Source organism: Ovis aries, chromosome 3 (genome assembly GCF_016772045.2).
Source record: "Ovis aries strain OAR_USU_Benz2616 breed Rambouillet chromosome 3, ARS-UI_Ramb_v3.0, whole genome shotgun sequence".
Lineage (NCBI taxonomy): Eukaryota > Metazoa > Chordata > Mammalia > Artiodactyla > Bovidae > Ovis > Ovis aries.
This window is the reverse complement of record NC_056056.1, coordinates 61,804,764-61,865,711: the sequence shown is the minus strand read 5'-3', so window position 1 is coordinate 61,865,711 and position 60,948 is coordinate 61,804,764. Positions and strand designations below refer to the sequence as shown.

Below are 60,948 nucleotides of genomic sequence, written 5' to 3'. Positions count from 1 at the left end.
TCCCTGGGGTTGTTGGAAGGGTGGATATAGAGGTGATTTGCAGGTATTTTAAAAACCTGCAGCCCATCTAAGGACTTCCCAGGTGGCTCAGTGGTAAAGAACTTGCCTACCAATGCAGGAGACCTAAGAGACATGGGTTTGATTCCTGGGTGGGGAAGGTCTCCTAGAGGAAGGCGTGGCAACCCACTCTAGTATTCTTGCCTGGAGAATCCCATGGACAGAGGAGCCTGGTGGAGTACAGTCCATGGGCACAGAGTCTGATGTGACTGAAGTGACGTAGCACATGTGCATGCCCAGGTCATCTAATCTCCCAGAACAGATTTTTAGACCCTCTGATTCACTAAGACTGAAGTCCATGGGCTTGGTTCCTAGTTGTCGAGGAATAGGAGAGTGTAACTTAACAAACAAACCACAATGCAGTTGATGGGTTGGACTGTATCTAACTCTGGAACAAATCATTTTTTTTAAAAAATCACTTTCTTCCCATATATAAATAATTATTTTCTGTATTAATCATGTGTAGAAACAAATAATAAAACATCAGTAAGAAAACATAGTCAAACTTTTATTCCACTCTGTATATAGACTCATTCCAGTTAAAAAGAAATCACAAGTCTTTTTTACTAAAACGAAAGTGTCCAGAAAAAGTTCAATTCAGACAGTGACTAAATCATAGCACTGATGTAATGTTTCATTTTCTTGATTCATTCTTGAGTTTTAAAGCAAATAACTGACTATTAGAAAAGTAAATTTCAATTTTAAAGTTATTCAAAATCAGTAAACTATTTTCTGTGTGAACAAAACTTTGAACTCACTAAACGAAAATTTTATATATCACAATTCACATCCATTTAAATTTTACCATTTTAAAATCAGAATACAAGCAAAAATTCCAAGGAGTCATGCAATTGACAGAGGTGAGCAAATAGGTTCTGCGTCTCTGTCTTTAAACCAACTGTGTATCATTGTTCATTCTGAATCCACCACTGTTTAGATACAGAAACACTTCGGTATTGAAGGTTCCCTGATTGTACCTGAAGTAAACCTGAAGAGATCTGAACTGTTACAAACTCATCCGGCTGAGGGCTGGGGGGTCCTCTGGAGTTATCAATAATCTCCACAAAGGGGAGTAAGATGTGGAACCAAACAGCATAAAATTTATAATCTAAAATCTCAATCTGTGGGGGATAGAGACAACTTTTTAATGTAATAAAAAGCCGCTACTTTGAAGTTTATGTACCCATGATTAAAACTCAGTTGCTGCTGTTGTTGGGTTGTGTCTGACTTTGTGACCCCATGGACTGCAGCACGCCAGGCTCGCGTGTCCTTCTTTATCTCCTGGAGTTTGCTCAAACTCAAGTCCATAGAATTGGAGATGCCATCTAACCATCTTATCTGCTCGTAGTTCTTTTTCTAGTTGCTTTAGGTGTAAGTTTAGATTGTTTATTTTGCATTTTTCTCTTTTCTTGAGGTAAACTTGTATTGCTATAAGCGTCCCTCTTAGAACTACATTTGCTGCGTCCCATAGGTTTTGGGTTGTTGTATTTTTGTTGTCATCTGTTTCCAGGTATTTTTTACTTTCTTTTCTGACTCTTCAGTGCTGCTGCTGCTGCTAAGTTACTTCAGTCGTGTCCGACTCTGTGTGACCCCATAGACAGCAGCCCACCAGGCTCCCCCGTCCCTGGGATTCTCCAGGCAAGAACACTGGAGTGGGTTGCCATTTCCTTCTCCAATGCATGAAAGTGAAAAGTGAAAGAGAAGTTGCTCAGTCGTGTCTGACTCTTCAAGACCCCCATGGACTGCAGCCCACTAGGCTCTTCTGTCCATAGCATTTTCCAGGCAAGAATACTGGAGTGGGGTGCCATTGCCTTCTCTGAAAGTTGGGGCTTTTAGTTCCAACTTCTCTGGAAGCTGGAAACTGGTGACCTGCCATGTACCTATTTTCCTGTGGTCATTCACCCTCATGCCATCCACTGGCCCTCAAGTACTTTCTGCACACACATTCCAGGCCAGGTGCTGCCTTAAGTGCTGGAGTGAATGTTGACTAAGATGTGAGACCAGACACAAAAGACTTTACGATTTAGTGTGGGTACAGACAAGTGAATTGCTGAGTGTGGACAGAGCAGCAGAGCTAATGTGGGAGCGAGAAGGGCCCAGCTGCTGACGGGGTCCCCGGAGGGCCCGGCTCTTGGAGTGAGACTCTGGTGCCTCCAAATCCGACTACCGTGTCTGGGCTGACACTTGATGCCACTCCCCTGTCTCCTAGGTCCCTCTTCCATTAAAATTCACTGCCTGAGCTTTATGTTTCCTAGGCAACTCAGCACCAGGACTCTTCAGGTCAGGCATTAGTATCTGGTCCCTCCCCTTTGCCCCTTCCCCTTTGTCCCAGGGAAGGACATCAGAACGTGAACCCTCAGGACTGCGCACTGGCCCCATCCTCCAAGTGTCCCTTCCCGCAGAGACCAGGTGGGACCTGGGACCAAGCACAGCTGGAGTTTCTGACGTCAGAGTTTTCATACTCTCAATAGAGATGTAGCCAACTATTTGCATACGGACACTGAAGATATAATTATGTCACAGACTAGAGAACTAGGATGCACTTTCCAGAATAATGGAAAATTTAAAAGTCCTTGCAGTATTCAAGTCTTGTATTTGACTTAGTTATAAATCCATCTAGTTTCTTACTTTGGAAAGAATGGTTGAGATGAGCACAGAGTTGGTAGACAGCCTGCTTTCCGAGGCTCTTGGGTCAGGATGAAGGATGAGGCTGTATCCTGATAGCTGCCTCTTTATTGCTATTTGACTCAGAGCTCCGTGCAAAAGTTGATTGAGGTTCCTTCCATCTTTTGCCTGTAGATTTCATCAAATCTCTCATTCTGAGCCACCGTGAAGTGGTTTTTCCAATCCCCCACGATTCCTGGAAGGGGAAAGCCCAGATGAGCATCACTGCTTGGGAGTCCTGCTGACCCAAGTGAAGAAGGGATGCGTGCCTGCATAATGCCTCATCCACGTCCCCGGCGGTACCCCTCTTCTTGCTGCTCTTGGCTGAGATGCGCCCCAGAGCACCTGATCAGAGGTCAGAGCCCCTAAATCAGAGGACGATCGACCCAAAGGAGCTGCAACTGGGCCCCACCTGAGGTCTGTTCACATGAAGGGCGACCACAGAGAAGTCAGAAAGCATGCGCTTCTAACACTCGGCCACTTGGGAGAATCTCCAAATGTCCACTGAGTAAAAGACTCCAGATACAAGACAGTCTGCTGCCTGATTTGTTCAAGGGAGCCTAGGATCAGGCACAATGGGTGTGGGGATAGGGACAAGCACAGGGAGCGTCTCCCGGGGCAGAGGGCCTGGAGAGGGGCAGGAGAAGCGACTTTGTGGGGAGGAAGATGTTTAAGGCTTGATTAGGGTGCTGGTTGCGTGTGTGCACTCATCTATCAAGTCTTATTAATTGTATGCTGCAGTTCACTGGAGGTAAGTTCCAGCCCAAAGGAAAAAGATTTGGGGGAAAAATATGAATGAGGTACTCTTTTTCACCCAACAGTAACTATGAAAATAACTTCAAAAGAGGGAAATACTCTTTGCCCCACCAGTGCCTCTTCTGGGAAATTATGCAAGAGAAGGAAGAGTATCAGGATGTGAGAACATAGGCACAGAGCAGTTTGCTGGAGTGTGATTCACAAAGACAAGGACTGAAAACAGCCAGAGCTGAGAGTCTGACTCCTGGGGAAGAGTTGATGAGTTATGATGCATCTGGACATGAGCCCCTAAAGAGAGCTTCATGGTTGCACTGTGCCCTGCCCTTGTGGTGCATTTGAGACTCTAGTGAGGAATGTGTGTGGGGGACTTGCCTGAATTTTGTGGGGTTGGCTCTCACCGTGGTGCCTGTATTTCTGCAGAGCTGAGGGGAGGGGCTGTGGAGAGCCGGGCAGCTCACCAGATCCTTACCCGAGACTACCCAGGGAGAGAAGCGGATTTGCTTGGCTTGTTTCAGTAATAGGGAAGCTGTTGTAGACTGGAAAATGCAGCAAAAGAAATCCAGTTGGGTGAAGAAAGAAGAAAAGAAGTTGCAGAGCAATGGCCCCCACAGCTGAGACTGTGTCGATAAAACTGCTACAGAGGGGCTTTGGGGAGCAGGGTTTTGGTAAAGAGAACTTTTAAAATGCGAATTTATGTTTTTATAATCACATATATTACTTTTAAAATTAAACAGTGATAAAGGCTTTTATTTTTTCCCTTTGAAAATATTGTGGCATTGCTGTTGTTCAATTGCTAAGTCATGTTCGACTCTTATGACCCCATGGACTGTAGCCTGCCAGGCTCCTCTGTCCATGGGGATACTCCAGGCAAGAATGCTGGAGTGGGTTGCCATTCCCTTCTCCAGGGGATCTTCCTGACCCAGAGATTGAACCCAGGTCTCCTGCAGGTGGGTTCTTTCCTGCTGAGCCTCCTAGGAAGCCCCCATAAAAAACATGAGCTGGGCCAATTAGGATCCCTCTCTTAGGAACTGGAATGAAGAAGTATGACGGAAGGAGGTAGGTCTGAGCAGTAGTTGCCATTGAAAGTCATGCTGTTCAGCCATGATGAGACTGGCTGATGAGCAGAGACTGCGAAGCAGGAAGAAGGAGCAACGGGCAGTGAGGCAGGAAGCTGGTTGGTGGAGAAAAGCCCTCATCTTGTGTGTGTAGAACCTCGGAGCAAAGACCCAGACCTTGCTACTGCTGGGATCCCAGGCCTCAGGCCAGGCGTCCCCAGGATGTCTGGACCAGCCCCTGAAGGACCAGTGAGCTCTCCTCTCTGAGGGCCTCCAGCAGCAGGCATGATGCACGATGCACTGTCCTGGGACTGGTAAAGCCCAGCGCCCTCCTATCAGCAGGGCAGGCGCCATGCTACTGGGCAGATAGAATACTTGGTTTACACCCATCTCTGTGCAGTCTGTGCAGCCCACCCACCTTTCCTCATGAAGGGGGAGATGGACTGGTCCAGGATGGTCTTGGGAGCCGTGGAACGGTTGGTCATGGGGTTTGCCTTCATCTTCTCAAATGTCGTCTCCTGGACAATGGTGTCCAGCACGGCTCCATCCAAGTTCTTCTCCATGAACTTCATCACCTTCTGAATTTCCTGCTTTGGGTCCTGTGGGGAGGGTAACATGGCAATGGAAGGGCGCATCATGTCAGAAGGTCACACTTGTTCCCTTGCAAGACATGCAGCGTGGAAGCAGCCCAGGGTCTCTCAGAGCTGGGTCTGACGTGATCTCTACCCACATGGCCTCTACTCACCCTCTTGATGTCCTCATAGAAGAGAAAGAGCATCCGGACATTGTTTCTCAGCTCCCACCAGCCTCTCACATGCTCGAACCAGGACCCCCACGCGACTGTAAGACACAGAGAACACAGCAGAGAGCCCGTGCAGGGCCCTGCAAAGCCTTCCAATCCTCAGGGATGTGATTGACCTCAAGCGCATTGGAGAGAGAGGGAAACAGATTACCAGCCAGATACATCCGTGAGTTGTGACCTGTTTGACGTGGCAGATGAGGCGGAATGGGGCAGCCTCAGGGGAGTTTATCTCAACCTGCCTACCAATGCGGCTTCACATATATTATCTGTCATCACAATGCCCTTATGACGGGACAGGGATGCTTTTGGAAAGGGGAGACCCTGCCAGTCAGGTGGCCAGGAATAAAAGCTTCCGGATCTGGTGGGGTTGTCTGCTGTGGCCATGGGAGGACTCAGTGTCCTGGGGGGTCATGTGGTGTGTGGGGACCTGGCTGAGCCTCATGGCCGTGGTGGTGGAGAGATGGGAGGGGGCCCCCTACCTTTTCCACTGATGAAGGTTTCAAAGTACTGGTCCCAGGTGCCCGGGTCGGGAAGTGTCCGGTTCATCCTCTGGAAGTGGTAGTAGGAAACCAGACAGTCCTTTACATTTCGAGCAACATAGAGGAACTTGAAGGAAAGAGTGCAGAGAGGGGGTGAAGTGGCATAGAGGGTGGTTTTCACAGGGTCACCAACGCTGAGCTGTCCCAGGGGGCCTGTGCCTGCTGCTCACCTGGCCTGTGCCGCTCACACTCCCCAGGGTCCCCGCCTTCCTTCCTGGCTCCTCCCCACAAGGCAGCTGATTCCTCGTGGCCCCCTTGATCTCCTAGAACAATCTTTATCCAGAAACCAGGACCTCCCGACAGACAGAAGCTGTGATGGCCCCCGAATGCCTTCATCCTGTTCTCCCTGGAGGTCAGCTTCATGGTAACAGGGTGGATATGTTCTAGGCCTCACGGGCTCTATTGTTCCTTCGCTCAGTACCTCTGCTGTCTCCACCAAGCATCCCGTGGGTTTCATCTCAACCATGACCCTGGATCCTCAGCCGGGGAGGTGGAGAAGCACACATGACGGAGGATGTTTGGGGTTGGAGCATTCGCCCCCTCTGTCCTGAGATGTTGGTACCTTGCAGTTGCTTTCCCAGAAGGATGGAGGCAGCAGCTGGGCGGGGAGGTGGGTCCTCAGCACCCGGGGCCGGGGCATCGCTCTGGCCTTCTCCACACCTTTAAAGAAGTCGAGAGGAGGACCTTGTCCCACAAGCATCACAGGGGGACTTCTGTCCAGGGCTCTATCCAGAGTGTCGGTCACCCGCCTACCTTTCTGCTCTTGGGGGCTTTTGTGGGGGGACCATGACCTTTACCTGTGGGTGGCGCACACACTCTGCAGCTGCAGGAGCTCAGTTTGGGGATGAGGAGCTGAGTTCCAAGGGAGAGGGGTACCAGAGCACAGGCCCCCATCCCCACTGACCTGCCCAGTGTGCTGGCTGTTTCCTTCCTCTTTGAGAACCATGACCCTGATGGCCTATGGGTCCTGACTCCTACTCGCTCCCTGGAGACACCAACCCAGCACATTCCTCTGTGTGATCAATGCGTTATGGGTGGGGGGAGAGTGTGTCCCTGAGATCAAGAAGGCACGACCTTCTCCCTAGAAGCAGCTGCTCCTGTGTGGGAATCAGACCCTGATGCAAATACCTCCACATCCTTAAACCGACCAGATGATACTGTGATGAGGACACATGTCCTGGCACCTGTGTCCAAACCCCCAGGAGGAGCTGGCAGCTGACCTTGGGCTCTGGGAGATGACCTATTGGTCAATGCAGGGTCACTAGTCGTAACCAGAGCCCTGGCCGGGGGTGGGGCAGCGGGGAGGAGCATTCACCGGAGGGCTGGGGCGGCCGGGCCCACTCGAGGAATGGGTGGCGGTGTTGGATGGCCGCCCGCTGACACTTGTCCACATCCCCGCTCTGCTCAATCAAGTCCACAATTTCCTGGATCCACGTGGTCCCTGTGGCCAGATGGAGAGATGAGAGGCAGGAACTGGTCAGACAACTGCCTCCTGCACCCTGGTAGACTGACGGGTGTTCAGGTCAACCTCTCCCCCACCCAAGGGCCCACAGCCCTGCAGGTGGGCCCCCAAAGCTGTAAGCCCATGAACCCAGGGGCTCAAGGTCCCCCAGGAGCCTGTCCTTGGGGCAGGAGAGCAGGGCCCTCTGACCCGCACAGGCATCCCTCCAGAGACTGTGATCCCGAGGGAGCCTGGCGACCCAGCCCACAGCTACCTGACTTAGGGTAGGTACAGATGAGGAGGTCGTCCGACTGGGCCTCGAAGCCCTGGATCTGGTGCCAGTTGTCCACAGTGGTGGCCGGCAGGGGGATCCCCGCCACCTCCCCTAGTGAGGGCTGTGTCCCCGCCGTGGTCAGGGCCATGGGGTCTGGGGATGAGACGGCGGTCCCTATGGGCAGAGAATAGAGGAGGTTTTTGAAAAATTGTGGTTCAATATTCATAACATGACACTTATACCGTTTTATCCACTTGTAGGTGCAAGCTCATTGTTGTGCAACCATCACCACCATCTCCAGAATGTCTTATCTTCCCAAAGTGAACCCACTCATTGAACACTAATTCCTCATCCCCTCCCCTGTCCCCAGCCTCCGCTATTCTATGCTCTGTCTCTGTGGATCTGACTCCTCCAAGGACCTCACACAAGGGGAAATCAGACAGTGCTTGTCCATTGAGGACCTGCCATAATGTCCTCAAGATCCATCCATGTTGTAGCGGGTGTCAGAATTTCCTTCCTTTCTGAGAGTGAATTCACCCTCAGGAAGCACTGCATTTCATTTATTTATTTATTTTTGGCTGAGTACCAATTTATTATGTAAAACATGAACATTGTTCATGTACAAGCTCAACAGATGAAGATATGAGGGTAGAAAGGATCTTGTTTACAACAGCAGAAAAGAAAAATCCAAATATAAATATACATATAAATATAGTATGTATACAAACACAGGTATAGAGTTTCACAAAGAGTCTATAAGATATAAATTTTTTTATGTGGACCTTTTTAAAGATGTCTATTGAATTTGTTACAATATTGCTGTTGTTTCATATTTTGTCTTTTTCTTTTGGCTGAGAGGCATGCGAAATCTTAGTTCTCTGACCAGAGATTGAACTCGAACCCACATCAAAGGTGAAGTCTTCATCACTGGACTATCAGGGAAGTCACTATAAATCTTTATTCATAAAAATAAATGAAAATTTTCATTCCCGAGAGGTGCAGAGGAAAAAAAAGAAAAGACGTAAATAAGTGGAAAAACAATTGTATAGAAAATCTCAATATCAGAGATTTAACACATTCCCAGTAAAAATAACAACAGAACTGTTTGTAAAAAAACAAGCTGATGAGGACTGAATTTTATTCATTGATTCATGCATGGACCCTTCCAACTTTTAACTGTTGAGAATGAAGCTGCTATGAACATGGGTGTACAAATATTTCTTCAATATCCTGCTTTCAGTTCTTTTGGGTGAATACTCAAAAGTGGGATTGCTGGACCTTTTATGAGCTCACTCTTCTGAGGATTTGCCATCCCGTTGCTCACAGTGGCTGCACTTTTACATCCCCACTGGTGGTATATGAGGTTTCTGGTTTCTTTTCATCTTTACCAACACTTGTTATTTATTCTCTGTTGTTTTTCTATTTTTTTATTTTTTAATTTAATAGTAGCCATCTTAAAGAGTGTGAGGTGACATCTCATTGTGCTTTTGAGTTTCATTCCCCCCAAATGTGCTCATTGGTCATTTGTGTGTTTCCTCTGGAGAATGTCTATTTAAATTCTTTGTCCGACTTAGAATCAGGTTGTTTGTTTTTGCTGTTCTGTTGAAAGAGTGTTAAATGCATGAAATGAGAAAGACTGGAGGAGCTGCCACTATTTCCTAGGATAGCTGGCTACTGTGATTCCAGAGGTGCTGTCTGCTGCCACTAGGGACACTGGCAATAGTCAGAATCTTACAGTCACTGGATACTTGGTTTCACATGTGCTCGGCTGAATACCCTATACTTGTTAACTCATTCTGACTCTTGAATAAAGTGAAAGGGTCCTTCCAGGATAGTTAGGGAATTTGGAATGGAAATGTATACTGCTGCTGCTGCTGCTGCTAAGTCGCTTCAGTTGCGTCCGACTCTGTGCGACCCCATAGACGGCAGCCCACCAGGCTCCCCCATCCCTGGGTTTCTCCAGGCAAGAACACTGGAGTGGGTTGCCATTTCCTTCTCCAACACATGAAAGTGAAAAGTGAAAGTGAAGTCGCTCAGTCGTACCATGCAGCCTACCAGGCAGGCTCCTCCACCCATGGGATTTTCCAGGCAAGAGTACTGGAGCGGGTTGCTGTTGCCTTCTCCGGAAATGTACACACTGCCATATTTAGAATGGATGACCAACAAGGGCATACTGTATAGCACCTGGAACTCTGCTCAATGTTATGTGGCAGCCTGGATGGGAGGGGAGTCTGGGGAGAATAGATACATGTGTATGTGTGACTAAGTCCCTTTGCTGTTCACCTGAAACTATCACATTTTTAATCCACTATACCCCAGTGCAAAATAAAAAGTTTAAAAGAAATGAAAGGCAGGAGAAGCTGCCTTCTCTTCCTGCCATCTTCTTCCTGAAGATGAGCCTATAAACAGTTACCGGAAATTGAGTTGGGGGCTGGTGCAGCCCCTCCAGGGAGCTGGTGGGAGGCTAGTGCTCACCACATCTAGGCGTGTCATTAAGGGGTTCCTGACCTCAGAGCAAGTCCAGCCATTCAGAATGGAGACTGAGGGCAGCTGTGTTTGCAAAGGGTCAGAGAAGGTAGAGTTTGGACAAAAGTCCTGAGATTATGGTGGGTTTCAGGAGGGTGGAGGGAAGAGAACAAAGCTTCTAATGGGGCCTTTCACTGTAGGTCTTCTACAAACTTTTCTCTTTTAATTTGTAAATGAATCAAGGATTTATTAGGAAGGAATGTTAACACCCTCACACAAGTGAGGCTGCTCAGAGCCCCTTGAACAACAATACTTGCTCAGGAATGCAGCCAAAGGCTGCCTGGTAATTCCACATTCCTTCATTAAGAATTACCTCTTATATGAAAAAAAAAAAAAGTATGTATACATATGCTTAACAGAATCACTTTGCTGTGCAGAAGAAATTAACACATTGTAAATCAGTTACACTTCAGTTATAAAAAAGAACTACTAGGATATCCCTGGTGGTCCAGTGGTTAAGAATCCACCTGCCAACTCATGGGACTCAAGTTCAATCCCTGGTCCAGGAAGACTCGACATACTACGAGGCAACTAAGCTCACTTGCAGCTACTGAAGCCCATGTGCTCTAGAGCCTGTGCTTTGCAACAAAAGAAGCCACTACCGTGATAAGCCTGCACACAGCACCTAAAGAGGAGCCCCTGCTCGCCATAGCTAGAGAAAGCCTGTGCACAGCAACGAAGACTACTGTGACCAAAAATAAATTAAAAAAAAGAATTACTCTTTTCATTATGAATGGAAACATATATGTTACATAAAATTTAAAATTTAAAATAGAAAAAAAAAACCTATTGCATGAGTTGTTATTATTTTGATATATTTCTTTTTAAAATACATATTGTGTTAGGTAGAATAATAGCCTCAAAGGTATCCAAGCCTTAATTTCTGCTCCTTCCACTGTCTGGTGAAGGGACTTTGCAGATGGAATTAGGGTTAAGGATATGAAGGCCATAGGCTCGTCCTGGATTATCTGACGCAGAGGGGCTAACATGACCCCCAAGGACGGGTAGAAGAGAGCCGGAGGCATGGAAAAGCCAGTTGAGGAATGCAGTAGCTCAAGAGGCCAGAGGGACGCCCAGGCCACCACTGACTAAAGTGGGAGGGGACAGGAGCCCAGGGATGCTCCCAGGGAGCTGAGAAGGACCCCCAGCTGATAGTGCAGGGACGCAGACCTTGGCCCACGGTCAGAGGGGCTGAATTCTGCTGACAGAAAGCATGAGTCCCGAGCCAGTGCCCTGAGATGCCTGCTTGGAGCTCTCACTCCCAAAATCATCAGATGAATAGTGTGCGTCCTCTCAAGTGGCCGAGTTTGTGGTGCTCTGTCCCTGTGGCAAAGGCATGCACTCACTGGTCACCTTTATAGACAGGTGCCGTCCCTACCAGGTTCATATGCTGAAGCCCTAATCGCGAGGGCTTCAGTGTGTGACTGCATTTGCAAACAAGACTTTAAGGGGGTGACTGAGTTAAGGTGAGGCCAGGGTGGCCTTATCCAACCTGGGTGTGTTCTTGTTAGAGCTGGAGATTAAAGCCAGGGTGGCTGCTGCACAGAGTGATGGCTGGGTGAGGAACAGCCTGCGCACCCAGGAGAGAGACCTCGGGAGAGACCAGGCCGGCCACACCCAGGCCCTCCACCTCCAGAGCTGTGACAAAACACCTTTTTGTTGTAACCTGCTTAGTCTGTGGTGTATGGTTATAACAGCTGAAGGGGACTATGACAAAGGTCTTTGCTGAAGCTTAGAAACCAATTCTTTAGTTTGAAATCATAAATGGAGGGAAAGAGTAAGTGGTTCTTCCTGACTTTTCTATATGACTGTTCTGCTGAATAGCTAATAGCAGATAAAAGAAGTTTCTCTTCATAGAATCATTCTGGCCAATAGATGAATAATAAATCATAGAATTGTAATGTTGCCTTGCAGCCCAAAGTGGTGAAAGAAGCTAGGCATTTAACATTCGTGGCTTCTGACATCCCGGAAAGAAAGACAAGCAGACACGGCACCCCTGGTGACGGACATGCATCCTACGATGTGGTTCTGCCCCAAACATGAACCTGATTAAGCCTCAAAATCCAGCACCAAAAATCTCTCTCTTTTTTAGGTTTGTGAAAATTCTTTCTGGCTTGAGCTAGTCAGTCCTGTCTACATAGCCACACCTACATTACTAACAGTAAAGATTAGAAAAGTAAACCAATGAGTTAAGTAAAGGATTTCTTTTAAGCCATATCCTTACCTTCAAGTCTCAGCTGAAAATCAGACCCCAGAGGCTGGACCAAAGGTCAGTGAGCTCAGAGGGCACTTTCCAAGGATGTGGCCAGCTGCCCGGATGGCAACTGCCAAGGCTCAAATTACCTGAGTCAGGGGTCCTAGGGCCTGTAGGAAGTGGGGACCTTGTGGGGGGTTCGTGTCCCCCATGTGGTAACCCGGAACTTTTTGCTGTCGGGGGCACAAGCAGCTGCCCCAGAATTTTTTAGTCAAAGTTACTTAAGAAATAGGGGATATAAGAAAGAGACTGAATCACTCTGTCTGCCTTAGAGATAAATCTCCCGGGTGAAGGGCCCTCCACTTCCCCGTATAAGAGGAAAAAGCACCCTTACTTCCAGAGACCTGGATTCAGGGCCAAGAAGGCTGGGTAAATAAACCTACTTCCTTCTTCCTGATGGTGATACTTTCTCATTAATTTACCCATGCCCCAAACTCTTTCTCTGTCAGTTATTCACAAATTTGTTTATTATTCACAAATTTATATCTTTGTCTAAAGGTGTAAAAGCTGCCTATTTGTCACTTCTTCGGGTCTCATATTTCTATGGGATCCTGTGTGTAAAAATTAAATTAGTTTTTTCTCCTGTTAACCTATCTTATGGGCTTCCCTGCTGGCTTAGATGGTAAAGAATCTGTCTGCAGTGTGGGAGACCTGGATTCCATCCCTGGTTTGGGAAGATCCCCTGGAGGAGGGCATGGCAACCCACTCCAGTATTCTTGCCTGGAGAATCTCCATGGATAGAGGAGCCCGGCGGGCTACAGTCCATGGGGTTACAAAGAGTTGGATATGACTAAACGACTAAGTTCACAGCACACAACATGTCTCATGTCAAGTGAGTGATGAGACTGGCTCCTGTTCTTCAGTTGGAATTATTTTACCTTAATCCTGGATGGGATGGGGGCCATTTGCCATGATTTTTCTGCTCCCTTTTAGTTAATTGACAGGATTCTTATTACCTTAACTGAGAACTCTGCAATTCCATAATTGGGCTTTTCAGATTGAAGTATAATTGACATGCAATGTTATATTAGTTTCATCGTAATTGTATTTTGATTTTGGGTCAATGCTCCAGGATAGCAGTGGCTCCGTGATGGAGCGGAGGAAAGCACAACCTTTCCAGTAAGCAGAACTGTTGCCCAGGATGTATGGCTCCTCATTCTACGCCATAACCTACATGTTCACAACATTGTACAACGTGGGTGCACCTTGAGGGCACTGTGTGAAGTCAGGTAAGACACACAAAGACAAATGCTGTATGGAATCACTTCATGTGGAATCTTCATGTCGAACTCACAACAGAGTCAAAGTGTAAAACGGTGGTGCCAGGAGGAATAGGGAGATGCTGGTCAAAAGATACAAACTCCCAGTTAAAAGAGGAATGTGTGTACCAAGTCGTGCCACTTGTGTTCGACTCTTTGCAACCCCAGGACTGTAGCCTGCCAGGCTCCTCTGGCCATGAGATTTCCTAGGCAAGAATACTGGAGTGGTTTGCCATGCCCTCCTCCAGGGGCTCTTCCCAACCCAGGGATCAAAGCCGCGGCTCTTATATCTCCTGTACTGACAGGCAGGTTTTTTATCACTAGTACTACCTAGGAAGCCCATAAATTGTGGGATTTAATGCAGAGCATGGTGACTAGAGTTAACAATACTTGTCATATGCTTGAAAGTATATAATAAACATTCTCACTGCAAAGAAGTAATTGTAAATATGTGACACTCTGGTGGGAGTCATTTTGTGATGTGCACTTGTGTCAAATGGACACAGTCTATACCTTAAAGTTACGCCATGTAACATACTAATTATATTTGAACACATCTAGACAATAAGTTTTAAAAAACGTCTTTCATTAGTCAAGATCATCTAAATGTGTTCTTGCCTTTTAAGGGCTAACAATCCCACCCCCATCCAAATTAATACCATTTTGTTTTCAATGTTTTAATCCATTTCATCTGAAGGACTAACTGAAGGAAGATTCATAAGTCCATCCTCTCTGCGTTTTTATTACTCACAGTTGGTGTCTCCAGGTGAGCAGACTGGGGACTGGGTCCTGGTTTGGCAGAGGGAGACTTGAGTGCCCCGCAGGCCATCTGAGCTCAGCTGAGGAAGGGCAGCAGGAGGTCTGGTGACCTTGGGCGGCCCCTCAAGGCACGTAGCCCCACGCTCAGTGCTGCTACTGCCTGGGCCTGACACAGCTTCCTTGTCCAGGGACTGGCCTCCTCTCCTCAGGGCTCTGACTCAGCGTTTACTCTCGATAGCACTGACACACCTGGTACAGAGCCGGGCTTCTGTCCTCCGGGGACCAGTGGCCGCTAGGTGCCTTGTCTCCAGGGTGGGGGAATGGGATTGAGAGCACAGTCTTGTGCACATCAGGCCACAGCAAGAGGATAAGCCATCTCTCCATTTCTTGGGAGACTTAAGGGGCCACTGGGGATGACTGTTAGCTTGAATACCTGCTCCTGGAAACTCTATAAAGTTTTAGAAAGATGCCAAGTGCTGGGGAGGTGGCAGGGGAAGCTGGAGATTCTGTACAAAGATGAGGGGCCCTTAGAAACCAAGGAGAGAGAACAAAAAGAGGTACTGAGATTCTGTAGTAGACTGGGGGCTGCCATCACCATCAGTCCATCATCCATCCATCCATCAGCCATTCATGCACCCATCTATCATCCATCCACCCGTCCATCCATCCATCCATCAATCATCTGTTCATCTATCATTCATCCACCCACCCATCTGTCCATCATCTGTCCATCCATCCATCATCCATCCATTCATTCTTGCACCCATCTATCATCCACCCATCCACCCATCTGTCCATCCATCCATCCATTCATGTACTCATCTATCAGCCATCTGTCCATCCATCCATCCCTCCATCCATCCACATGGAAGGTGAGGAAGAGGGAGTCTGGATCCAGGAGGCCCTGTGGGGTGTCTCAGTGTCACCATGCCCCATGCTCAAGGTCAATGGAAAACAACAGCAACCCCTCCCAGGAGGACAGCTCATGACCCAGACATTTCAGCATGGAACCCTGAGGCCCCAGGTCAGAATCATGGCAGCGAACTCCTCGCTGGAGGCAAAGGGGCATCAGAGTGGGTGGTGGGAGAGGCAGTTACAGAGACAAGGGCTGTGGTCAGCAGATGAGTTCCTCCTTATTGTGTTATGTGTGTGTTTACATACAAATATCTTTATTTCCTTCCCTATTGTGTCCTTTATCATGTAACATACGATGCATTGACTTTCCATCATATTATTTAAGTATTAATTTTGTAACATCAGTTTGAGCAAGCTCCAGAGTTGGTGATGGACAGGAAAGCCTGGTGTGCTGTAATCCATGGGGTCACAAAGATTCGGACACGACTGAGAGACTGAACTGAACTGAACATCAGAGTACATAAGTTATGAGAGATCTAGGAGAAACATGTCCAGGAAAGCCATGTTTCCATGAACAGAGGTAGACCTGAGGGGCAGTCAATGGTATGTGAGGATGGGGTGGGGTCGAGGCAGGAGGGACTCAGGCTATAAACATCTCTAAGTCTGAGGGGCCAGAGGTCAGACAGTGGGACTGTCTCCCTAGAAGCTGGAAACACACTGTCTCCCTAGAAGCTCTGGAGAAGGTTGGGGGTACGGGAGCGATCCACAGAGGTGGTATTTAGAGTTTCAGAAGAGAGTGGAGTGTGTATTCACGTTGCACTCCAAATCTATAGGCTCCAGGTGCAGGAAGCTTAGACAGGTTGGCTGCCTATAGTCTTTGGTCTCCTCCTGACAAAAGAGCCCAGTGTCTCAAAAAGAAATGTACTAATCAACATATTAATGTATTAATCACATGTGCATGCATGGTCACTCAATCAGTGGTGTCTGACTCTTTGGACTGTAGCTCCTCTGTCCAGGGGATTCTTTAGGCAAGGATAGTGGAGTGGGTTGCTGTGCCCTCCTCCAGGGGATCTTCCTGACGCAGGGATCAAACCTGTGCCTCTTATGTCTCCTGCATTGGCTGGTGGGTTCTTTACCACTAGCACTACTTGAGAAGCCTCATTAATCAACTCCAACATAAAATAAAAAGGTAAGCAAAATAAATGTTTGGTGGAATTCACCTGTGGAGAATAGAAAAGCAAATGCCTGGGGACTAGTTGACGGTGGTACCTGCCCTCATAAGCTTGCAGGAGAAGCAGAGTCAGGCTCTGCCTGAGCACTCGAGATACAGAGGAACCTAGCCCTACTGACAGCTGACACACTGGTCACGATTTCCAGAAACAATGCTGACATCCAAGGCCTCTCACTGGAAGTGGACAGCCTTCCTGTGTGAAGATTGTTCAGATTGCTTCACAATTTCAAAGTGGTTTTTTCAATTTTAGATCCATGTAGAGAAAACTGTTTTCCCAGGTGGCTCATTGGTAAAGAACCTGCCCTCCAATACAGGAGACACAGAACACGTGGGTTCAAACCCTGCGTTGGGAAGATCCCCTGGAGGAAGGCATGACAACCCAGTCCAATATTCTTACCTGGAGAATCCCATGGACAGAGGAGTCTGGTGGGGTGTAGTCCATGGGGTTGCAAAGAGTCGGACATGACTGAGAAACTAACACTTTCACAGACATAACTGCATACCAACCTGAATGCCCCAGGGCTGTTTATAAAGGAACATCTTCAGAAAACTAAACATGCTTCTGGAGGTTGAGGGGCTCGGCAGACCTCAGTGTGAATTCTCATGGCATGGGGGCATTCACCTTCGTCTTCTCTAGGTGCTGTATCTCAGTCCCTCGGCTCAGACCTAACCCGAGTCTGTGCCCCTCCCCCCATCACAGAAGGATTTGTGCCCTGAGTAGGGGAGGTGCTATCCTGGGACCCCCACCACCTGGGCCCCCTCCCTCTGCCCCAGAGGGAGTGGGTTCCCCGTGGTTCCACCCGAGAGGCCATGTGTCGGGGAGCAGGCACACACACGCACACACAGGATTATCTGTCCTGTGGTTAATGATTTGCGTGCTTGCTTAGAAGGTGAAAGATCACAGGCTGCAGACAGGGCTGACTCAGGTCCTTGGAGGAGGAGGTGGCATCTGGCATGAAAGCGGCGTGCCTACAGAGGGAAACTTCCCAACTTTCTTTCTTTTCTTTACTTGTGTTTTGACACATCTATTTTTAAAAAATTTTTTATTGAGGTCTAGTTGATTTGCAATGTTGGGTTAGTTTCAGGTGCACAACAAAGTGAATATATCCACTCTTTTTAGATTATATTCCCATATAGGCTATTACAGAGGATTGAGTAGAGCTCCCTGAGCTGTAGAGTAGGTTCTCATTAGTCATCTATTTCCTGACTCTCTTTTAAAACAAAGCACTGACCTTAGTACAACCTGTGTGAATGAGGGTGGATGCTTCCTTGAGCAGGCTTTAACAAGGAGAATCAGGATACATGAAACTAAACGACTCAGCCTTCCTGACAATTCTAAGAGCACCTGTCTACAGGGAATAACACGGTGCTGATTCCTCCAGAGACAGGACAGTCACCTCGTCCTGGAGGTAGGTGCCCATGGTGCTGGCTGTTCTCTTCTATTTCATTTCTCTTGGGCTAATTCGGGGCTTCTTTCTTCTCTCCAAGAAGTCTACCTGGAATTAATTAATTAAGCTGCCCTGGCTTTCTGGCCTATATCTGCTCTGAGATCCTAATGGTTTGGTCCCTGGACTTGAGACCATCCGTGTCTCAGTCTGAGCCTCAGACCCCACTCCCCCCCACCCCTTCAGGCCCTGAGCCTCGAGGCCTGGAGTCTCTGTGAGTGAGGCCTTCTCAGTCTCTCGCTGCGGACCTCAGGGGATAAGACGGTCCCTCTCACGTTCTCCAGGGCCCACTCCTCATCTCTTTGTGTCTCCCTTGTGTTGGAGGTCTGGGCTGACCATTTCTTCCCTTTCCTCCAGCCTTGACCCCGGGAGGCTCGCCAGGTGCTGTGCTCTAACGTTGGGATCAAGTCGTGCATTTGCTTTGCTCCAGCTCCTCACATGGCTGGGCCTCTGTGAACCACTGAGCAATTTACCTTCAAACTTCTTTCTACTCAGGGTTTGATTGTATTTTGTGTATCTTGGGACATGGGGTCTACAGCATGCAAAGCTCAGGATGAAAGGGAGGGAGTCATTGTTTTCGGCATCCTGATGGTGAGGCTCACATGTCTAAAGTCAGTGAGCAGGCCTTGCTGGGCCCCGAAACTCAGAGGGCTGTGCGGAAAGTCAGGGTGCTCCCAGCCATCTTCCTCTCATAGTCCTTGTCAAAGTCCTCATTCTGAGCCACTGTGAAGTAGTTCTTCCAGTCCCCAGGCATTCCTGCAAGGAGGTGAAACCTCAGTGAGTCCGGGGAAGGGATTGGGTGAGGATGCACCCAGGGGCTGGCACAGGGCGGATTATGGGGTCTGCTCCTCAGACACTGTTGGGAGTGTCACCAACGGCACAGGTGCAGGAGCCAGAAGCATGACTGGGAAACGGAAAGGGGCTGGAGTCCTGTGCAACCTCTGGGTGCGTGGGCCTCCCTCGCTCCCTCTCTCCATCCCTCCCTTGTGCACCTCGCCTCATGAAGGGGGAGATGGAGTGGTCCATGATGCTGGTGGGCAGTGTGGTGTAGTTGGCCATCGGGTTCTCTTTCATGACCTCAAAGGATGTGTGATGGATGATTTTGTCCAGAACTTCCTCCGACACCTCTTTCTCCAAGAACTTCAGGATCTTCCGAATTTCCCGCCTTGGATCCTGCATGTGGAACAGTCACAAAAAGTCAGGTAGTTGGGGGTTTCCCATGAAGGGGTGATGTTCTGTTAGACAAACTATGTTTGGGGAGGGACGACTTCAGGGAGCAGTTCAATTACAGTCAATGTGTCTTCCCTGGGGGAATGACTGTGGATGGTGCTGGACGGTCTTGGGAAGGAAGGACATAGACATGAGGGCTCTCCTAGCCCCAGGGAGGCTGACCGAGAAGGAGGGGAGAGAAACATGAGCACAGCTCTGCGACACCCATCCGGAAACGTGCTGCCCGCATGCACACATGCAGGGTGAGGACGGACTTCAGGGCAGGGAGCGTGTCCCCTGGAGGAAGAGACGCAGAGGCACAGAAAGAGGGGAGTGACTCTAGGACCAGAGATGGCACAGCGCCTGCAAGTTAAACACAAGGTCTGTCAGAGGCTGAATCAGGGGACCTCACACTGACCCAGAAACGAAAGCCCTTGTGGCCTGTTCTTTCTGATCACAGACATGTAGAGGAAGGACCTTTGGAATCTGACCAGATTTCAGAGAACCTCTCAGCAAGGGCCCAGGGGTGGTTTTGTAATTCTAGGGCACTGATCCCTGGGTGCGAGGGTGATCGTGTGATGCCCTGGACACTCATTGAGTGGGACCATGTGGGACCAGGCCTGCCAGCATCTGTGTGGACTAAACTTCAGTGTGTGGAGTGGGTTTGGGGTGTGGATGCCAGGAGCTTTACAAGTCATCTTCTAAATCTTCAAGGTAATATCCTGAGACAGACAAAAAAGAGCTGATTTGCATTTTGTAGGTGAAGAAACATGGTTCCTAAGTGGCAGGATTAATCAGATTGTAAAAGTGTGTGAGATTTCCCGAGTGGAGAATCATCTAAAACTTGTGATCAGAAGCAAAGTTGGAAGACTTTTTAGGAAAAATGTATGGCATTTTGATTCCACTTATTTGATTTAGTATGAATAGAATGCTAGATTTCTAATTAAAAACAGAGATGCAATGAGCAACAAAGGTATAGCACAGGGAACTATAGTCAATATCTTGTCATAACCTATAATGGAAAATAATCTGAAACTAATGTATGTGTATATGTATAACTGAATCACCTTGTGGTGTACTTGAAACATTGTCAACTATACTTCAGTAAAATAAATATATTAAGGAAAAATAAAGACTGGAGAAAGAAAAAAGAAAACAAGAGAGAAAAAAAGAAAACGTCGTTGCATCATTTGAGGATAAAGCTGAGTTGGACAGGGCATCAGGGAGAGAGGCCTGGTGTGGTCAGTTCGCGTGCAGGTGTGACTATAGTTTGATCCCCTCAAGGACACAGTGGGAAGCAGCGGTGGCCGCATGCTCCTCACCTCCTTCATGTCCTCGTAGAAGAGGTAGAGGATGCGATGCTGGTCCTTGGCGTGCCACCAGCCCTTCACGTGGTCGTACCAGGAGCCCCACAGCACTGACGGGAGGGAGAAAGGAGGGGGTGTCAGTATTAATCTGAAGCTTCTGAAATGAGCGCTGGCATCTCAAATAAAAGAGGATATTTGAAAAACACAACTAGAATTCTTATTTGCAGAGACAGGGATTTTTTTTTTTTTAATATTTAGGGAGTTGATAAAAGAGTATCCTGGATTTCGTGGCTTCTGTTCCCGCCCTTGAATTTATTCCCTTATGAGAAACTGTCCCGAGGGCAGGGGGCAGGTCTGTGTTCCCCTTACATCACCGCATGGGGCCAGACCAGCGTTTTGAGATAAATACTGTTCCCCAACACGCTGATTAAGGGAACAAAGGCCCATATAGTCAAAGCTATGGTTTTTCCATTAGTCATGTACAGATGTGAGAGTTGGACCATAAAGAAGGCTGAGGGCTGAAGAACTGATGTTTTCCAACTGTGGTGTTGGAGAAGACTCTTGAGAGTCCATTGGACTTCAAAGGGAGCAAACCTGTCAATTCTAAAGGAAATCAATTCTGAATATTCATTGGAAGGACTGATGTTGAACCTGAAGCTCCAATACTTTGGCCACATGATGCGAAGAGCTGATGCACTGGAAAAGACCCTGAATCTGGGATAGATTTAGGGCAGGAGGAGAAGATGGTGACAGAGGATAAGACGGTTGGATGGCATCACCAACTGAATGGACATGAATCTGAACAAACTGTGGGATGGTGAAGGACAGGGAAGCCTGGTGTGCTGCAGTCCACAGGATCGCAAAGAGTCAGACACGACTGAGCAACTGAACAACAACACAGGCTGACTGTGAAGAGAAGCTGTGAATCCGTTCTAAAGAATCCCAGTGACCAGATGTTTGGGCCCCTTCACCCTCTTGATGGAGAATGGGGGAGCGGGTGTACAGTGTCCTCCCCTGGCTCCCAAGCCACCCACACCCTCCTCCCGCTGCGAGGTTGACCCTGAGGTCAGTGTCACTGGACCCTCTGTCTTCTGGGTCCCACCCGGGGCCAGGGCTGTGCAGGGCGATTCTTTCCCTGCAACTCCCTGTGGCGGACTGTCTCCCTAGGAGCTGCCTCGGCACCCGGCCACGCCCCTGGGTCCTGCACCATCACCTGTGAGTTTGTGACCCTCCACCCACAGTGTTCTAAGTAGCATCTTATTGTGACCTCTGGACAGTGACCCTTGAACAGTAACCCTCCCTGGGTGACACCTGTGTCCTCCCAGAACCTCGAGCAGCTCAGCCGCTCAGCAGAAGCCATGCCTCTCTGATATGCGGGTGAGTGAAAACAGAGGCGTGGACCTCAGTTTCCTTTCGCTCACCTTTCCCAGCTTTGAAGTTCTCGACATACTCCTCCCAGGAGCCAGGGTCTGGCACCATCTTATTCATTCTTGAGAAATGGTAATAGGATACCAGGCAGTCCTTGGCGTTCCTGGCCACGTAGATGATCTGCAATCAGCCGGGAAAATGATGGTCACAGAGGAAACAAGATGGGAAAGATTACTGTTCAGGAAGAGCCCATGTTGTTTGAAGGACTTAGACCTTAGCCCATGTTGTTAGATGGACCCTGGGTTGGGAAGATCCCTTGGAAAAGGGAATGGCTACCCATTCCAGTATTCTTAGGGCTTCCCTGGTGGCTCAGATGGTAAAGAATCTGCCTGAAATGTGGGAGACTCAGGTTCAGTCCCTGGGTCAGAAACAGCCTCTGGAGAAGGGAATGAATACCCACTCCTGTATTCTTGCCTGGAGACTTCCATGGACAGAGGAGCCTGGGGGATATAGTCCATAGAGTCGCAAAGAGCTGGACACTGAGCAATTAACATTTTCACTTTCCCCAACCTCAGATCTTCAGACTGGTACCTCCTGTCAGATATGTAGCATTAGATTAAAAATAAGGTGCACAAAAAAGTAATGCTCTTGAATCGCCCCCGAACCATTGTCCCCGCTTCCTGCCCTGGTCCATGGAAAAATTGTCTTCCATGATATGGGTGCCTGGTTCCAGAAAGGCTGGGGACTGCTGTCTTGGCCCATCCTGTCTGACTGACTAGACCTGTGTTTTCTGCGACTGTCTCCAGTTTGCCTAGCACAGTTCTGATTACAGCTGTGGTCTTAGCAGAGTCAGGGACAACACACCCTTTCTCTCAGGTGTCCTGCTTAGCATGACAGGTGCTGCAGTCACCCTACCTCTGCTATTTCTGGGGTGGGAGAGGCCCCGAGGTGTTACTCAGGCGAGGAGAAGAAGGTCCTATTGGCTGTCACTGAGCAGGGTGTCTACCCTACTTGTAGGGCAGGGCTGCCTCTGCCTTCTGAGCACCCGAGGAGTTGCCTCCTCACAGTGACCATCATCCCTGCTAAGATCGCGGGACCCCAGTGCAGTGCTACATCTACCGCTGGAGCTGCTGGTGACCTGACCCCTCCTGGGAGAGGCAGAGCTGCTTCTGGGCTTGTCCCACCCCGCTTCCTCCCAACCCCCACTCAGGCTGCCCTGTGCTGTAAAGGCCTTTTTTTTTTCGTAAAGGTGTTTTGGAAAATTTTGTGACCAAGTCTGCTCTGTGAATTGCAGGACAGAGGAAGGTATGTTTACAATTTTGATAGAGCCACAAATTGCTTGTTTTTTTTTTTTTTTCTTTTTTCCTTCTGTGTTGAGTGAGTTCTCCATATACTTTGTATATTACCCCTGTATCAGATGTAGGATTTGCAAGTATTTCCTCCCATTCAGTTCAGTTCAGTCGCTCAGTCATGTCCGACTCTTTGCGACCATGAATCGCAGCATGCCAGGCCTCCCTGCCCATCACCCACTCCCGGAGTTCACTCAGACTCACGTCCACTGAGTCCGTGATGCCATCCAGCCATCTCATCCTCTGAGGTCCCCTTTTCCTCCTGCCCCTAATCCCTCTCAGCATCAGGGTCTTTCCCAGTGAGTCAACTCTTCACATCAGGTGGCCAAAGTATTGGAGTTTCAGCTTCAGCAACAGTCCTTCCAATGAACACTCAGGACTGATTTCCTTTAGGATGGACTGGTTGGATCTCCTTGCAGTCCAAGGGACTCTCAAGAGTTCTGCAACACCACAGTTCAAAAGCATCAATTCTTTGGTGCTCAGCTTTCTTCACAGTCCAACTCTCACATCCATACATGATCACTGGAAAACCATAGCCTTGACTAGATGGACCTTTGTTGGCAAAGTAATGTCTCTGCTTTTGAATATGCTATCTAGGTTGGTCATAACTTTCCTTCCAAGGAGTAAGTGTCTTTTAATTTCATAGCTGGAGTCACCATCTGCAGTGATTTTGGAGCCCCAAAATTAAAGTCTGACACTGTTTCCACTGTTTCCCCATCTATTTCCCCTGAAGTGATGGGACTGGATGCCATGATCTTCGTTTTCTGAATGTTGAGCTTTAAGCCAACTTTTTCACTCTCCTCTTTCACTTTGATCAAGAGGCTTTTTAGTTCCTATTCACTTTTTGCCATAAGGGTGGTGTCATCTGCATATCTGAGGTTATTGATATTTCTCCCAGCAATCTTGATTCCAGCTTGTGCTTCTACCAGCCCAGCGTTTCTCATAATATACTATGCATATAATTTAAATAAGCAGGGTGACAATATACAGCCTTGACGTACTCCTTTTCCTATTTGGAACCAGTATGTTGTTCCATGTCCAGTTCTAACTGTTGCTTCCTGACCTGCATATAGGTTTCTCAAGAGGCAGGTCAGGTGGTCTGTATTCCCATCTCTTTCAGAATTTTCCACAGTTTTTTGTGATCCATACAGTCAAAGGCTTTGGCATAGTCAATAAAGCAGAAATAGATGTTTTTCTGGAACTCTCTTGCTTTTTCAATGATCCACGAGATGTTGGCAATTTGATATCTGGTTCCTCTGCCTTTTCTAAAATCAGCTTGAACTTCTGGAAGTTCATGGCTCATGTACTGCTGAAGCCTGGCTTGGAGAATTTTGAGCATTACTTTACTAGCATGTGAGATGAGTGCAATTGTGAGGTAGTTTGGCATTCTTTGGCATTGCTTTTCTTTGGGATTGGAATGAAAACTGACCTTTTGCTGTCCTGTGGCCACTGCTGAGTTTTCCAAATTTGCTGGCATATTGAGTGCAGCACTTTCACAGCATCATCTTTCAGGATTTGAAAAAGCTCAACTGGAATTCCGTTACCTCCACTAGCTTTGTCCGTAGTGATGCTTTCTAAGGCCCACTTGACTTCACATTCCAGGATGTCTGGCTCTAGGTGAGTGGTCACACTATTGTGATTATCTGGGTTGTGAAGCTCTTTTTTGTACAGTTCTTCTGTGTATTCTTGCCACCTCTTCTTAATATCTTCTGCTTCTGTGAGGTCCATACCATTTCTGTCCTTTATCGAGCCCATCTTTGCATGAAATGTTGGTGTCTCTAATTTTCTTGAGGAGATCTCTAGTCTTTCCCATTCTATTGTTTTCCTCTATTTGTTTGCATTGATCACTGAGGAAGGCTTTCTTGTCTCTCCTTGTTATTCTTTGGAACTCTGCATTCAGATGCTTATATCTTTCCTTTTCTCCTTTGCTTTTCACTTCTCTTCTTTTCACAGCTATTTGTAAGGCCTCCTCAGACAGCCATTTTGTTTTTTTGCATTTCTTTTCCATGGGGTTGGTCTTGATCTCTGTCTCCTGTACAATGTCTTTTCCTTATGTTGGTGGTTTCCTTCACTGTGAAGAAACTTATTAGTTTGATGTAGTCTCACTTGTTTATTTTTGCTTTTATATGTCAAATCCAAGAAAATTATTGTTGAGACTGATATCAAAGAGTGTACTACCTGTATTCTTTACTAGGGGTCTTGTGGTTCCAGGTCTTCCATTCAGATCTTTGATCCATCTTGAGTTAATTTTTGTCTGGTGTGAGAGAGTGGTCCCATTTTATTCCTTTGCATGTGGGATCAACTGTCAGATGTAGAAGCAGAGACATAAAGTAGGCAGGGGGCTCTGGGGGAGGAGCCCATGGATGGTTTCTCAAGCGTGTTCCCTGTGTTGTGCGTACTCAGCAGACCAGTCCCCCCGGGTAGGGGATGGGGGGAGGTGTTTCCATCTGATCAAATTAGCACAGGTCCTGCAGCCTCGGCTCCTTCTGTGAGCCCAGCACTGCAGGAACTCTGCCCTTTGCCTCTTTCCTCCCACTGGACAGCCCTCCAGTGTCCATGAACGTTCTCAGAAAACCCAAAGGGATGCTCAGCATCAAGGTCTTAGGATCAAGTAAACACATTTCTCAATGCTTATGTTGGTTATCACATTTTTTTTTTTTTTTAAAGCAAATTGAAGCTGAGTAATCAGAATTGAGGAAGCTCCAGCTGGATGGGGACCTGCTGAAATGCCTCCAGTCTGGAGTCAGATGTCCGAGTGGGAGCGAAGGCCACATACTCACATGTTCTGAGTCCACGATCCATCTGTGCAAGTCTCTGGCTGCTGCTGTGACAAATTGCCACAGGTGGGGAGCCTTAAAACAGCAAGAGGTTGGCTCTCTTACAGTCTGGGGCTCAGGGTCACTGGACTGGATTCCAGCTGGCCGTGGGGCTGGCTTCAGGGCAGGGGACAAACTTCCCTGCAGTTCCTGGAACCTGAGGCCATCTGTGCGCCTTGGCAGGAACTCTTCCCTGGAATCGCCCCCATTTCTGCGTCAGGTGTCACATCCTTCACGTTGTTCTTCCACCTTCTCACCTCCTTACCATCAGGATCCTGTGACGATGCTCAGGGCTGTCCAGTTAACCAGAAGATCTTCGGTCTCAAGATGCTCGACTTAATCACACCTGCCAAGCACACTCTACAGGTGAGGTGCATTTGCAGGGCTTGGGAGGGGCTGGGATGCAGGTGTCTTTGGGGAACTCCATTTAGCTCACTGCCCCATCATAACAGGAAAAGCTGGGACTAAGCTCGCCCACACCTTCTCCTACTCAAACAATCCACAGCTCTCAGCAGATAAAAGAATGTGCTGTCATAGAGATTGTGACATTTTAGAAGGCCTGGTTTCCAAAAAAAGCTGTTAATCTGATGACAAAATACATGTTAGCGTGTCTTCTGACTTTGAGTCTAAAAACATAATTTGGAAATAAGATTAGTTCTAGAGCACCAAAATTACATTAACTGTCTGTAGGAATAAATCAAGATGTTTTCAAAGTCATGGTAATCTGGGTGTAATCTCAGGGCAGCAAATAAGGTGATACCATTTGATATATGGAAACCAATGGCACCTCTGATGGGAGATGGATGAGATGAGGTGATGGAGTGCCACGGAAACCAGAGTAGAGAAACTCAAAAGCAGGCACTCACATTGCATCTCTGAGCTTTGCACTAAGTAGAGTGTCTTGGCTAAACAGCCTTGACAGTGTAGCTCCCCTTGAAAGGGCTCAGCCCAGAGCATGGAAGGGTCTGTGGTTGGGTCTGCAAAGTAGCCTACCCACAGAGAGATGGACAGTCCAGCCGAGACAAGCATTTGACTCTGCAAATGTTTGATACACTTTTCTTTGCAAATCTCTAAGCTGATATTTGTGGTATATTCTGTATTTCATTGACTTCCAGACTCACTGATGAAGCTGACATCAAAAACAAAACAAAACACTAGTACATTCAGTGTACACTGCATTTATAGGATCTCAATTTGCTAAAACAAAAATTTAAAAATAGAGGACAGAGGCATGGCTGTTGCTGGGAGCTTATCCATGATGGAGATGATTTCCAGACACCACATGTGGCCCTGGGCCCCCTAGGACCCCCTCTGGAGACCCTCTCTGGGGTCTCCCTCCTCCCTCATGGGTTTTCCCTAAATAAACCCCCTTCACATCTTACTTAGCCCTGGCTTGGCTCCTGGAGGATTCACACTGATATGACTGCCTCCCCAGGAAGCAGGGGCCCTGCCTCGTTGCTCATTGTCTGTGAACGTGGCTCAGCTGATGGTTGATGAGGATGGCACTGCCTGGAGTCTAGTCTACTGGTACCCAGAAGGAATATTCTGAGAGAAAGATGGATCCAGGCTGGAGTGGTGGGTACGGGGAGGGGTCTCAGCTCACTGCCCAACGAACCTGCACCAGGCACTTATCTTTTGAGGTCCATGGTTGTTTCCTCTTAGATGGAGACAGTCTGTGAGTATTTGGATCAAACTTAGCTGTCCTTACCTTTGCGTTCTCTTTCCAGAAGGAAGGGGGGAGCATCTGAACAGGCAGGTGAGTCTTCAGAGTCCTCGGAGAAGGCATCTTGTTGGCGAGATCCAGACCTGCAACAAGGCCGGTGCTCAGCTAACACTTCTCACCCGCATCTCCGTTGTTTTGCCAGCATCTGGAGTCACACTCACCGCATGCTCAGTACCCCTCAGCCAACTCCACACTGCAAATTACATCCTAGGCTGGTGGCCCACCCCGTGTCACCAAGTTACATGTTTTCATATACAGCTACAGTCATCAAACAGTGTAGTATTGGCGCGAAGAGGGACACATAATGGAGCAGAGCAGAACAGAACATTAACAGAACAGAACACATAATGGAGCAGAGCAGAGCAGAACATTCAGAATGCACCCATATGCGTGTGTGTTAGTCATTCAGTCGCCTCATGCTTTGGCGACCCCTGCCAGGCTCCTCTGTCCATGGAATTCTCCAGGCAAGAATACTGGAGTGGGTTGTCATTCCCTTCTCCAGCAGATCTTCCCAACCCAGAGATCTACACCGGGTCTCCTGCATTGCAGGTAGATGCTTTACCACGTGAGCCACCAGGGGAGCCCATACGTAGAAGGCAAAATTCAAGCGTTGTGAAGGGGCCATGGCAATTCGATGTGAGAAAAAGATAATTTTTTTTTGCCTGATGGTGCTGGAATAACTGGCTCAGTCAGTCATGGGTTTTCAACAGGCAGTATTTTTAGAAATGAGGGATGATTAGAGTTTGAGAGGTTTAATAATGTGCTGAAGGCTGTCCAGATAAGAATCCAAACCAGAACTGTTTGAGTCCAAAGTCTCTGTCTTTTCATCATCAGGTTGGGTCCTCCTGCAAAGCTACTCTTTGCTGCTATTTACTCTAGAAAAACACTCCCTTGCAGACTTATGGACACAGCGAGGGAAGGAGAGGATGGGACTAAGTGAGAGAGCATTGACATGTATACACAACCATGTGTGAAATAGATAGCTAGTGGCAAGCTATTGTATAGCACAGAGAACTCAGCACCAGGCTCCATGATGACCTAGAGGGGTGGGATATAGAGCTGGGAGAGAGGTTCAAGAAGGAGGGGACATCCATATATATATAGCTGATTCAGGCTGATGTATGACAGAAACCAACACAATATTGTAATTATGCTCCAATTAGAAAAAAAATCTAAAAAAACACACCCTTCATTCCTAATTGGTTGCCAGCTCTTCAAGGGTGCGCTCTCCCATATTTCTTAGTATCTTTGATGTGAAGTGCATCATTTGTTGATATTAATAACAGAAGGACTATGCATGATTTAACTTGGACCCCTGGCAGACAGGTCGGAGATGAAACACAGCAGAAGCCAGTCCTCCTGGAGTGGGCAGACCTGACCCAGGGGTGAGGTTCCTGGTCACTGGAGGCCAGCTGTCCTCAACCCTGCCTCCCCTGTGTGGAACATTCCTGCCTACTCTTGAGTCCTCGAGAAATCGCAGGAGACGTGCTGTCTGAAGCTGCCCAGTCCCGTATTTCAGCAGAGGGACTGAGGGGTCTTTTCTCACAGCTGACGGAGGTATGTTGACCTGAACCATCCTCAGACTCCTTCCCAGCAGAGGCCACAGCCCCACAGGCCCAGGCAGCACATACCTGAGTTGAGGGGCGGGGGGAGCGTCCACTCGATGAAAGGGTGCCGATCAAAGGTGCTGGCCCGCTGGCACTTCTGCAGATCCCCGTCGTTCTGGATCATGTCCACGATCTCCTGGGTCCAGGTGGTGCCTGGAAGGGTTATTGAACCTCAGCTCTCCCTGCTCTCTGGGCAACTCCATTCTATGTCAATTATTCCCATATTTAGTAAAACCTACCTCTGCTTACATTGAGCACCTGCATGACCCCCAGGGTGGATGGGCCTCTGCTCTGAGCCCCTGTCCTCACTGCCAAGGTCTCCCCAGTACCTGCCTTCTCGTGAGACTGAGAGCTCCACTGAGTAGGGGCTGGCCTTTTGTCCCTCTGTCCCTCAGACCTCATACCTGGCATAGGGTTTTGAACCTAATAAGTGTAGCCTGAGAGAAAGAATATTGACTCAAAGGAATGTCAGGAGATACAAAGTTGAGGCAGATACTGTCCATGCTCCAACAAGCTTCCAGTCTTGTTGGAAGAGATAACGATATACTGAAGACTGCTTCTTGCCTAGTTAATATCCATTCTCCCCATCTTTCTCAAGTTAATAGATCCTTAATTTTTATCAGGGCATATAGCTAAAGGCTGGACTGCCCAGATGGTCCTAGTCGTAAAGAATCTGCCTTCCAGTGCAGGAGACTCAAGAGACATGGGTTTGATCCCTGAGTTGAGAAGGTCCCCTAGAGGAGGGCATGGCACCCCAGTATTCTTGCCTGGAGAATCCCATGGACAGAGGAGCTGACAGGCTATAGTCCATGGGGTCACAAAGAGCTGGACATGACTGAAACCAAAAGATTATTTTCTCAAACTTTCTTAGTGCTAAAGGTGGCCATGCCATTACATTTTGGGAAGCTGTCTTTAAAGGGCAGGAACATGACCTCATTCCCTTCTTCCTGCCTCCTTGTTGCTGTTTGGAACATGCATGTGATGGCTGGAGCTCTAGCAGTCATATTGGACTATGAAATCAAGAGCTAAGCCTATAGATGGTGGAGCAGAAAGTTCAAAGACCCAGGGTTTCTAAGGATCAGCGCAGCCACCATTTTAGCTCTGGACTTTTAACCTCCAGGGTGCTTTTACTTTTGAGTTTCCTGATACATATAGCCAAACTGAATCCTAAGGATGGAGACGTGTGGGTGGGCAAAGAGCTAGCCCATGTGCCCTACCCACCACATGTCCATTTTCCTTTTCACACCAAAGGCATTTATTGCCCCTGACTCAGCTGATCCTGGCGCTCACTGATATATAAGACAATACACGGATAACTGAGAGGTCTTCAGTCAGAGCCATGAAGACTGTACAAAGGGCCCTGGGAGCTCAGAGGAGGAGGGGAGCCCACTGTGGATGGGTAGGTGGGCTCAGCTGAGCTGGTCTTTTGGAGAGGAACAGTCAGAGGGAGTGGAGAGCGTCCACTTGTGTTAATAAGACAGAGCATCTGAGGGAGGGACCCTCGGAGCTAGGGTTAAGGTGGGCATATTCACATGCTAGAAAGCTTAATCAGGACTCAGGGGGATGGGGGATGGGGTGTGGGTATAGGGAGGATTGAGAGGCCGTGGGGGAGGTGGGAGAACACAGCTACAGAGAGTTCTGGGAGAGTCTGGGGGTTTGACTGCATAATTTCCAAGGTGAAGGGAGAGCAAATTTCTGCTCTGAGGTGCAGTGCCAATTTGAATTCAGATCTGAGCAAGAGACGTGCAAGCCAGACAAAGATGATTTTTGAGAAACTGAGAGCTTCCAACAGGAGTAAGCAGGAGCAACTCCCCCCTCTTGGTCCCCTGCCCGCCCCTCCCCCTGCCATCTAGTTTTCTGAGCAGGCCTGGCTGGCAATGCTGTGTGGTAGGAGCAGTGTGAAGCTAGGGAAGGCATCCTGAGCTATGGAGGAGAGACACGCATGGTGACATGACATGGCCAGTTAGGAACCGTGGGGCAGGGGCACCCCGTGTGATCTTCCTGGTTCTGAGCATCTCAGACTCCTCTTGCAGTGTCTACTGGCCACCGAGAGACATTCCCAGGCTGGTTACAGCTGAAAAATTCTCTGCCTTCCTTGGCCCTACTGTTTGAACGATACATACATAACTGAGGGGCTTCCATCTCACCCTCCATCCAGCCCTCTGGGTTCTGAGGTCTCTGCTCCTCCAGCTGCAGAGCCTGGCCTCTCTGCTTCTTCCCTTCTGGTTCTTCCCACAAGCTTCTCTCCCTTTTGTAGGATTCTGTAAGTGTCACCCCGCCCACCTCCACCCCCATTCCTTCCCTCTGTACTCATGCAGGTTTGGACTAACACCACTTGCACTTTTCCCATTCGGGCAAAACGCTCAGTTCCAGCTCCATCTCCATGTGCAGGAGAGCCTGGAGAGGAGCACAGGCTTCCCCTAGGAGCTTCCTGCTGTTCCTAAGGCTCTGCACTTTCATGTGATCCTGTGGAAGGCTGGCCTTCTCTTCCTCGATCAGGGACCGAAATAAAAAGGAGGCTTGTGGACTCTGGGGGTTTGGAGTGCATCAGTAAGAGTGGTTTTCATTTTTCCAGGAACTGTGTGCTAAGTCACTTTAGTTGTGTCCAACTCTGCAACCCTTGGATTGTAGCCCCCTAGGCTCTTCTGTCCATGGGATTCTCCAGGCAAGAATACTGGAGTGGGTTGCCCTGCCCTCCTCCAGGGGATCTTCCTCACCCAGGGATTGGACCCACATCTCCTTTGTCTCCTGCATTGGCAGGTGGGTTCTTACCACTAGTGCCACCTGGGAAGCCAGGGTCTGGCCCTGGTGAAAACCTGCAATTTTAAAATCTGAGGAATCCCCAGGCATCCCGGCTCAGCTGAAGCCCCCCACCTCAACTTTCTTCAACCTACCTGCTTTTGCGTAAGTTGCAATGAGAAGGTCATCAGGCTTGGCTTGAAAATTCCAGATTTTGTCCCAGTTATCACTTATCATCTTGGTCATGAGGATTCCATTCACTTCCTTGGTTTCTGGTTGCAGGTATTTCTCCTCCAGGTGGAGATCTTTCATCTCCTCCAAAGACATCTTTGTCGGTGAGACTGTTTCACTGGTACATAAAAGAAAGGGGGTGGTTATGTCATTTCTAAAGCTTTGAAGAGTCATTCCTTTTTTTTTAAAATTTAAGATTCTCTGAGAAACTTAGGAGAGATGTGTTGGAAATTCATTATTATGTTTAATGTTAACCTAAGAAGGGAGAGAAGTAAAAACTATGGGACCTTGAGCATTTTAAATAACTTCATTATTTAAAACATACAAATTGGAAAGAACAGAATGTTTTATTTAAAGCTGATTCTTCACATCTTCCCCCAAATATAAAACAAACAATCTTCTTCATTAGGAAGAAATTAGGAAATTAAAAAAAATAATTTTCAAAAGATGGTTGTAGGCAACAGACTATCAAACAGTATTGTGTGATTCTATTTCCATACCTGCTATCTTTCTGTTACTCTGTGTGCCATGACCTTGGGATGTCTACCATGGAAAAATCTGACTTGCTAAAGAATAATGTCGATTTTCTGAGTTCAAATGGATTTCTAATTTTTTCAGTCTATTTACAAATAGAAGCTATTTTTTGAATGACAGTATCCATTAGCATATTTTGTTGTTTTGTTTTTCTGCCAATATTTTTATTTTTATCTTGCTCATTTTTTCCATTTACACCCAGCTGGATTTGGTGGACTAAAGGCATAGCCAGTATTGAATATTCTGTCTTAAAATATAATGATTGTTAGAGAACAAAAGACAAGCCACAGGCTAAGGAAGAATATTTGCAGCACGCATATCTGATAAAGTTCTGTTATCCAAACTATGCAGGGAACTCCTAAAATACAACAGAAAGAAAACAAACAACACGATCAAAAAGTGAGCAAAAGATCTAAGCCACACCCCACCAAAGATACAGATGACACATGAGCATGTGTTGAAAGCTTGTGTCCGAACAGAACGTGAACACAGACATCCATGGCACTTTATTCACAAGTGCTCAAACCTGGAATCCAAGCCCTTATAGGGAATGGATAAAAAGCCATGGTGCATTCACACAAGGGACTGTTACTCAGCACCAAAAAGAAATGAGCTGTCAAGCCATGAGAGGACATGGAGGAAGCTTCGATGAATATGCCAAGCAAAACAAGCCAGTCTGAGAAGTGTTGGTCACTCAGTCGTGTCCGACTCTTTGTGACCCCATAGTCTGTAGCCTGCCAGTCTCCTCTGTCTGCGGGACTTTCCAGGCAAGAATACTGGAATAGGTTGCCATTCCCTTCTTCAGGGGATCTTCCTGACCCTGGGATTGAACCCACATCCCCTGGACTGGCAGGCAGGTTCTTTACCACTGAGCCACGTGGGGAGTCAGTGTGTATGGGTATGTTGTTCCCCTATTGATGGACCCACATGGCTCTTAGATATGTTGCCAGGTATACATTTTGCTCTCCTTTTATTGTCAGCCTAATTATCCCGTTGTTTTCTGGCCTCTTTATGTTATTGAGAATTTTGCTCTCAGTTCTTTTTTTAAGTAGAATGTCTTTCTTCTCTAGTTTTAAAAACAGTATTTTCTCTTTGTTGTTTATGGGTTTATAGGATGATATCTAGGCTGGTGTAAGTTTTTGTTAACCTTTCTTGGAACTTGCCCTTTTGGTTTCAGGATCACTGGTGTCATAGATTTGGAACACTCTCAGCCCTTCTTCCTCTTCTCTCCGTTCTTTCCTTGGAACTCCAGCCAGCTCTGTGTCTGACCTTCAGTTTCTGTCCTCAGATCTCCTAGCCTTTCCTCGCTCTCTCTCTGGCTACAGTCAATGTCATTCTTTTCAGCCTGCCTCTACGGTATGAATTGTATTGAATCTGTTACTTAACTCATTCTTAGTTTCAATTACTGTCATTATTTTTTACTCATAGATATTTTGTCTGTTCCTTATTTCCCACAGGTTATGACTTCATTCTTACACATCTTAGTGGACCTATTACATGTTGCTGGCGTTTCTGACTTCAGAACTTTGCAGGTGGCACTCAGCCGGCTCTGCTCCATTTGCCCTTTCCCCAGGTGCCCTGTAGTTTCTCGTCCTTCACTCATGACCGACAGCCCTTTACTCATGGGAGCTCTTTGCTCATTCCAGTAGAGGGCTCCTTCCACGCTCAGTGACTGCTTTTGAAGACTCTCAGCTGACCTCTATGTAGAATGCCTGCTAACAAACGGGGGAGGAGTGATAGAAAAAACCCCACCCGTGGATGCTGACCACCATTGGATAAACTAGGGGCAGAAACAGGCTATTCACAGACTCAGAGTCTCAGCCCAGAGGTTTCAGATGGACAATGTGCCTTCGTGATGGAGTGATGTGCAGGCGACACCTGGACCAAGAGCCGTCACTGAGCACATGAGGGGTCATCATGTTCCCACACCACACGTGGCTGCACATTTAAAGGGCTGCTTGTTATCTGCATCTAGAACTTTCTGCTGTTTCTATTGGGAAGGTTTTCAAGTCATCTGGTTTTGTCAGTAGAACTGGAAGTTCCTTAAGCTATCATTTTTGGCTTAAAGTAAAACTTCTTTATCGTGTAAATTGGCAGAAAGGATTTCCCTGGATGTGTTTTAAACTTTGTAAACTTCTTGTAGTCAAAAGAGAAAAATATTAACCTAAAAACCACATTCTTTCTGAAATTAAAAGATAATCTACACATATTCAGTTTGCTGCTGCTAAGTCCCTTCAGTCGTGTCCGACTCTGTGCAACCCCAAAGACGGCAGCCCACTAGGCTCCCCCGTCCCTGGGATTCTCCAGGCAAGAATACTGGAGTGGGTTGCCATTTCCTTCTCCAATGCGTGAAAGTGAACTTGCTCAGTCTTACCAGGCAGGCTCCTCCGCTCATGGGATTTTCCAGGCAAGAGTACTGGAGTGGGTTGCCATTGCCTTCTCCCATATTCAGTTTAGTAAAAAGCAATTTCAGTGGCATACAGAAATAGCGGAACTTGAGCAAACCTTGCTTTGGAAATCTAGAAATCTAGAAACAAACTAGTTTGAGCTTCTATGTGAGGAGCCCCGTCCCGTTCACCTGGGGCCTCCCGTGCTGGTCTGAGGACTCACACGATGGGAGTCTGACTTGGTTACGGCTGTTAAACCACTGCCTCAGCCTCCTTCTCTCCTGAGGCCTTGGTCAATCCGTCCCCTTGGGCTGAGGCTTGGGGATCCTGTGATACCCTCCTGCTGGCCATCCTCCCCATCGCCCCATAAAGGGCTCTCCTAACCTTCTGGGTCTGCAACTGCCCAGCCCTTTCTTGGCCTGGGGTGTGGGGCCCCTTCCTGCAGCCACAAGCAAAGCCGAGAAGGCCTCTGGTCACCTGGCTCTGTGGACTGCCAGCCTGGGCCCTGGATCTGCCGTCCGTTTGTCTGTCTGTTCTTTTCAAAACACTTCCAGTGAACAGCAGGGGCCTGAGTTTGGGGTAAGACCCTGGGCAAAGAGCCTGGCCCAACTTCCTGGGGGATCTGGGCCCACACTAGAAACACCTCTGTGTTCCCTGGGGACTTGCTTTGATGGGTGGAGGTAGCAGCCTGGCCTTTTGCAGGGAGGGATAGACCTGGAATTTGCTCAGGGGATCCCAGGTGAACCCCTAGGAAGGCTTCCTGGGATCCAGGGACAGAGGCTTCAGGAAAGTCTGGGATGAGGGGTGGAAAGTAATTTTCTGCCTCCTATCTTTGAGAAAAATGTTATTTCTGTATGAGCAGGCGCAAGCGGCCAGCCCATCCCTCTCCTGGCCACTTGCTCGTCCTCCTCCACAGGGGCTGAGCTGGCGGGGAAGGACCCCAGGTGGCTCACCAACCTTGATCTCTGCTCCTGTGTGCTGGCCCCGAGAACTCCTTGCAGGCTCTTCTTCCACCTGCGTCCTGAAGCCCGGACCTGTGCCTGTGGAGGAGGCTGGGGAGCAGCTCCTCTCTGGTCCTGCCCCTTGGTTCCCTTGAAATAGGACCTGCTTAAGGTGGGCAGGGATGCGGCTTCGCTCAGCTTTCAGGCAAAGGGAGGGAGGTGAGGGAAGTGGCCAATGGGCACCCTGATCATCCCCTCTGGTCCGTCTTCCCAGACCACAGCCTGGCCCTTGGTTCCACTGTTTCAGCCCATGGCTGCCTATTTCCTGGTCCTGGCAAGCCATTTGGAATTACAAGGACAAAGAGCAGTGGCTCTGTGGCAGCTGCAGTAGCTTCTCCTATTCCTGGAGTGACCTCAGTAACTGCCCGGACATCTTCCCAATGCCCCCAGATGAGTCCTAGGAATTCTTTCAACCTTTTTCCAGAGCATCACCCCTCACTGAAAAGTGTTTGCTAAAAGAGCCTGGTGGCCATCCCTGGTCTAGAGTGTACATAGAATTCCGATGGGATAAAAGTCAAAAGGTTAAGAAAGCAATGGGATTTATTTTGTTTGCTTAGGATTGCATCTACTTACTATTGTTAACCAAGCCTTTTTGTTTCCTTTTGCTAGTTTAATTGAACTACCTGGGTGCTTACACAAAACTGCTGTATAAAATGTTCTTGCGGGAACTTCCCTGGTGGTCCAGTGGCTAAGACTCTGCACACCCAATGCAGGGGGTCCCCGGTTCAACCCCTGGTCAGGGGACAATATCCCGCATTCCACAATTAAGACCTGGCACAGCCAAATAAATAAATAAATATCTAAGAAATGTCCTTGCAGTCAGACTGTCTGTGCCCTTGCACATTTGCTAAAATCTGTTCGTTTTATTCATTTTTAAGTGCTTTACTTGTATCACTATGATTTAAAAATCCTCCTCTCAGTCCTGCCAGATAGCTGCCATCATTACCTGTTTTACAGGGAAGAAATAAGAATCCTGGAGAGTAAGCCATCAGAGCCCAGAATAACTCAGGGCTTTGAATCCAACTGGTCAAGGTTCAAAACCTCATAGCCACTACTTTGTTCCTCCACTATGAGGTGAGGGCAGGTAAGTCCCAAGATGCTCACTTTGAATACCCAGAATCAGGTCTATAGATTGACTAGATCCTCCATGTTTTATAGCAATGATTTTAGATTATGAAATTAGATCAGATTATGAATTGGAGGAACCAGAGATCAAACTGCCGTTGGATCATTGAAAAAGCGAGAGAGTTCCAGAAAAAAGTCTACTTCTGCCTTATTGATTGTACCAAAGCCTTTGTGTGGATCACAATAAACTGTGGAAAATTCTTCAAGAGATGGGAATACCAGATCACCTGATCTGCCTCTTGAGAAACCTGTATGCAGGTCAGGAAGCAACGGTTAGAAATGGACATGGGACAAAAGACTGGTTCCAAATAGGAAAAGGAGCACGTCAAGGCTGTATATTGCCACCTTCCTTATTTAACTTATATGCAGAGTACCTCATGAGAAACGCTGGGCTGGATGAAGCACAAGCTGGAATCAAGATTGCTGGGAGAAATATCAATAACCTCAGATATGCAGATGATACCACCCTTATGGCAGAAAGTGAAGAAGAACTAAAGAGCCTCTTAATAAAAGTGAAAGAGGAGAGTGAAAAAGTTGGCTTAAAGCTCAACATTCAGAAAACGAAGATCATGGCATCTGGTCCCATCACTTCATGGTGAATAGATGGAGAAACAGTGGAAACAGTGTCAGACTTTATGTTTTTGGGCTCCAAAATCACTGCAGATGGTGACTGCAGCCATGAAATAAAGACTCTTACTCTTTGGAAGAAAAGTTATGACCAACCTAGACAGCATATTAAAAAGCAGAGACATTATTTTGCCAACAAAGGTCCATCTAGTCAAGGCTATGGTTTTTCCAGTAGTCATGTTTGGATGCGAGAGTTGGATTATAAAGAAAGCTGAGTGCCAAAGAATTGATGCTTTTGAAGTGTGGTGTTGGAGACGACTCTTGAGAGTCCCTTGGACTGCAAGGAGATCCAACCAGTCCCTCCTAAAGGAAATCAGTCCTGAATGTTCATTGGAAGGACTGATATTGAAGCTGAAACTCCAATACTTTGGCTACCTGATATGAAGAGCTGAGTCATTTGAAAAGACCCTGATGCTGGGAAAGATTGAAGGCAGGAGGAGAAGGGTTTGACAGAGGATGAGATGGTTGGATGCTATTACTGACTCAATGGACATGAGTTTGAGTAAACTCCAGGAGTTGGTGATGGACAGGGAAGCCTGGGGTGCTGCAGTCCATGGGGTCTCAAAGAGTCGGACATGACTGAGCAACTGATGAATTGGATTATGAAATTAGATTAGCAAATTTATAACTGTCCAAATAAGCTATAACATTATTATATGTTAAACTGGTCATCTAAAAAGTGTACCAAGTTACATATGTGTATGTTACTACATTAAAAAAAATGTTAAACCAAGTGTCTCCTTGGGTTTCCCTGGTGGCTCAGATGGTAAAGAATCTGCCTGCAATGCAGAGACCTGGGTTCCATCCCTGTGTCAGGAAGATACCCTGGAGAAGGGAATGGCTATCCACTCCAGTATTCTTGCCTGGAGAATTCCATGGACAGAGGAGCCTGGCTGTCTACAGTCCATGGGGCCGCACAGAGTTGAACACCAGTGATCAACACTTTCACTTTCAAGTGTCTTCCAAAGATGCTTGCTCTAATCTGCAGCATTAAATTTAAAGTTTACGAGGTCTGTTTGCTTCTGTTTGTTCTGGAGGAAAAGAGTGAGATGCAAGAAACATTCCTTTACAAGGAATGATAATTTCTGAAATTTTGATTTGGACTTTCAGTGACACTTAATGTTCATGACCTCTTGAGGAGCACACCCAGAACTTAAATCATGATTATCTGCATGATGTGTGTTTAATTGTTAATCACAGCTAAAATGTTAAATAGTTATATTGCTTCTGTTACCGATGTTCAAATGCCTTAGGATGTCTAGCTGGACTAGTCAATGGGAAGGATGGTGAATTCCCCAGGAGGAAGTGGCCAGAGAAGGCTGGACTGCTGTTCATGTCTGGATTGCATTTGAAAATGGTGGTGGGTTTGTGGATCCACTGGAGTGAAATACAGGGTACAAGCACTTAGATAGTTGAGGACTAGGTCACAATGGAGCTTTTTGTCTGAATGCACTAGGTAGCTAGATGGTACTTATTTGTTCATGTGTGAATTCCATCCATGCATCTGTGCATCCACCTATGCCTCCATCCATCCCTCCATCCTTCTATCCATTTATCCATCCATCATCCATCCATTCATCCCTCCATCCATCCATCCTTGTGCAAATCCATCTATGCATGCATGCTTCCATCCTGCTACCCATTCATCTATCCATTGTCCAAAGCAGAGTCACTGAGCGCCTCCCATGTGCTAGGCTCTGCTGAAGAGTTGGTGCTGTAGGATGAAGCTTTCTGGTACGGTGACACAGATAGTAACAAAACAGGATGCAAGGTTACAGAAGGTGCTCTGTCATGAGGAAGACCAGGAGAGTTAGTGGTGGGATGCAGCAGGATGCTGGCCAAGAAACAATTCACAAGCACGCTCTCCAAGGGAGTGGGTTTAGACCCGAAGGAGCCAGGTTGGCTTGAAGACTTGGCAGTGGAATTCTGGGCAGAAGGAGCTGAAGGTCCTAAGACTAGGGGCTGGAGTAGCTCTTGGAACTATAGGAGCCTGAGCCTCCGAGCTTGATGATCAGGGGCAAGGTCAGACAGGTAGGCGAGGGTCAGGTCAAGATGCTTTGGGTCTGGAAGTGAGTTTGGGTTTTGTTCTAATGTGAGAGGGCCCCTCTGGGGGGCTTACATCTCCTGTTCACATCAGGCTCTGATTGACATGGGCAGAGAGCACACTGGCCAGTCCTAGAGGGTGGTTTGTGGGGGGCAGGATGCCAACAGCAGGAGCAGCTCAGAAACTCTTCTGCACTCAAACCACTGCCCACTGGGATTTATTCAGCCTTGGAACAGTGCTAAAAAGGTGTGCGCTTTATACGCACGTCCTGGGTGGTAGATTTTGGCAGTGGCTGTGGGAACGTGGGCCCTGGCTGATATTATTACAGACCTGTGTTGTCCTTGGAGAAAGAACCAGTCCCAGGGCCAGCTCCCTACACCCTGAACACCTGTTGGGTGTATTGGTTTACCGTTTGGACCCCCGCAGTGGGCATTCATTTCTCTCCACAATAGAAATCTTTTCAGGGAAAGCCTGACTCACTGCTCAGTTTCCCTGGGGACATAACAGAATCTCATCATTGGTGGACATAAGCTCAATCGTGTGCAGTCACAAAAGGATTAGGAGTGCGTTTACTGTTTTGAAGGGGCCAAGTGCACACAGGGCCTGAGAGCAGGTGTGTGGGCCATGGGGAGAGGGCTTGTCTGGACCAACCCTCACCTTCCTCCTTCCTTGCCAGGTGAGGAGGAAGAATGCAGTGAAATTCATCTCTCACAAAGGCCAGGACTATAATTTTGGGTAAGTGTATCTGAAAACAAAACAGAACAAAAAATATTCCAGGGGAGAAAAATAAACTTGTTCTAAGACACAGAGTCCCATCCTCTGGAAATTCACTCCCCCAGGGTCAAATTCCTTGGTAGATTCTTTCAGAATTACTGAAGTTTCTGGGACACAGGAAAAAAAAGTGGACACAGTTAAATGGTTTGATGAACTTGCTGGCATTAATTGAAAATTGAAAGTAAGAAAAAATTTAAAAGCACAGAGGCATATAGGATGGAAGATGAAGTCTTTCTCCCTTTCTTTCCTACTGTCAGCTCTTCTCTCTTAAGGGAAAAAAGTTGTTAGATTTCTAGTATATCTTTCCTTTAAAAAGTTATGCATGTTTATGCATAGGTCTACTGTCTGTCTATTGACCTATCATCCATCTATCATCTATCCTCCTACTATTTTATTTACTCAAAGAGTTCATTCTAAACACAATACTCTGCAACTTGCTTTTTTATTTTTTGGTTTTTCACCTCACTGTTCTTCGCAATCTATCCATCTATCTATCCACAATCTATTCCTTCTCACCCATTCTTTTGGACGATGACTCTTTATTTCATTGCATAGATGCACCATAATTAAGGAGCCTCCTCTGCTATAAAGTCTTTATTTTTTTGGGGGGGGGGAATTGTTTTGGAAAATTTTGTAAACCGGTCTGCCCTGTGAATTGCAGGCTACAGGAAGGTATGTTCACAATTTTGATAGACAGAGTCATAAATTGCTTGTTTTTTTTTTTTTCCTATTGAGTTATATGAGTTCTCCATATACTTTGGATATTAACCCCTTATCAGATATAGGATTTGAAAATATTTCCTTCTATTAGGTTGCCTTTTTCTTATGTTGGTGGTTTTTGCACCACAGCTTTGCTGTACAGAAGCTGTTTAGTTTGATGTAGCCCCACTTGTTTATTTTTGTTTTTGATGTAAAATTAAAAAAAAAAAAATCCTTGCTGAAATTGATATCAAAGAGTGTACTGCCTGTGTTCTCTTCTAGGGGTCCTATGGTTCCAGGTCTTCATTCCAGTCTTTAAAACTCGTTTGAAGTTGATTTTTGTCCAGTGCGAGAAAGTGGTCCCGTTTCATTCCTTTGCCTATGGGGTCAACTGTCAGATGAAGCAGAGACCTAAGTAGGCAGTTAGATTGACAATTCAGAAATTCAGCGCTCAAGTCTGGGATGGCGGCCAGCAGAGGGCAGTGATGAGCTTTCTGGGCAGAAATGTCCCCAGTGAATCTAAAACCTGAAGAGGAGGACAGAGACTGCACAGTGAGGATGGAGTTCAAAGGGCAAGTTTTGAAGAAATCCTGAGCTGAACTGAGGCACTGGTTTGAAGCTAAAACTCTCCACCAGATGAAACAAAGGGAATGGAGATGAGGTTCAGGGAGACGGATGTAGAAGCAGCTCCCCACGGACTGAGGTCACCCGCTCGGTCCCTGGACCACACTCTCCTCTCTTCTCCTGGAAAGGTCTGTTTGGGGGTCTTGGAGCCCCTCCCCTCATTACTCTTTGGCTGCATAACTGCTCTTTGTGCATGCCCTCTTGGGGTTCCCTCCACTCACCCCCACTGTTGTAAACAGGCATGTGGAAAACAACCCACTTGTCTCTAATTCGAGGGTGCATTCTCATTCTTTTTGGGGGTGTCTTGCTTAATACACAGGACTGTTATTACCTGCAGCATGAAATACCTAGGGATGATTTAATAAAAGACATGCAGGACTAATGTTAATTTCTATAAGACATTTTGAGAGAATTAAAGAGACCTAAACAAATGGGAAAATACACCATGTTCATAATTTGAAAGATGAAATATTAAGACGTCAGTTCCTCAGAACTGATCTATAGACTCAGCGCTGTCCTGATCAAAATCTTGGCAGAGGCTCACGTGCATGCACAGGCACGTGTGGGTGTGTAAAAGCGTTTGCAAGGATGGAGTGGAGTGACTGGAATTTTTATATACTTCTTGTCAGAAAACGCAGAGTTCACTAAATTTCAGCATTTGCATAATTCAGATTTCAGCATTTCCATTCCTAAGAATATAAACAACAGAAAGGCACACACATTCATCAAAAGTATACATATATTTATAGGAACGATCACAGCAGTGCAGTAGCCAAAATCAAGAAACCGTGTAAATATCCATCAACAGTAGAACGTGTGGAGTTGGTTATATTTACCCAATGGAATAATATCCATCACTGAGGATGAATGGGCCATGCAACCATATAGATGAATCTCATGTATGTTATGTTGGGTGATATTATGCTGAAGCCAGACACAAATGGGTATATCTTTAGTAATTCTATACAAAAGATAATAATTTAATGCCAAATAGGGGTAAAAAACCTAATGCACAGTGTCAGGAGAGTGGGGAATATTGAAGAGGATGGTTGTTTCTGATGTGGTAGAAATATTCTATCTCTTGATCTGGGTGCTGATGATGAGGATGTATTCCCTTAAGATTCATTATCTTACATTTACGATTTGTGTGTCTTTGTTTTCTTCTTGTTAAATCGTTGTCTTTCAGTCGCTCAGTCGTGTCTGACTCTTTTTGACCCCATGGACTGCAGCACACCAGGCTTCCCTGTCCTTCACTGTCTCCCAGCGTTCGCTCAAACTCATGTCCATTGAGTCAATGATGCCACCCAACTTTTATCCTTTGTTGCTCCCCTCTCCTCCTGCCCCCAATCTTTCCCAGCATAGGGTCTTTTCCAATGAGTTGGTTCTTCAAGTCAGGTGTCCAAAGGATTGGAGCTTCAGCTCCAGCATCAGTCTTTCCAATGACTATTCAGGGTTGATTTCCTTTAGGATTGACTGCTTTGGTCTCCTTGCAGTTCAAGGAGTCTTCTCCAGCACCACAGTTCAAGGACATCAATTCTTTGGTGTCAATTCTTCAGTGTGCAGCCATTTTTAAGTAGTAGTTAATTAAGATATACAGTTGACCTTCGAACCACACAGGTTTGGGGGATGGTCCTTTTATTCCTGGATTTTGTTTAATAGTAAATAAGGCAGCACCACATGACTGGTAGGTGTGAAACTTTGTCAGGAAGCAATGGCAGGAAGTGAACAGGGAAGAACCTTCATACCCATTACAGGTTAGTCACTAAAGAGACACTGCCTGTCAGCCTAAATTCTACACAGTGGCCATCTCGGGGACCCTTGCCTCCCAGGTAGTGAGCATTAAGCCAAAACACCTCTGTTTAGCTCCAAAGAATCCTCCTGATGAGGCCCACCTGTGAGTGCCTACAGGTGGAAGAAATTAACCTGTTCTCCTGGAGGCTGATGGGAACCCAGAAGTGTCTGACTTTCCTCCCTCCCCTTTAGTATAAATGGGCTCTGAATCCTAACTCAGATATGATGGTTCTGACGCACAAGCCCACCATCTCCTGGGTCTACTGGTCTTCTGGATAATGTCACTATTCCTTGTCCTAAAAACTCGTCTCAATTTATTGCCCTGTCGTGGGCTGACCAGAATAAGCATGGACTCAGTAGCAAAAGGAGAGCTGACCGTAAAGTTATACTCAATTTTTGACTAGATGCTGGGGAGGAGGTGGTTGATGTCCTCAACCATCGTATTGTTTAAAGATCAACTGTACTTCATGTTTCATAAAATCCACCATTTTAAGGGTACAATTCAGTGTTTTTAAAGCATTCACAGAATTGTACAACCACTATTACCATCTGATACAGGATGATTCATCATCCCAGAAAGAAACCCTGTAGACACCAGCAGTCACTACTCTTGGCCCCTCATCCCAGAAACCCTGAACCTACCTTCTATCAATATCTCTGTGGACTTGCCTGTTTGGAACATTGCACACAAAGGGAGCGTGTGTTCTCTCACTGATCACAATGCTGACCAAGCTCATCTGTACTTCCCTCCTTTTCATGGCTCAGTAATAGTCCCTGCACACACTTTGTTAATCCATTTGTCAGTGGATTTGGGTGGTTTCCACTTTTTAGCTATTGTGAATAGTGCTGTGTGTAAGTATTTGTATCTCCAAAGAGCAGAATTGCCACATGTAGATTAAAATTTTAAATAAATTTCAATAGACTGTGTAATTCAAAAACAGTTAGCACCATCTGGCTATAAGGCAGGAAGTCTTAAAAAGAAGTCTAATGGAAACATTCTGGTTAGAGCTAAAAGACCTTCTTTTTAGGGAAATTTTGCTGAGAATTTCTGCTCTGAGACATAGGCTCTTCTAAATCTTGGAAATCTACCAAAATACCATGATTCTTCTTCAGAATGCTAACACAAGCATAAACATTTAAATTAATACTTGCAAAGCATTTGGCATTATATATGTTTCTCTTTAAAGACAGACTGTATCAGTGTTATAAGCATATGTATATAAAACATATAATGCAATAACTAAATACTATTTATTATAAACATATGACATAAATAATTTCATCTTTTAATAATAGGAGGCACCTCTACTAGGGATCAGCAAGCAGTAAACCAGGTGTGATCCACTTTTGTCTGGTCAATGAAGTGACAGTAATTTTTATGTTTTTAAAGGGTTGTTAAAGCAAAACAAAAAACAGAGGAAAACATATAACAGACTGCATGTTCTCTGAACACCTAAATATTTACCCTCTGCCCTTACAGAAAATGTTCACTGTCCCTGCCTTACATTAAACAACTCATTATCACCCAGAAATTTGAAATATTTTCTCTAGAAGATTAAATAATACTCTGCCATCTGATTTTATTTCTCCACTTAATATTCAACAGAATCATGAGATAGTAGTTTGGACGCTAGAGGGAGACTTTAATTTTGTTTCTGTTTTTTGATTTTTTTCACACAAAAAGAATGCTCAGATGAAACCCACCCAGACTTGAGATAAATCTGCACGGACTGAATGTTACATTTTCTAGGACAAGATTTAGCAGATGGTGCTGATATTTAAATGCGTCCTTGACTTTGCCTTCAAGAGTTGCAGGAACCACATGTTTTTTTCTAGACCTGGCAAGTGGCTTGGATCAGATTCCGCTGGATCTCCTTGGACCCTCCCAGTCTCTGGTTCCAGCTCTGCCTTCTCACAGGTTCCATCTGGCCATCCCCTGCGTTCCGGCCCAGGTGTGTAGCCTGGAAGCATGGGAAGCTGATCTTGTAGGAGGTAGACCTCCAGCCAGAGGGAGTGGGAAAACTGTGGATGAATTGTCCTCCTTCTGCCCCATCGGAGGGCCCCTCCCACATGTCATAACTGAGGCTTTTTCCAGTGTGTCTCCCTGGATCAAGCTGTCAGTCACATTCAGGGAGGAGAGCTGGGTGGGCTGCGCGGGGCGGGCTCATTGTGTTGGCTCTGCCACCCTGACAGGATTATCCTTTCAATAAAACGGTGACTCATAAACTATCCACTTAAGGCTCAGGTTTTTGAGAAACATAGGCTCAGAGGGTAATGAATGAAAACAGAAAAATAAAGAATCTGTTTCATTGTCTGAAATCAGTCTGGTTGCTCGGGTTTTGGCATTAGAACACAAAATATACTCTTTCTTCATATTTATTTGGCTGCACTGGGTCTTAGGTGCTGCACACGGGATCTTTAGTTGTGGCACACGGGACCTAGCTTCCTGACCAGGGATCGAACCCAAGCCCCCAGCATTGGCAGCTTGGAGTCTCAGCCACTGAGTCACCAGGGAAGTCCCCACAGAATATTCCAGTTTCTCCGTATAGCTGGGAAAGTGTGTTTCACACATATTGATTTTCTTAATATAGTCACTGAGGTTAATGAAGCTATCAAGTTAACGTCCATGTAACCCAAATGATTCAGTTCTCCAGCTGTCCTCTCCCATCCTGCTTCTTGCTGGGAATCGTCTTGCTTCTATTCCTCCTGTTCCCAGAAGGAGAAACAGTGATTTCAAATCAAGAGCCTGATCCCCGGCCAGAGCAACTTCCTGAATCTGAGCCAATCAGGGTCCTTCCCCAAGAGAGTGGACTTGGGACGAAGAGACGCTGACTTTGCACCTGTTCGGCACTCAGGGGGAGCACCTGTGCCTCCCTCCAAAGTCAACACTACTCTTGTTATCATGGACGGTGGCAGGTGGACAAAGGAGTCAAGGATTTATTTGGGCCTGACCATCTTGGATGGTCAGCCTACCAATGGAGGAGACGTGGGTTCAATCCCTGGGTCAGTAAGATCCCCTGGAGGATGGAATGGCAACCCACACCAGTATTATTGTCTAGAGAATCCCATGGACAGAGGAGCCTGGCGGGCTACAGTCCACGGGGTTGCAAAAGAGTCAGACATGACTTAGTGACTAAACAACAAAACAAGAGAACATATTTAGTTTAACTCTTTTACCCGGAGAAACTGCTGTGCATGGGGTCACAAAGGGTCAGACAAGACTGAGCATGAACACTCTTCATTATGTTGGTTTATCATTTTTCTAACCTGACTATGTATAATTCTGTAAAACAAGGGAGGTATATTAAAAACATACATATGAGAAAATGTTTAGACAGAAGAGAAAAACAGGAATCTTTAGACAGTAACTAAGTCAGACGGATACCTATCTACAACTATTTCTGTATCATCTTTATTATTGTACAATTTTTTCAGGAGACAGATATGTATTCATATTGTCATGTTTGTGTGCTAAGTCGTGTCCGACTCTTTTGTGACCACATGAACTATGGCCCTCCAGGTTCCTCTATCCATGGGATTCTCCAGGCAAGAATACTGGAGTGGGTCGCCATGCCCTCCTCCAGGGGACCTTTCTGACCAAGCGATCAAACCTATGTCTCTCCTGTCTCCTGCATGGGCAGACAGGTACTTTACCACTAGCGTCACCTGGGAAGCCCATTTAGGTCGCACTATTAAGATTGCTGCTCTCTTGGTGTGATTTATTACAGATCCCAATACAGCCCTGGGTCCAGGCTAGATGCAGTACTGGGCTATTAGCTCTTGTAAGCATGTGGACATATTAATATATACACTAGAGAAGGAAGAAGGTGTGTGTGAGAGTGAAATATTGTTTGGCATAACTATTTCATTGAAAATACGACAACATGAAAAACTAATGTAGAAGTGGCAGGAAATTTATGCTTCTTGGTGAAGCCAGCAGGCTCTGGGATGCTTAAATCCTGTTATAAGGAGCTGTCGGTCCTTTCTCCCCGTGGTATCAGTGGGTGTACATGGAAGCAGCTGTGTTTAATATAAGAGTGATTTTATATGGGCTTTTTAAAAGGCAGTATATTTTTGATGTAAGAGAAACCCCATCCATGGTTTCGCCTGCATGTGAGCCTCAGGAGGTGTGAAAGCTGATGGATTAGTCTGGGGAGAACATTCTCTTTTTCTGACAGACTAGTCGGCTTCCCGCTCTGTCTCTGCTTCATCGAATGAAAGCACCTTTCATGCTTGGCTTCATCCATTGTTAAGTTTCGTACGGCCACAGCCTGTAGGGCTGGGTGACAAAGAGTATCCATCAGCATAAATCGGCGCTCAGTCCCTGGGTCCCATCTGTATTGGTGAGGCTCGCGGACTGTGAACCTGTTTTCCTTATGAGATGGCTGGTCCTGCCGACACAGCAGGACGTGGTGCACGATGCGGATTCTGACACTAAGAGCATTTTTAAAGCCCAAGATACATGCGTGTGTGCTAAGTTGCTTCAGTCATATCCAGCTCTTTGCGACCCTGTGGACTGTGGCCTGCCAGGCTCCTCTGCACATGGAATTTCCCAGGCAAGAATACTGGGACGGGTTGCCATGTCCTCCTCCAGGGGATTTCCTGGCCCAGGGATCAAACCCTCATCTCTCATGTCTCCTGCATTGGCAAGCAGGTCCTTTACCACTAGCACCACCTAGGAAGCGCCACATGTAGGTGAACTGCATTTCAGAGCATTCTTTGTCCTGCTAACAGTGTTGCTCACTAGAGTGTGAGTTAGTATTCTTCTCGAAAGCATTGATTTTTCAGTGGCCATAGAACAATCCTCGTGTGTCTGAAGGAAGGGAGAAATGAAGCAGAGCTGGTTATTAATTTTGTTGCTGTTGTTTTCACAGTGATTACCACTGAGCATCTGAAGGTTGACCTGGAAAATCAGCATTAAACTCGGTGCCAAAAAAGAGCCTCTAGCTGGACCGTTGCTAACCTGTATTAGAAGGATCTTAAATGTCTTTTGTCCTGAGTGAGTGAAAAGGAAACATGACCTTTACCATTTCTTCTGGGAAAATGTCTGATTTAGTAACAGGCATGAGAGAGGGGATGCTGGCCCGTGGAAGTACATTGCCCAGTTTTCCTAGAAGCTTCCTTTGAGGCATCTGAGAGGAGGGCTTTTATCACAATTGACTTCTTTTTCTGAAAGGAGCAGCTTTAAGACAGTGCATCTCTCTCTCTCTCCCTGCTCCCGTCACCTCATCCCTCCTCTTCCTTCTCCTTTTGTCTCCTTTTCTCTCTCATTCTTCCCTGCCTCTTTATTTCCTCCTTTCTTTTTCTTATCCTATAGAAAATTTGGAAAATATAGAAAACCATAAATAGAGAAATTATCAAAATCATCTCGAATCCCATTCCATGGAAAGTGTGTGTGTGTGTGTGTGTGTGCTGTTGTGTATGTACACACAGATGTGTGCAATATGTGCAGCTTTATGTTCTAGAGCCTTCCAAACAACTAAGCAGGTTATTCTTAACTAATAATTCCCTTTTAAGACACAGCCATGGGAAGTACTAGTATCATCGACAGAAGGGGCTGATGCAATTTGTGAAAATATTTTTGCAAGGAGCGACACGGTCCCTCTTCCATGTTGAGTACTGGTTTTGGGTGGGTGGGTGGATAGGTTCTGAAAATCTCCCCCCTGTGGAAGTGTTGTTCTCTGTCAGCTCTGCCCTCCTCTCTCCTCTGCCCCTGACAAGATGCTGATGCCAAAGGTGGCTGTGGATAAGGCTCGAGCGAGGACAGTGGGAAACTCAGGGTTGGAGTTAAGGATGCGTAAAACGTGTGCAAGAGCAAAAGTTGGGTTGGAGACATCACTCGAAAGCACTGAAAATGTCTTTAGGCACAAGAGCAACTCAGCACTGTGATGCTGCAAAGGAGGCTCGGTGAGGACCAGAAATGTTCCATCATAAATAGTGCTTCCCTGCAGGAGATGCTCTGGTGGAACAGGCTCCCTCTTGCCCTCAGCTGGGCACTCAGCCAGCCCAGTGGACCAGCGCACTCCTGTGTGTCCATCCTGTCTAAATAGAGAGGGGATGGAGCCAGGCGTGCACACGCAGCATCACAGGTTAACATGCGGCAGTTTTTACAGTGGCTTCACTACTGGGCTCACTACTGTTTTACACAGAAACACAAGCTGGAGAGAAATTCCACCAGGACCCAAATAGTGAGGTTACTTCTGAACTATTAGTGTTTTCTCTAGGTAGATGGCCATGTTTTGAATAAATAGGCATTGAATTACCTTGACAAAGTAGAATAAGGGAAGCTTTGAATGAAGAGAATTTTTGTTGTCATAAATTCCAAAGGTTTGTTATCAAACAGATCACGTATCTTTCACATGGGAAGAATTAATATTGTTAAAATGTCCATACCACTCAAAGCAATCTACAGACTCAATGACTTCCTGTCAAAATACCCATGATAGTTTACACAGAACTAGAACAAATAATCCTAAAATTCACATGGAACCATGGAAGACCCGAAATTGCTAAAGCAATCTTGAGAGAAAAGAACAAAGCTGAGGTATCATATTCCCTGACTTCAGGCTATACTACAAAGCTGCAGTCATGAAACAGCATGGCACAGACACAAAAATAGGCACAGAGGACGATGGAACAGAACGGAGAGCCTGGAGATAAACCCACGCACCTAAGGTCAATTAATCTATGACAGAGAGGAGGTCATGTCTGACCAAATACAAAGCAAGGGGGGTGTGGAGAGTTCCTGAGTCTGGGGGGTGGGTGGGGTGCCATTGGCCCTGTGTCATGAGTAGATGGCACAGTGGTAAAGAAACTACCTGCCAACGTAGGAGACACAGATGTAGGCTTAATCCCTGGGTCAAAAAGATCCCCTGGAGGAGGAATATGACAACCAACCCACTCTAGTATTCTTGCCTGAACATTCCCATGGACAGGGGAGTCTGGTGGGCTAGAGTCCTAAGGGTCACAAAGAGTCAGATGTGACTGAGCGACTAAGTTTGCAGAGCGAGTGAAGGCATCGGACATTCCGGGCCTGTGGGTTCAGACCTGGTGCCCAGGAACCTGTAAAACTCATGCCAAACGGATGCACAGGAATTCACACGGTCCGCCCCCACTACCAAGGAGGGGAAAGCTATTTTCGTTGAGGTTGTAACCCAAGGTCCTGCCCAAGGAAGGAAACTGAAAGTGACTGTCCTGCAGTGGGAGGGCCCTGGGAAACCACCACAAGGAGGCAGCTGCCCCGTTGGCTTTGCTGCCACACAGCATGGGCCCCGGCCTTCCATCTAAGCAGAGTGGGCAGAGGGCACATAGATTTCTTGGCTTTGATTGTCCAGGGAGAATTTTTAAATATCTCAGTATTTATATCTAGTATTTACACTAACAGGATCCTTGCTGACCACCTCTTGCATTTTCCCTTCAGCGCTCACTCTTCTTTAGAGATCAAAAATAATTGTGTTATTCCTAACAAAATGATGATTCTGTTTGGGGGTAGAAAGTCAGAATTTTCTACACATTTTATCTTTTTGAGTTTCAACAAAGCTACTGATGTTTTGACACATAAAATGAACTTCTCTGTGCCTCTTAAATTCTCTGCTTTCTCTTCTCATTGTCTCTAATTCCAGAGCAGAAGGAAAAAGATTAAGAGAACATATTCTTGCTGCCCTTTCCAATAAGAAGAATCATTTGCCTAAATCCCCGAAAGCCAGAAACCTGGTACGATTTTTCTGGCTGATTGGGTTGCACATTTAATCTACCAGGTTGTTGAATTATTGATGCTGTATTTCTCTTCTCTTAATTTTGTAATACTTCCTGTAAACTCAACTTCACTCTAGGCTTTCATCCTGATTTCATGTTTTATTTTAGCCACGACACCATTAATAATTAAGTGTCTAAAGTTGTGTGTTATCCATCTCCTTTGGTGATTTTCAAGGCAACATTGGTTGAAATGAAATTCTCTCCATATTCCTGGATGTTTATTATGGAAGATGCAGCTGTATCATTTGTCTAAAGCATAACCATGACCATATATCAACATAGTTACCTGATGTGCACAGATGTTAAGGTACAGGCTTACTGGAGGCTATTTTTTGTAATTGGGTTTAGGAAGTTTATTTTGATAAAGATGGCCGAAGGGATTAGTGAGGAGGCTGAGTGGTGACTTAGGCTACATTTGTACAGTGCCAAGAAATATACCCTCTGTAATCAAAAAGAAATTGGTTTAAGAGAATTATGTATGTGATTGTCTCAAGAGGTGTGTATAGCTGACAGAAATAATCAAGCATTTGTATCTCTTCCAACAGCTAGAGTGGATGATGAGTAATGTGGGTGGGAAATTGGGAGGTTTTTTTTGCTGCAGTAGATTAGAAGAAAAATACTTTTTTCTTTTACTTTGGAAAGGGAATTAAGGTTTATAAATTTGAGGTAGCTCAACCTGAAAGTTCTACAGGCATAGAGCTTAAATTATTAAGATCTCTTACACTGAATTTATAAATTCCAAGGGGCTGCTAATAATTCCTTTCTTTTCTTGAACATTTACTCGAGTGGCCTCTGTGCAGTTTTGAAAAACATAAGAGAATCACAAGGGTCTGTGATTGTATTATAAGCGTAGTTGCAACACTGGAAGATTCTTTTTTTTTTTTTTTTTTTTTTTTTACGTCCAGGTCTTTATTTTGACACCCATCCGGCCATGAACTCTTAGGGGATGGGCTCCACAGTTCGGGTTCCTTTCCATCGGTCCTCACAAAGTGTGCTTCTCTGGGTGGAGCAGGCTGGCGCTTCAGCTGAACCCAAGTCCCTTTCTCTCTGGCTTCCTTCTTTTTCTGATCATTTTCCTTCACACGTTTCAGGAAGCTATCTCGGCTCTTAGAGTGCTTACTATGCTCGATACGCACATTAATTCTCTTGGCAAGAATCTTGCCCTTAACTTGTTTGTTTACAATGATGTCAACAGCATGCTGGGTAACACTGTAGACTCTCCCAGTTTTGCCATGGTAACATTTGTGGGGCATTCCTTTTTGAACAGTACCCATTCCCTTGATATCTACAATATCACCCTTCCTGTAGATTCGCATGTATGTGGCCGAAGGAACAACTCCATGTTTTCTGAAAGGCCTGGAGAACATGTAGCAGGTGCCCCGCCTCTTTCCCTTTGTGTTGGTCATCTTGGTGAATCACTGGAAGATGGCGGTTCCGGCCGAAAAACTGGAAGATTTTATCATCAGAAAGCTGAGCTTTGGCCCAAGGAACTCCACCATGAGCCCTTGTTCAGTCACTAAGTTGGGTCTGACTCTCTGTGACCCTATGAACTGCAGCATGCCAGGCTTCCCTGTCCTTCCCTATCTTCTTGAGTTTGCTTAAACTCATGTCCATTGAGTAGATGATGTCCATCTCATCCTCTGTTGCTCCCCTCTTCTCTCTGTTCTCAAGTTTCCCCAGCATCAGGGTCTTTTACATGAGTATTATGCTTCTGCATTTTAAAGACCTGTTGGTGTCAGAAGCATTGCACTTTGAGAGGTTAGAACTGGAACAAGCCTCTGCAAGGTTCCTGCTACACCTCTTGTGTTTGAAGGACTGAAGTCACTCAGGGACAAAGAACAGTGGTGGGATGGACATTCTCGGAACTCCAAGGCCCTGTGCTTCTCACTCACCTGCACCACCTCTGAGAGCACTAACAGAATTGGTCACGTGGGTGCAGGGTTGGCCCTTGGGCCCCCATCTCAGCATCTAAAAGTCTTAATTGCTCTCCCTGTGTGGTAGGGACTGGGGCTGAAAAGAGAAAGAGGAAATAGACATGGAGATGCAAGGAGGAGGAGGAAGAGATGGAAAAGTTCTGTGAAAAAGTAGGGAAACCTTATCTCATGAAACATGAGATTCATTCACGAAACTCAAGGTTTATTTGTGTTTCTGTGTAGTATAGGGTTTCCTTATTTTTTAGAAGCTAAATAGTACTGCATTTTATGAATAGGTCACATTTTCTTTATCCACTCACTTGTCCATGGACACTGAGGTTGTCTCCACATCTTGGCTGTTGTCAATCTGGGAGCGCAGATATCTCTTTGAGATCCTGATTTCAAGTATTTTGGATAGATACCTAGAAATAGGGTTCCTGGGTCATACAGTAGTTCTAATTTTTTTTTTTTGAGAAACCCATACTGTTTTCTATGCCAACTGCACCTTTTGTGCTCCTACCAACCCTCTATAAGTGTCCCAGTTTCTGAATTCACCTTTTGAGTTTTCTAAAATGCTCAGACTCATAGAAGCAAAGAATAGAATGGTGATTCTTGGGGGCTGGGGTCAGGGGGAAATAGGGAACTCTTCATCAATGTGTAAAATTTAGTTATGCTCGATGAATAAGTTCTAGAGATCTCATATAGAACATTGTGCCCATAGACAGCAATAATTTTGTAAACAAAAACAAACAAAAAAATTGAAGAATCTCCTTGTCTACTCTCAAGAGATATCTCCACCCCCATATTCACTGCAGCATAATTCACCCTGGATATAAACCTCAAGTGAGATTTCAGGGTCATGATAGTTCTACCTTAAATTCCTTGAGGAACCTCCGTGCTGTTTCCATAGTGGCTGCACCAGCTTATGTTTCCATCAACACTGAACAAGTGTTGCTATTTCACAAGACCCTCACCAGCACTTGGTATCTATTGCCTTTTTGATAACAGCCATTCTAACAGGTGTGAGATGATATCTCACTGTGGTTTTGATTTGCATTTCCCTGATGTTTAAGGATGTGGAGCACCTTTTCATGTACTTAGTGGCCATTTGTACATTTCCTTTTGGGGGAGGGGATATGTCTCTTTACATCCTTTGCCTGTTTTCTATCTGGATGATGATGATTTTATTATTTCTATTGAGTCCAATGTGTTCCTTGTATATTTTGGATATTAACTAATGTATAATTCTTATCAGTCATATGGTTTGCAAATATTTTCTCCCATTCTGTAGGCTGCCTTTTCATTTTGTTGACTGCTTCTTTTATTGGGCAGAAGCTTTTTCATTTGATGTAGCCCCACCTGTAGATATTTTTTTTTTTTTGCTTGTGCTTTTGATACTATATCCAGAACCTCACTGCCAAGGTTGATGTCAAGAACGTTATTCCCTATGTCTTCTGCTGGCTGCTATCTCCATTTTTGCAAGCACTCCTGCGAGCAAGAACGCAGCCAGCTGAGAACTGAGCACTGGGGGCTGTAAGCCCCGACCTCCCTTCTTTCTGTCTGACCCCTGGTGGTCAAGCTCTGCAGATTCCCCTGGGGTTCCTGTAAGGTGAGACATGGGTGCGCTCCTGGGAAACTTCTTGCAACAATGGGGAAACTGGTTGCCCACCTTGGGCCCTTGTTTTTCCTCTGGACAAACCAGAGGAAACCAGTGTGTGTGGGGGGTGGGCTTTCTCAGTGTGATCCTGTGCTAGCCTAGAGGGTAGGCTATGGGGTCAAAGAGTAGCAGCTCCTCTTCTCCTCCTGTATTCTTCTTAGTCTCTGCTGTCCAGGGCATGCTCATTCTTGGGTTCTGGGGTGTTTATCTATGGGTAGCTTCTAGCTGAGCTTGTGAGGGGACTTGAGTTGAGAATGACCTACATCTCTGTATGACATCACCCCTGGTGTTTTTATTAAAAAATTAGGACTATAGAGCTAAGCAGTGGAAGAAAATTATGTCCTGTCATCTAAGGTCATTCAAAAGCATGCCAGAAATGTTGTCCTATTTTTTAGAACACTCTCAGCTGGTAAATTAAGGTACTTCTCCTTACGTTACCAAGGGCAGTCTGAAGTCTTTTTCAATTCTGTACAGGAAGACACAATTGCAATTGGACAGTAGTTGAACCTAAAGAATATATGTGTATCATTATAGAAAAGGAAGTTTGGTGTTGAGAGTGTGGCTTTATCAAGTACTGTTGAAATTCACTAGCTTGAGTTATGATATATGATGAATAAAATGAACTGTGCTGGGGAGTCGAAAATAGAGTGGTAGATGGTATTGCATTTTGTTTTGCTTCAGGTTTTGTTATTTTATCTCAAGTTGCTTATATTTCTTTCTGAAACTAGTTATTCCACCACTACACCAGGGGAAGTTGTTCCTCTATCCATGAATCTGTCATTGTGCAAATTACCTGGATGCCATACACTGAATTTACAGTGCAACTTTTCAATATGAATTCTGCAGCACTCAAGTAAATAAAATGAATAATTCATACCTCGAAAACAAAAAACAGTATTCCTTGGTAATTATGGTTTCTGAATATTCAAGTCTTTGATAGAGATTTCACCCACAAAGAGTTTGTCAAATCTATACATACACAAGTATATCTTTAAATTTTGACATGCTTTATAATGCAGGCTTCCCTGGTGGCTCAGCGGTAAAGAATCCACCTGCAATGCAGGAGATATGGGTTCAGTCCCTGGGTTGGGAAAGATCCTCTGGAGAGGGAATGGAAACTTATTCCAGCATTCCTGCCTGGAAATCCCATGCACAGGGGAGCCTGGTGGGCTACAGGACGGGGTTGAAAAGAGGGTGACACAGCTGAGAAAATAAACAACAACAAATGCTTTATAATACCACAGCTGTAGTTCCATAACTGGCTTATGACAAATCCAGTTCATGCATTGTCAAAACTGGTGGATTCTAGAATTTTAGTTAGAACTACCTTTGGAAGATCCAAGAATCACCAAATATAGCACAGAGAATTTGCAAGTAAGTGCTAATTAGAAAAATTCTAAAAATGTTAAATCCATATTAATTTTGAGTAAAATATGATTTTGTCTTATCATCTGACACTTGTAAATTCCATGATTATTCTTATTTCTTTTTATCACCTGGTTTTTATTGCTTTTGAAAATCCTATATTCATTGTGTAAATAATTGTTTGAAAGCTTTCTTTCCCTGTACATGCGCGCACCCTCCTGTCTCCTGATAAACATACACAGAGATAAATTGCTCCTCTTTCCATGGGATTCTCCAGGCAAGAATACTGGAGTGTGTTTCCTCTTCCAGGGGATCTTCCTGACCCAGGGATCGAACCCGCATCTCTTGTCTCCTGCATTGGCAGGCAGATTCTTTAACATAGATAATTTGATGATTGCATTTTCTCAATTTTGTAGAAATGCTGAATTTGTCCTTCTTGTTGATGCCATGTATTTTGGGAGGAGGTAAGTGAAAGGGAAATGAAAAATAAGATCTGACATTATTCTCCAGATCTGAGATTCCCCATGTACCTGTCATCTTTTATCTGATTCCTTTCAATGTTTCTCCTACCTTCCCTGGTTTTAATATTATCTTAGGCTTCTCCCGAATTCCAGTAATTGGATTTGAAGCAAGTCTATTTATAGTCTTGCTTTTTCTAATACAACAGTCAAATCTCTAATGGCCTTTTAATGTCAACTTGCTTTCTTCTCAATGATATTTTTTTCTTTTTACCTTACTCTTTTCTTTGATCTTCTAGATTTGGAATTCTTTAAGTTCTATTAAGTTTGTATTTTTAAGCTGTATAGCTTAAAGTGTTTGTAGGTTTTTATGCCATCCCCTGGGGGATGTTTTCTTCCAGAAAAAATTCTTAGTTCCTCACTTTTGTTTTGTTATTTTTCTCCCTCCCTTTCTTCCTCATTATTTTTCTGTCACTAGTTTACCTACTTGCCAGGCTGTCCATTACATTTTGTCCATTTTATAATTGGCTACTCTCTCTGAGTGTCAAAGAACTGATGCTTTCAAACAGTGGTGCTGGAGAAGACTCTTGAGAGCCCCTCGGACTGCAAGGAGATGAAACCAGTTATTCCAAAAGGAAATCAACCTTGACTATTCATTGGAAGGACTGATGTTGAAGCTGAAGCTGCAACACTTTGGCTACCGGATGCAAAGAGCTGACTCATTGGAAAAGATCCTTATGCTGAGAAAGACTGAAGGCAAAAGGAGAAGGGAGTGATAGAAGATATCGCGTCCACCACTGACTCAATGGACATGAGTTTGAGCAAACTCTGGGATGTAGTGACGCAGCACACACAGGGAAGCCTGGTGCGCTGCAGGCCATGGGGTCACAAAGAGCTGGACACGACTGAGCCACTGAATAACAACAACTCTGTAGATCTTTGCCTTTCAATAATACTGTTTAAGATTTTGCTTTGTTTTGTCTCTGGCCCCTCCTCAAAAACAGCGACAAGACAAAATACTCTGCTTGATTTTTCCATGCCACATATACCTGGTGGGTTAATCAGAACAAACGCTCCGGAACCATCTTCTTTCAGGTTGTTGTCCACACCTTACGGCTTCTTGCTGAGCCATCGTCAGTGTTGATGAGCCAGGGTGGATGGAAAGGCACTTCTCTTTTCTTTCCTGAGGGAATCTCAGCTCAGCATCTCACTTTTAATCACCGCTAATAGCTATTTTGGCACATATTCAGAGCAGCTCAGCAAGGGGCAGAGGACATATTTTGCATTAACTGGATGATGTTAAGTTTCTAGCCCTGCTCTGTTGCTTCAGGACAGAATGGATGGTACCTCGCTCACAGCCTACAAGGGGCTGGCTCTTGCAATGCTAAGCGGGGCTGAGTTCCCTGGTTCTGTGCACTGGACTCTGTGCTGAGGGCTTTTCCTTCATGCTAGAGAAGGGCCACTGCGGGTCGTGTGCCAACTGTGTGGCTGATGTGATGGTCTATGTGATGATTACAGAGTCTGGAAAAAGGAAAAAGTCATAAAAGTATGATTTGGCAGCTCCTTTCAGATGCTTCTGTGCAGGTCCCCCAGAAATTTCCCTCCAGAAGTTTCTGTTGTTGGTGATTAGTAAAAAGACAGAATGTATGCAGGGTGGGTTTGAAGCTTCCTATACACCCCAGCTTGAGGGACTTTCTTGTTTTCAGGGCCCAACACCAACTGAAATGGACACCTCTGGGCTTGACAGGGACCTGGGGTTGAGTGGTTCTGATTGGTTTGAAGGGACAGAGCACAAAAGGCATTCTGAAATAACCCCTAGGACAGGAGCTCCGCCTAGAATCTGTCACATAATGGCCAGAAGCTTAGACTTTGGAGATCTGGCTTTAAATCTTGGATTCTCTAGGTGAGTGTATTTTAACGTATTGATCGGTATTCCTGAGACTCAGTTGTATCAATTAGTAGAACGGGGGGCATGCTATCAATCTGATAAGGTTACTTTGAGGACTCAGGGTGATTGTGTGTGTCAGTGAGTGTGTGCATGAGTATGTCCATAAAGCACAGTGCCTGGCTTCAACTACTCAATAAACGACAACTAATATTGTTTATCAGGTTGGGACACTTTGTACAATATTCCAGCTTCCTCCAGGGCTGCTTCAGTTTCACAATACATTTTTATCTTTCTTATTGACAAAACGCCCGATGAAAGCTGTCTTTGTCCTCTCAGGCTGGATAACAAAATACCATTGTCTGGGTGGCTCAAACAACAGAAATTTGTCTTCTTGGAGTTCCAGAGGCTGGAAAGTCCAGGGCGAGGCTCCAACAGGCTGTGTCTCCTGGTGAGGCTCTCTTCCCGGCTGTGGGAGCCAGCATCCTGCTGTGTCCTCTCCTGGTGCAGGGAGATGACTCTCCCTCTTCTTAGGCCACAGGGCTGGTGGGTCAGAGTTTCACTCCAAGGACCTCATTCCAGCTGAGCTGACTCCTGAAGATCCTATCTCCATGTAGCAGTCATGTTGGGGGTCAGGGCATTCACACGTGCATTTTGGGAAGACACAATGCAGTCCACAGCAAAAGCCGAGCGCTCCTGACAACAGGCACTCTAGACCATGGCAGAGGGTCGACCCCAGCTCAGAGACCTTGGTTCTGGCTTCCGGGGTGGCCCTTCCTATTTATTATGAGAGTCGTCTTCTGCGACTTGCAGGGCAGGGAGAGGAGGACGAGTCCTCAGGACCATGAGATCCTCGTATAAAATCATGTTGTAATGCATAACAATAGAACCGGATTTAGGTTCTGCCATCAGTTCCTCTCTCTGGGATGGGGAAATGGAACAGTATGAGACACCTGGTTGGTGGGGCCTCTCCAGTACTCCTTGAAGGCAGAAAGGTAGGAAGACAGGAGTGAGGGGTTCTGAAACCCTGTCATCTAAAGCACAAGGCTGCCCCTGGTCAGTCAGATGGGACTTTATCCATGGTTCTCATGGGAAACTGGCACACGGTCAGTATTTGTGGAATGAATAAATGAACATCCCTGCAGATCTGCTTAGTGGGATTACAAATACCTATTTTTATCAAATCACAGGAAGTCCGGCTTGAACGGTGCTCCTGTTTGACCTGTACATGAAAAGAGAAGGTGGCCCATGTAGGCAGTGTCTTACTGTGAAATCTTTGCTTGACTTCATTATAACAGCTGTAAATAAGAAGAAAGATTTGAATTAAGATGAATATGACTGTCTTTGTCACACTGTATTGTGACTATTAATGTGTTTGTTTTCTCCCTCCACTAGTCTGTGAACTCATTGAGGAAAGAAACCTCATTTATCTTTGTATTCCCAGGCCTGGCAAAGTACCTGGCATGTAATAAATGTATGTATTGAATGTTTAACTATAAGTTCTAAATTAAGTTAGCATGACAGTAAATTGGCAATAATGAAATAATGAAGTACCTTTCTATACTTCAAATATCTATTTCCAATAGTAAAATAAAATATATCTTGTATAAGATCCTTTAATCATGAGATAATTTTGCCCCAAAACAATCCAATAAAAATGATTTCACTTGTGTGAGACCCAGTGTCCGTCCATAGTTAATGAACTCATGAACTTGACTTCACACGGGAAAGCCTTATTTAGAGCGGAGGAATCATTTTGAATGATGCCCTGATAGTAGCGGCAATGGGCAGCCAATGAAACTAAATCGCTTGTAGGTTCCGGGCCACTGAAGCGAAGCTCCTTCCACGAGATGATCTGTCATCCCATCAGGCTTTGTTGTGACAGCTGCAGACAATGATAATGTCGAGTCTGGCATTGAAATGTTCTAATTTGATCCCCAAATGAATTCTTGTACTTGTTATCCATGAAAAATGAGGTATATAAGAAGGCAGTAGCCCTTCAAGCAAAGTTTCCAGAGTGTGCAGCCTAGTGAGGACCTGCTG

General features: G+C 46.0%; 2 protein-coding genes, 1 long non-coding RNA gene and 1 pseudogene across 14 annotated transcripts; 1 reads left to right on the top strand and 3 right to left on the bottom strand.

Moving 5' to 3' along the window:
• Positions 1–544: 544 nt before the first annotated feature.
• On the bottom strand, positions 545–14,568 carry SULT1C2 (sulfotransferase family 1C member 2). 2 transcript variants are annotated; one of them, XM_004005921.6, is made up of 8 exons: positions 14,379–14,568; positions 7,589–7,762; positions 7,189–7,314; positions 6,436–6,533; positions 5,814–5,940; positions 5,278–5,372; positions 4,951–5,131; positions 545–2,917 (listed from the first exon to the last, which is right to left on the bottom strand). In XM_004005921.6, the coding sequence occupies exons 2-8, from the start codon at positions 7,734–7,736 to the stop codon at positions 2,805–2,807; spliced, it is 888 nt and encodes a 295-aa protein (XP_004005970.2). In that variant the 5' UTR covers positions 7,737–7,762; positions 14,379–14,568; the 3' UTR covers positions 545–2,804. The 2 variants fall into 2 exon arrangements, with proteins under 2 accessions (XP_004005970.2, XP_060269858.1); XM_060413875.1 differs by lacking the exon at positions 14,379–14,568 and adding an exon at positions 12,339–12,371.
• Positions 14,569–17,498: 2,930 nt separating this feature from the next.
• On the bottom strand, positions 17,499–32,440 carry LOC101115778 (sulfotransferase 1C1). Its single transcript, XM_004005920.6, has 7 exons — positions 32,191–32,440; positions 29,321–29,449; positions 27,675–27,772; positions 21,855–21,981; positions 20,449–20,543; positions 18,910–19,090; positions 17,499–18,673 (listed from the first exon to the last, which is right to left on the bottom strand). Exons 1-7 carry the CDS (start codon positions 32,438–32,440, stop codon positions 18,561–18,563), a joined length of 993 nt encoding a protein of 330 aa, XP_004005969.3. The 3' UTR covers positions 17,499–18,560.
• LOC105606428 (uncharacterized) lies at positions 17,783–35,009 on the top strand. 11 transcript variants are annotated; one of them, XR_009600157.1, is made up of 6 exons: positions 17,783–17,881; positions 25,818–25,993; positions 26,238–26,332; positions 27,694–32,200; positions 32,318–32,370; positions 34,258–35,009. It is a non-coding gene; the product is annotated as an uncharacterized LOC105606428 (long non-coding RNA). The 11 variants fall into 11 exon arrangements; XR_009600158.1 differs by having other exon boundaries at positions 32,318–32,387; XR_009600156.1 differs by having other exon boundaries at positions 27,694–28,238; positions 29,012–35,009.
• A 17,527-nt stretch (positions 35,010–52,536) lies between these two features.
• LOC106991018 (large ribosomal subunit protein eL21-like) lies at positions 52,537–53,073 on the bottom strand (annotated as a pseudogene).
• Positions 53,074–60,948: the final 7,875 nt, after the last annotated feature.

What these genes read in the sequence shown, in the direction of transcription:
- SULT1C2 (XM_004005921.6), bottom strand. Translation starts at nt 7,736, where the DNA reads ATGGCCCTGACCACGGCGGGGACACAGCCCTCACTAGGGGAGGTGGCG. An exon ending in TCTGGGAAAGCAACTGCAAG is followed by an intron (nt 5,941 to 6,435) that starts GTACCAACATCT and finishes CTTTCCTTCAAG; the next exon opens with TTCCTCTATGTTGCTCGAAA. An exon ending in CTCCCCCTTCATGAGGAAAG is followed by an intron (nt 2,918 to 4,950) that starts GTGGGTGGGCTG and finishes TTCCCCTTCCAG; the next exon opens with GAATCGTGGGGGATTGGAAA.
- LOC101115778 (XM_004005920.6), bottom strand. Translation starts at nt 32,440, where the DNA reads ATGACTCTTCAAAGCTTTAGAAATGACATAACCACCCCCTTTCTTTTA. An exon ending in TGCAACTTACGCAAAAGCAG is followed by an intron (nt 29,450 to 32,190) that starts GTAGGTTGAAGA and finishes TAACCCTTCCAG; the next exon opens with GCACCACCTGGACCCAGGAG. An exon ending in CCCCCCGCCCCTCAACTCAG is followed by an intron (nt 27,773 to 29,320) that starts GTATGTGCTGCC and finishes GCCTTGTTGCAG; the next exon opens with GTCTGGATCTCGCCAACAAG.